The sequence below is a fragment of the Callithrix jacchus genome, chromosome 21 (genome assembly GCF_049354715.1).
Source record: "Callithrix jacchus isolate 240 chromosome 21, calJac240_pri, whole genome shotgun sequence".
NCBI lineage: Eukaryota > Metazoa > Chordata > Mammalia > Primates > Cebidae > Callithrix > Callithrix jacchus.
Genome location: NC_133522.1, coordinates 48,831,174 through 48,902,225, shown reverse-complemented (window position 1 = coordinate 48,902,225; position 71,052 = coordinate 48,831,174). Strand labels below are relative to the sequence as shown.

The 71,052-nt window shown below is 48.6% G+C and overlaps 1 protein-coding gene and 1 long non-coding RNA gene across 7 annotated transcripts; one reads left to right on the top strand and one right to left on the bottom strand.

Moving 5' to 3' along the window:
* Nucleotides 1–22,630: 22,630 nt before the first annotated feature.
* On the bottom strand, nt 22,631–55,020 carry LOC118149863 (uncharacterized). The gene is made up of 3 exons (XR_013530703.1): nt 54,658–55,020; nt 45,064–45,242; nt 22,631–26,754 (listed from the first exon to the last, which is right to left on the bottom strand). It is a non-coding gene; the product is annotated as an uncharacterized LOC118149863 (long non-coding RNA).
* Nucleotides 55,021–55,154: 134 nt separating this feature from the next.
* Nucleotides 55,155–69,432, top strand: U2AF1 (U2 small nuclear RNA auxiliary factor 1). Of its 6 annotated transcripts, XM_078358811.1 has the most exons (9): nt 55,155–55,274; nt 58,295–58,382; nt 61,172–61,238; nt 62,072–62,138; nt 66,154–66,203; nt 66,360–66,458; nt 66,998–67,131; nt 67,671–67,763; nt 69,147–69,432. In XM_078358811.1, exons 5-9 carry the CDS (start codon nt 66,174–66,176, stop codon nt 69,292–69,294), a joined length of 504 nt encoding a protein of 167 aa, XP_078214937.1. In that variant the 5' UTR covers nt 55,155–55,274; nt 58,295–58,382; nt 61,172–61,238; nt 62,072–62,138; nt 66,154–66,173; the 3' UTR covers nt 69,295–69,432. The 6 variants fall into 6 exon arrangements, with proteins under 6 accessions (XP_078214937.1, XP_008985001.2, XP_035138721.1 ...); XM_008986753.4 differs by lacking the exon at nt 61,172–61,238; XM_035282830.3 differs by lacking the exon at nt 62,072–62,138.
* Nucleotides 69,433–71,052: the final 1,620 nt, after the last annotated feature.

The window sequence follows — 71,052 nt, the reverse complement described above, 5'->3', positions numbered from 1 at the left end:
TCCATTTGTCTGGCATATTTTTAGAAATCTTTACTTTCAACCTATTTGTGTCTTTGAATCTAAAGTGTCTCTTATAGACAGCATATAATTAGATAAAGTGTTTAATCTGTTTGGACACTTTCTGTATTTTAACTGAAATGCTTAATTCACTTCCTTAAAAATGCCCCCAAGCACACAGCTCTTCAGTGTTGGGCTTGGGGATATTTTAAAAAGCAAAATCTGGCCGGCCGCAGCAGCTCACGCCTGTAATCCCAACACTTTCAGAGGCCGAGACGGGCAGATCACAAGCCTGGCCATAATGGTGAAACCCTGTCTGTACTAAAAATACAAAAATTAGCTGGGCTTGGTGGCAGGCACCTGTAATCGCAGATTCTCAGGAAGCTGAGACAGGAGAATCGCTTGAACCCAGGAAGTGGAGGTTGCAGTGAGCTGAGATCACGCCACTATACTCCAGCCTGGGTGACAGAGTGAGACTCGTCAAAAAAAAAAAAAAGCAAAATCACAAAACAAAATGCAAAAATCCTGGCACTAAACAGACCTCAGAAAGGACACTGGTTGACTGCATGAGGCTGAAACAAAGGGCCACGGCACAGCCGTGTTCAACCTCAGCCAGGAACATGTGCACGGAGACGAATTTTTCGGCACTCCGTACAAATCTGTGAATGACCAGGAAAACTCTGCAGGTATTGATTTGGGGGTCACAGGTAATTTTTTGGGTGACTTTTTTGTAGGGACGGGGTCTCGCTATATTGCCCAGGCTGGTCTTGAACTCCTGGGCTCAAGCAATCCTCCCACTTTGGCCTCCAAAGGTGCTGCAATTACAGACATGAGCCACCGCATCCAGCCTAAAAATACATTTGACCAAGTAGGTGTCGTGGACTGAATTGAGTTCCCCCAAAATTCCTATGTTGTACTGACCCCAGAACCTCAGAATGTGCCTGTGTTTGGAGCTAGGATCTTTCAGGCAATGAAGTTAAACAGGGTGAGCCCCAGTGCAGTGGGACCGGCACCCTCATAAAAAAAGGAAGTCTGGACAAATTCCACAAAGAGACGCACCGAGGACACGTGCACACAGGGGAAAGTCCACGTGAGGACGCAACAAGCAGAGGCCCTTCTGGGAGCTGAGGAAGGGGCGTTGGAAGGAGACAGCCCCACCTCCCAGGCTGCAGGGCCGACTTGAGGCAACAGCTGTGCGTTGTTGAAGCTGCCTGGTCCGTGTCCCTGGCAGACTGACATCACAGGGAATTCCCAAATCCGGAGCGCGTGAGTCATGAGGAGAGATCGTCCTTCTGTGATCTTCATTTCTTGTCCTTTTCTGAGCATTTACTGTGCGGAAAATGTCCAGCAAACTCCCAGTCCTGGGGCCACTCCCGACACTGCAGATGCAGCCACCTGCCTCTGCGTGGAACAGCGGGGAGGTGCTGACCTCCAGCCCCGGGGTTCAGTGTCGTTCTGTGCTTAAAAGAGAAATTCCACATAATCACGGCGCTCACACAGAAACTGAGCTGGAATCACTTCAATTCTGTCATTCCGCATGGCGCTTTTATTCTGTGCTTAAAATGTGAAACGGAGCCCAAACAGAGGTGCAGCGCTGAAGCTCAGAGGTCAGCTCATGCGTGAAATAATTCACTGGATTTGAATATCTTTAACATAGAAATGCGTTCTTTTTTCTGCTAATTGCTTTGAAGAATGAATCAAGAAAATCATGATTGCCTGTGATTATGACATAAGCAACCTGAAAATCATTTTGCTGTATGGAGGATGCAATATTCAAAGCTGTGAACTACTCTGGTGTCAAACTCCCTGTGGGCACCGCCAGCCTGGGGCCCCCCAAGCTCCTTGCTGGCATCCAGCGGCCTCTTGCAGTCCTCCAAGTGTGGGAACCAAGGCTGCATGGGAGGCCTGGAGCCTCTGGCTCTGCCCTCAGTCTCCCGGAGCCGAAACCTGCAGCTAGCCTTGTTGACAGCCATGCTGGGACCTCAGGGTAGAGACGATGTCGGAGCAAACATCCAGCCCAGGATGTCCAAAGGGCGAGATGACCTTCTTCCTGTGCCTCCCACACCCCCGCACAGTGGCACAAGGCGCCCTGGGACCCGCTCGGGACAGCCTGCAGGAGCCTGGACCCAGCACACAGGCCCCAGGTTGGTGTGAGCTGGGTCAGGGGAAGGTCCACCTGGGGGCAGGAAGGGCCGTGGAGAGAGGGGTCTGCCCAGTAGGCCCCAAGGCCCCCTGGAAGATGCTAGCCTCTCCAGGCAGCCTGGCATGGAAGCCAAGGCCTGGGAGTCAAGTGTCTGACTCCCAGGGCAGGGCTGGGAAAGGCAGGAACAAGGCTGGCCATGCAGCCTCCCACCTGGGGAGGGCACAGGGGTAGCTCAGTCCCGCAGGCACACCAGGGTCTGCACAAACACGATCGCCCTGGCCACACACGGCCTTCCGCACTGGACGTCCCTGAGCACAGGCAGCCCTTCCTCACTGGATGTCTCTTGGCTCTCCTGGCCTCCTGGAGAGTCGCCATCACCCCTGCCTGTGCCCTGGACCGAGGCCCTGGCAAGAGGACCCAGTGGACCCCGAAGGATCCGCCTTGGGTTGAGGGGCGCCGGAGGGGCACTGAAGAGCCGCAGCTTCCTGTGAAGGCTGGGGGCGGGGGTGACTGAAGAGACTGTGAGAGGACCCAGGCATCGCCCAAGGTGCCAGTGCCCACCTGGGGCCTCGGTGGCCACGGGGAGAACGTGGGCCGAGCGCCGCTGAGCAGCTCCATCCAGCCTAACCCTGGGTCCCAGCCACGCCCAGGGCCGCTGCTGCTGGGTCCCGCCACACAGGGACTGCACAGGCCACAGGGTCAGGCAGATGCAGTCTCCACGAGGGCCACACCTAGGCCGTCTGCACCCCAGCAAGGGAAGCGCCACCGCAAGCCCAACCCTCGCCCCCTAGAGAAGAAAACGCAAGAGTTTCCCAGAGGTCAGAGAAAGAAAAGGCACATGCCTCCCAGAGCTGAGCAAGACAACAGTGCAGGGCTGGCACCTGTGCCCAGCAGCCTCCCAGGGGCCGTTCCACCTGGGAGAGGACTGGAGGCCGTCGGCCGCCTCACTGGGAACGCAGACCAGTAGGGCCTGTAGCCGGGGCCTCAGGGCTGTCCCAGGTGTGGAGCCTGGCAGCCTGAGGATGCCCCAAGGGGTGGGCAGCGCTGGAGAAGGCACAGGGGGACCGTCCCTTCTGACCCAGGTGCTGAGAGAACCCAATGTGGGCTGCATAGGGCTCCTGAGGGCGGAGAAGGGGCAGGAAGCCAAGAAGCCAGAGGGGCAGACGTATGGGAGCCAGGGTGCCAGGGTGCCAGGGCAGGGCTCCGACTGGTCTGGGAGCATGTGCAGGGGTGTGGGGTATATTTGATGTGTGTGGTGTGGGAGTGTATATGGTGTATATGTGATGCATAATGTGTGCAGTATGTAGTGTACAGTGTGTAGATAGTGTGTGTGGTGTGTATATGTGATGTGTGTGGTGTGCGTGTTGTATATGTGGTGTGTGATGTGTGTGGGGTGTGGGGTGTGTATATATGTGGTGTGTGGTGTTTCTGTAATGAGTGTGGTGTGTCTGTGATGTGTGTGGTGTGTGTGTGGTGTATATGTGCTGTGTGGTGTGTGTAGTGTATATGTAATGTGTGGTGCGTGTGTTATGTGTGTGGTGTGTGGTATGTCTGTGATGTGTGTGGTGTGTGTGTTGTACATGTGTATGGTGTGTGTGCAGTGTGGTGTATGGTATATCTGCAGTGTATGTGTGATATGTGTGGTGTGTGTGATATATCTGTGGTGTGTGGTGTGTGTGATGTGTGACACATCTGTGGTGTGTGGGTGTGTGCGGTGTGGTGTGTGTTGTATCTGTGATGTATGATGTGTGCACAGTGTGGTTTGTGTGTGGTATATCTGTGGTATGTGTGTGATGTGTGTGTTTTGTGTGGTGTGTGTGATGTGAATGGTGTGTGTGATGTGTGTGGTGTGTGGTGTGTGTGTGTTGTATATGTGATGTATTATGTGTGTATGGTGTGGTGTGTATGTGGTGTGTGGTGTATCATGTGTGTGCAGATACCGTGTGGTGTATCATGTATGTGCAGTGTGGTGTGTGTGTGTGACGTGTGTGGTGTGTGTCTGTGGTGTGTGACATCCACTGCCTCGGAGATCACTTTTCTATCTCTGCAAATGGGGCCCTGTCAGGAGGTTTTTCTCACTGTCTCTGCAGACAGAGGCCTGTCAGGAGGTTTTTCCAGTCTCTGTGACGGCTCCTCGGTGGCTCCCAGCATTGTGTCCGTGCCCAGCTTAAGCCTGTCCTCAGCGATTTGCCGCTCCACTGCACCTGAGCTCAGTGCCAGCCCTGCTCACACAAAGGGGACATTCACTTCATCTAAAGGATTCCCCTCACGCCAGCAGTCTGCCCTCGCCTCACAAAGGCCGGGGCTGCAATTTTCCACTCCAGGGCCCCTCGGGCTCACACACAAATCCGCCTGTGTGGGGCGGATGGGGCATTGTGGAGGCTCAGCAGGGAATGTGCCTGCGCTAAGCCCTCGCCGTGCCTCTCCTCGAGGTCAGCAGGTTCGACAGGATGGTCCCCGCAGACCCCCGAGCTGCCCTCAGAGTGGAACACGCAGCCGATCCTGCCCCATCAGCCCCTTTCAGGACAAAGCGTTGGGCAGCGTGTGCCATGGACCCCTGAGGTCCTCTGATGTCCACCTCAAGATGGCTGGAGTAAGCTGGGGAGAGGATCCTCTTTTAGGGGTTTAGAGATAATTCGATCTCACCGCACCTGCTGGGTGCTCCCCACTGCCAGGACCTGCAGGCCATGAGCGATGTGGACAGAGCCTGTGGCGTCCTGCCCTCCCCCTGCGGCCAGCGCTTGGTCTGCCATCACCGGGTGTCACTTTTACTGTGGCAGCAAATGCTACTTCATGGAGTTAATTTTTATCACAAGAATTTTTACGCAGTCTCAGAAGCAGAGCGCAAGGAACAATGAGCCCTCGCAGACTCATCAGCCAGATCCACAATCAGGAGGATTTTGCCCCATTTCCCGCTTCCCTGGTTTTTTCTTTGCTGAAGTATTTTAAAGCAAAGTGCAGACACCACGTCAGTTCACCCCTACGCACGGCAGGTACTTCTCTGACAAATCTAACGTTTCTTTCTAGAAGCACAAACCCCTCCCAGGCTTGACAGGCTTCCTGACAACGTCTTGATGGCACCTGCAACCCCGTCCCTCGTCAGATAACTGTGATTGTCTCAGATATGTTCTTTTACCGTCGATGTGCTTGAATCATGATCCAAAAAGAATCTGCTCACTGCTCTGCTCGTTACGTGGATATCTTTTTTCTGAAATTGCTTCTGCGTTGCTGAAGAGGTCATACGTCTTTTCCCCTTCTGATATGTTAATACAGCGACCTTGATGAATCACTTGTCTAACGCTAAACCCATCTTGCCTGGCTGGCACCAACCCAGCTTAGTTACTGGCTTCGCCCAGGCTTCCAAGAAGAGGAAGCCTGGGACGTCTGGGTGTGGCTGCGTGGCTGGGAGGTGCAATCCCCGGGAAGTGAAAGGGAGTGAGGAAGGGAAGCAGGGCGCTTTGCACAACTGGCTCTTCCTTCTCATATCCGGGCGGCCAAATCTGCTCCAAAGGATCATGGCCTCCCTCCCCCCATCCCCAACTTTCTGATGTGCTTTTCTGGGCCCTTTGGGCAGCCATGGGGAAGCAGAACCCTTGGGATGGGGGCAGCTCAACCTGAGGTTTCCACCAGGGAGGGCGGGGGCACCCCAGCCCGGCCTTGCCTCCCAGGAGCGCTAGATGGGACAGTGGGTTTGGGATTTTCCATCTATGCTCTGAATGCAGTTGGCCTGTGACTCTTCTCTCTTGTATTGTCCTTATTTGGTTTTGATACCAAGGTTACGACTGCCTTATAAAATAGGGCGGGCCAGTCGGGCACAGTGGCTCACACCTGTAATCCCAGAACTTTGGGAGGCAGAGGAGGGTGGATGCCTTGAGCTGAGGAGTTTGAGACCAGCCTGGATAACATGGTGAAACCCCGTCTTGACAAAAAATACGAAAAGTAGACGGATGTGATGGCACGCACCTGTAATCCCAGCTACTTGGGAGGCTGAGGTGGGACGACGATGTGAGCCCAGGAGGTGACGGTTACAGGGAGCAGGGATTGCACCACTGCACCCCAGCCTGGGCATCAGAACCAGACCCTGACTCAAATAAAACATAAATAAATTAAATTAAATTAAATGGGGGCGAGGGAAGCATGTCTTGTTTTTCTTTTCTTTGGAAGAGTTTCTGTAAAATTGAAACTGTTTCTACTTGGCAGAAATCACCGGTGAACATCTGGGACTGTCACTTTTATTTGGGGCTTTTTGTGTGTGCTGATTTCATTTTTCAATATTACAGGACTTCTGAGGTTTAGGAGATCTTCCTTTGTGTTTGTGTCAGGCCCATGACCATGCAGCAGCCTGCCGGTGCTCCGGTGCCTTGGTGGTCTCCTCCGGCCTCATGAGCGTGGTGTGCCGTTTGTTCTTTCTTTGAGACAGAGTCTCGCTCTGTCACCCAGGCTGGAGTGCAATGGTGCGATCTCGGCTCACTGCAACCTCCGCCTCCCAGATTCAAGCCAGTCCTGCCTCAGCCTCCCGAGTAGCTGGAACTATAGGCATGCGCCACCACAACGAGCTAATTTTGCATTTTCAGTGGAGATGGGGCATGTTGGCCAGGCTGGTCTTGAACTCGATCCGCCCGCCTCGGCCTCCCAGAGTGCTGGATTACAGGCGTGAGCCACCGTGCCTGGCCCAGCTGGTTCTTTTTCTCAACCCTCTTCTTGTTTATTTGTCTCTACCTTTTTCTCGATTGATTGGGATTTTGTCTTCATTGATCTGCTCAACAGTATGTCGGTTTTTACTTCATTCATTTCTGATCATATCTTCTTTTCTTTTTTTTTTGACATGGAGTCTCGCTCTGGCACCCAGGCTGGAATGCAGTAGCATGATCTTGGCTCACTGCAACCTCTGCCTCCCGGGTTCAGGTGAGTCTCCTGCCTCAGCTTCCCAAGTAGCTGGGATTACAGGCACCCACGACCATGCCTGGCTAACTTTTGTATTTTTGGTAGAGACAGGGTTTCACCATGTTGGCCAGGATGGTCTCGAACCCCTGACCTCAGGTGATCTGCCCACCTTGGCCTCCCAAAGGGCTGGGATTACAGGCACTCGTGCCACCAGACCTGTCTAATTTTTGTATTTTCAGTAGAAACCGGGTCGCACCATGTTGCCCAGGCTGGTTTCAAACTCCTGACTTCAAGTGATCCACCTGCCTCAGCCTCCCTAAGTGCTGGGATTATAGGCATGAACCACTGCACCCAACTGCAATCTCAGCTCACCGAAACCTCCGCCCCCCGGGTTCTGGTGATTCTCCTGCCTCAGCCTCCCAAGTAGCTGGAACTCTGCACACCCACCACCACACGCAGCTATTTTTATTTATTATTTTTAATTTTTGGCAGAGCTGGAGTGTCGCCATGCCGGCCAGGCTGGTCTGGAATCTTTCTTACGATCTTTCTTCTGGGTTTAGTCCACTGTTAATTTTTTAAACTCCAACGTGGGTACGTGGCTACTAGTTTTGCCTTTTCTTCGCTCAATGTGAGCCTGAAAATGGGATATTTTCCTTTCTCTCCGTGGCTGCATCCCACAGGTTAGTTGGAGAGCTGGGGCTCCTCGCGCGGCGCCCCGAAGGGAGCCGATGCTGGTCCTACAGGGCTTTCAGACACCCCGGGAGCGAAGCTGCACAGAGGCTTCCGCAGTCAGCCACAGGGCAAGACTGAACACTCACCGTGTTTGTTCTTAGCCCACCTGACCCAAAAATGACTGGAGGCAGGCCGGGGTGGGGGCTTGAGCCCTGGGCATTCGCTTCTGCGTTCAGAGGAATGAACGGCTCCTAGGCAGATGCTGGAGGAGGGAGAGGAGCTGTGGACAAGTCACCCGTGACAGTGACACTGCTGCTGTCCCCACACCAGGGGTGCCGTGGTGCTTCACTGAGTGGACCCTGGACTCCCCACAGAAACCCTCTGCAGTCAGAACCACCGCAACCCGGGTGCCAGGAGGCAGCTATGGCACCATCCGTGAAATTCCCAGGAAGCTCCTGGAAGCATCAGGAGGCAGAGCCCGGGCTAAGTCTGCCACGTTGCTGCCCCCTCGTGTGATCTGAGCGCAGAACCTCTCCCTTTCCTTTTCTGCACAAAACACCGCAAGCTGCCAGTCCTCATGATCCCATCTGCGGTCCCAGCCCGCTTCTCCTTCAAAGACCCCACAGCGGGCAATTCTTTTTCACGCCCTCTAGATAGGAACGCTCAGGCCTCCGGTGACAGGCGATGTGGGTGAGGGCATGGGACAGTGGGTGCTCAGTGACAGAGGAAACACCGAGGAGGAGAGGGTGGTGTCTCCAGGAATCAACCCCAGCTCGGCAAGGAGGCCGGATACAGCTCTGGGCGTGAGGACAAGGCCAGTTTGCCTTTAGTTACCGAGCAGCTTGGCCCAGCGTTCCCCACCCAGAGGTTCCACCCTGCCTCCAGGGGTGATGACGTGGGTCGGCTGGGCCTGCCATTGGCAGATGCACTCAGAGCCCAGCACTGGTTCAAGGACTCCATGTGCCTAGTCAAGGTGAAGGCGCTAACAAGCTCCCCTCCTGCCTGTGGACACCTGGAGAGCAGCGCTTCTGCAGGGAAGCAAGGACGTGGGCTGCCAGGGACTGCTGGCTGCCCCAAAGGTGGGGTCTGCCAGAAGGAGGGATGTGTGGGGCCTTTGGAAGGTGACCCTGGGAAGCAGGAATGAGTGAGGGGGCGGGTGGCTGGGTAAGGAGCAAAGCCACCGAAGGCTCCTTGGTGAGAGGGCTGCTGCTGCAGGCAGCCAGGGCTGATCCCACTGAGGATGTTGAATGTGGCACACCTGGCTCTCACGCGGCCAAATGGACCGAAGCCCCAAGAGCAGAGGTGGGGAATACAGCCCCCCAGAAATGGCCCCCTTAGCTTCTGTGGGCTCAGAGATAGCGGCAGCATCTAGCACCATTGCCAGAGACCATGGCACCAACCAAACCAGGGGTATCTCTCAGCGTTCCCAGAGGAACAGAACCCACAGGACGGGCCGATAGGGTAGGTGGACAGAAGATGAACGGATGGATGGAGGGAAAGAGATTTACTTGAAGAAACTGGCTCATGCAATGGTGGGGGCTGTCACTTCCCAAATCTGCAGGGCAGGCTGAAGCTGAGACTGCGGCAAGCGCTGACTGAGGTCTGGAGTCCCTGTCCTGCAAGGTGGCATGCTGGGGGCGCGGCTGGGGTATCCACATTGCAGTCTTGAGGGAGATATAATTCCTTCTTCTTTGGGAAACCTTAATCTGTGATCTTCAGGCCTCTGGCTAACTGGACAAGACCCACCCACACGACAGAAGTCGCCGGCTTTAATCAGAGTTTACTGACTTAAATATGAATCACGTCCACACAGCCGTCCACGGCAACATCTAGACTGGCGTTTGACCAAAGCGGGTGCTGTGGCCCAGCCAAGTCGATGTGTGACACTAAGCATCGCACCAGGGTGAACCTACGAAGGTTACCTCCTCACTAAACCCAGAAAGGTGAGCCATCCTGCTGCGCTCAGAGTCTTGAGGAAAGGGAGCGCATTAGGGTCGAGGAAGGAAAATCTCTTCTTAGATGATTGCTGTTAAAATTACCATAACCCCCGCAAATGGCTGCGCCTTGGGTGTTATTTTGTTTGTGTTTTTATTTGTTCTTTTTGTACAGATAGGGTGCCCCTATGTTGCCCAGGCTGGCCTTGAACTCCTGGCCTCAAGCAATCTTCCTGCCTTGGCCTCCCAACGCGCTATTAAAGGTGTGAGCTGCCAAGCTCAGCCATGGGAGTTTTTTCTTTTTCTTTTCTTTTTTTTTTTGAGATGGGGCCTCGCGCCATCACCCAGGCTGGAGTGCAGTGGCGCAATCTCTGCTGACCGCAGCCTCTGCCTCCCGAGTTCAAGTGATTCTCCGGCCTCCACATCCTGCAGAGCTGGGATTACAGGTGCCCTTCAGCACACTCAGCTAATTTTTTTTATTTTTAGTAGACATGGGGTTTCACCAGGTTGGCCAGGCTGGTCTCGAACTCCTGACCTCAGGTGATCCACCCGCCTCGGCCTCCCAAAGTGCTGGGTTACAGGCGTGAGCCACCGCGCCCAGCAGGAGTTACCTTTTTCACGTACAAAGATTTCGGTTTTCAGTCAGTGTGGGTCTGCTCTAGCTGGGAAAACTGTCCAGAAACTATTTGTGACCAAAAAGAACACAGCACAGCCCTGGTGTCCAGAACCGACTGGACGTTCAGGGCCAGGCTTTTGCTCCCTCCTGGTTGTAAACAGCCCCCCAAACGCCAGCCGAGACAGGAGCAGCGAGACCATGGCGGAAGGAAACGGAGCGAGGCCGCCGGGAATCGTGTCTAAGCACAAAAGCAAGGTCACTGCACAGCCCGCAAAGTGCCGGACGCCTCTCCTCTTGCTAAATGAGCATCTGCTGCCTGTTAGAGACCCTACTGGCCCCTGTGCCCTGACCACCCCAATCTAAAACAAACTCTCAGCCTTAGGCCCTTCCCAAGCCACCCAAGGCACCAACCCATGTCCCGTAACACCCCGCTACTGAAATGCCTCAGCTCCCCACAGGGCGCGCAGCGTGACCTGGTTGCCTGCAGGTGTGTGTGTTGCTGTGGCCCCTGGCTGAGGGGGACGGCGCCGGTGGTGGGAGGCCCAGGGTGACTGGATACTGAGTGACAGCAGGCCACACGGGGCCCTGGTCACACACGGTGAACGATGACTCAGCCCAGTACTCGAGTGCAATGAATACAAGAATGTGTGTGAGCCAGGCGCCCAGGCCCATCTTCAATTTCCCCTCCGGTTCCCACCAATCAGGCGCTGTCTCCTTGACTCCGCTGAACCTGCCCTCCACATTGCAGAGTGTGGCAGTCTGCTCCGGGCCTCGCCGGCCTCCTGGGCGGCTGTCGGTGGGCCACTCCCTTTCCAGGCGCACTGGCTCCACCCGGCCTGCAGGATGCGCGGTCCCCAGCTTCTCCTGCTCCACGAGCTCCTCCACGGTGCGTCCCCACCAGTGCCGGGGGCTCCAGGGCTCGGTGCTCCTGTCCTCTCCTTCCATCCACACTTGGATCAGCGGGTCGGCCTCATCACATCCTATTTTCTGTGTGCTGCTTCCTGAGCTCCGCCCTACGCTCACCTGGCTTCCCCCCGGCTCCCCACAGAGGCAGCGCAGTGTCAGATGGCAGCACCTTAGACTTGGCGTGTCTGAAACCGGCTCTTCCCACAGCCTTTATCAGAACCTCTTTCTCGGCAGGGTGCAGTGGCTCACGCCTGTAATCCCAGCACTTTGGGAGGCCAAGGCAGGTGAATCACCTGAGGTCAGGAGTTCGAGACCAGCCTGACCAACATGGTGAAACCTCATTTCTAACAGAAACACAAAGCTTGGCCAGGCACGGTGGCCGGCGCCTGTAATCCCAGCTACTTGGGAGGCCGAGGCAGGAGGATTGCTTGAACCCAGGAGACGGAAGTTGCCATGAGCCGAGATCAAGCCACTGCACTCCTGCCCGGGCAACAGAGCAGGACTCCATCTCAAAAACACAAACAAATTAAAAAAAACACACTTTTTTTTTTAAAGAAATGGCTTCTCACGACGTTGCCAGCCTTGAACTCCTGGGCTGAAGCAATCCTCGTGCCTGGCCTCCTGAGTACCTGGAATTACAGGCGTGAGCCACCGCAGCCCTGACCGCGGCATGGCTGGATTTGGAGGGAGGGGGAGGTAAAGGTAATCAACATCCCATTAGGTCATAAGCAGTGGGCCCTGATCCAGCAGGACCAGTGTCTTCATGGGAAGAGGGAGCGACAGCAGGGATGTGTGTGCCCAGAGGAAGGGCCTCAGGAGGAGCCAGCCCAGCTGACACTCTCACCTCCGACTTCCAGCCTCCAGAACCGCGGTAGTGAGTTTCTGTCATTTCAGTCTCTCAGTGTGCGGTGTTTTGTTCCCCCAGCCCACGTGGACTGAGACACGCCCCATCCCTGATTCCCCAGCAAAGTCTGTCACCTCTACCTGGGAAAACCGTCCAGACTTTCCCACCACTCACCGCCCACCACCTCCATCCAAGATACCAGTGTCCCCTGCCTGGCTGGGGGCCGTTCCTGCCTCCCTGGGTTCTTATTTATGACCTTGCCTCCAAGTCTGTTCTCCAGCCCGCAGCTGGGGCGATCCCTCAAACCAGGGTGGCATCAGGCCCCTCCCAGGCTCCACACCTTGCCTGATTTCCCTTCTTACCCAGGGGGAAAGCCAAATTCTTTACAGTGACCCACAGTGCCTGACCCAGATCCAGCCTCCCCGGTTCCCAATGCTCCTCCATGCTGGCCCCGTGTCTGAGGTGCCATGTCGCTCCTGCCTCAGGGCCTTTGCACGGCCTGTTCCCACTGCACAGACAGCTCTTCCTGCAGGTCTCTGCATGGCTGGTGCACTCACTTCCTTGAGGGCTCTACCAAAAGCCCGCTCTCGGAGCCCACGTTGTGCTGCTGTGGTAGGATACCACGGACTGCGCACTTCATACAGAAGGGAAGGGTAGTTCTGAAGGCTGACAACAGGTTGGCAGGTGTGTCATCCCACAGCAGAAGGTGGAAGAGTGAAGAGAGGGCAAGAGAGAGGAGGGGACCGGCTCTCAGGAGGATAGCACTCGTCCACTCATGAGGCCACCTCTCACTAGTCACCCCAGGGCCGAGTCTCCACCCATTAGCAGCACTTCACAACACTGTGGCCTTGGGGAACAAGTTCCCAACCCGTGGGTCTCAGGAGAAGCGCTCGAAGCACAGCACCCGCCCTGTGAGTGGCTCTGCCGCGGCTCTCTGCGACAGAGTGTGTCCCACCCCTCTGATGTCCCACCCCTCTGACTTGCTGCTTGGCTCGCGACTTGCTTTGGGCGATGGAGGGGGAGCAGACGAGAACTTCAGCCACGTCCGGCTGAAGGCGTTCAATGTGCGTGCACAGCTGAGCCCTGCACCATGAGAAGGCTGTGCCCACATAGACGCTGCTCCCTCCGCCTGAACCCTGGAAGGGTAGCCCAGGGGGTGGACCCGACCCAATCCGATGCCTGAGGCGGAGACACCCAGCCAAACACAGACCCAAGAGAGCAGGTGAAGCCACCAGAACTGAGGGGTGTTTGTTGTGTGCCATTAGCCCACAGGAGCTGACCAGTGCACGAGGCCTCCCGCCACCTCACGGCCTCCTCTGCTGTGGCACTTCTTTTCCTCTTGAACACACATATTCTCTAACATTCAGTATATCCCCTTATTTATCTCGTGTATGGTCTGCCTTCCCTACTAGAAGGTAAGCGACATGAGGGCAGGAATTGTCCTCTCTTTTGTTCACCACTGAATCCCCCGTGCTAAATGGAAAGAGGCATTGAACACAGATTGTCGAATGGATGGATGGATGAATGAACGAATGGATGAATGAATGAATGAAAGTTGGGGGTCTGAGACTAGAGCTAATGCCTGGGAGCAATGGGAACACATAAGAGGAGCCGTCCACCCAGGGCTGGAGATCGGGGCAGATGTGTCAGGAACACATCCAGGCGGAAACCCTGGGTGGCCACATTGACTCAGCTAATGAAGGTTCCCGGAGAATTACTCCCTTCACCAGAGTGAACGCAGCCACCTAGAACAGGGAGGGCCGTGTGACATTAACAAGGAGACAGGGCAAAGGTAAGATAGTGTGTGACTTACCCGAGATGCACACCAGGCCATCAGGATGCCAGGAACAGCGCTCTCCCATGCATCTACTGTTCACGCCACTTCCACACGAGCGCTGGAGCAATTAGAAGGTAGCTATGTTTTTATTAAGCACCTGCTGTGTGCCACACTAGCTGACTGACTACAGCTATGACAGAGACAGTTCCTGACTTCAAGGGGCTACATTCCCATCACAGAGGCAGGCAAGCAGACAGACTGACAGGCAGGGAGGAACAGAGCCAGCAAGAGATAGAAAGATTGATATTCATACATACATGTCGATATCAGTATCAATAGTGTGGCTGGCAGAGCCAACATTTGTAGACAAGCCAGCAGGCTGAAAACTCAGGCAGGAGTGGAAGTTGCTGTTTTGAGGCAGAATTTCTTCTCAGGAAACCTCATTTTTGCTCTCCAGGCCTTCGACTGATCGGACGAGGCCCACCCACATCATTCAGGATCACCTCCTTTCCTTAAGGCGGGAGGATTGTAGGTGTCAATCACATCCACAGAACATCTCCACAGCAACGCTTCGCTTCACGTCTGAGTCCTGGGGGGCTGAGCCTAGCCAAGATGACGTACAAGTGACCACGACGTGGCAGAGATGGTCACAGACAGTGTGAATGCACTGAATCCACAGAACTGTGCACTTAAAAACGGCTGAAGTGGTGACCTTTCTGCTACATAACCACTTTCTTTTCTTGAGACAGATTTTCATCTGTCGCCCTAGCTGGTGTGCAGTGGTGTGAAACCTCGGCCTCCCGGGTTCCAGCAATTCTTCCACCTCAACATCCTGAGTAGCTGGGATTACAATAATAAATTAGCTGGGTGCACAACACCATGCCCAGCTAATTTATTATTATTATTATTACTATGAGACAGAGTTTTACTCTGTTGGCCAGGCTGGAGCGCAGCAGCGAGATCTCGGCTCACTGCAACCTCTGCCTCCCGAGTTCAAGTGATTCTCTAAGCAGCTGGGATTACAGGCTCCCACCACCACGCCAGACTGATTTTTGTATTTTTAGTAGACAGGGTCTCTACGAAAGAGACCTTTAGTAGGACGGTTGGCTCCACAGCCTAGAGGAGGAAGCTGAAGAAAGAGCAGACGAGGAACTGGGTCTCAAGGTCGCACACAGCCTGGGGTGGCTCTGGGAGCTGGAGGGAGGCAGCTGGCTCCATTCTTGCCCCTGACCCATGGGAGACTCTCCCCTTGCTACATGGGCAGGTGGATCAGCCACCTCCACCCCGTCACCCCTGACACAAATGCCCACAGCCTCTTCCAGCCCCCACTGAGAACCTACACAAATGGTCTCAGAGAAACTACGGCCCTGAAACTTTGACAAAGCTACTGGCATGGCAGCCCTCTCAAGCCACGGTCCACGCCACCAGCTCATTCAACCTGGCTCACCAAGAACCTGCACTGGGTGGAACTGTGCCCCCCAAAGCGATGTCTTCAAGTCTTAACCTCAAGACCTGTGGGTGTGGTCTTATTTGGAAGTGGGGTCTTTGCAGATGTAATGACGCAAGGTAGGGTCACAATGGAGTGGGTGGGCCCTCATCTAATGACTGGAGAGGCTGTAAGAGGAGAGAAATGTGGACACACACACACAGAGAGGCTGTGTAAACACGGAGACAGACACACACACAAAGAGAGAGGCCGTGTAAACACGGAGACAGACACACACACACAGAGAGGCCGTGTAAACACGGAGACAGACACACACAGAGAGGCTGTGTAAACACGGAGGCAGACACACACACAGAGAGAGGCCGTGTAAACACAGAGACACACACACACAGAGAGAGGCTGTGTAAACACGGAGGCAGACACACACACACACACAGAGGCCGTGTAAACACGGAGACAGACACACACAGAGAGAGGCCGTGTAAACACGCAGACAGACACACACACACACAGAGAGGCTGTGTAAACACAGAGACAGACACACACAGAGAGAGATAGGCCGTGTAAACATGGAGACAGACACACACACACAGAGAGAGGCTGTGTAAACACGGAGACACACACACACACACAGAGGCCGTGTAAACACGGAGGCAGACACAGAGAGGCCGTGTAAACACGGAGACACACACACACAGAGAGAGGCTGTGTAAACACGGAGACAGACACACACAGAGAGGCCGTGTAAACACGGAGACAGACACACACAGAGAGAGGCCATGTAAACACGGAGACAGACACACACAGAGAGAGGCCGTGTAAACACGGAGACACACACACACAGAGAGAGAGGCCGTGTAAACACGGAGACACACACACACAGAGAGAGAGGCCGTGTAAACACGGAGACAGACACACACAGAGAGGCCGTGTAAACACGGAGACAGACACACACAGAGAGAGGCCGTGTAAACACGGAGACAGACACACACAGAGAGAGGCCGTGTAAACATGGAGACAGACACACACAGAGAGAGGCCGTGTAAACACGGAGACAGACACACACACACACACAGAGGTCGTGTAAACAGGGAGACACACACACAGAGAGGCCGTGTAAACACAGAGACAGACACACACAGAGAGAGATAGGCCGTGTAAACATGGAGACAGACACACACACACACAGAGAGGCTGTGTAAACACGGAGACACACACACACACAGAGAGGCCGTGTAAACACGGAGGCAGACACACACAGAGAGGCCGTGTAAACACGGAGACAGACACACACACACACAGAGAGAGGCTGTGTAAACACGGAGACAGACACACACACACAGAGAGAGAGGCCGTGTAAACACGGAGACAGACACACACACAGAGAGGCAGTGTAAACACGGAGACACACACACAGAGAGAGGCCGTGTAAACACGGAGACAGACACACACAGAGAGGTCGTGGAAACACTTAGGCAGAGGCAGGAGTGAGGCTGCCACAGATCAGGAGCAGCAATGTTTCCAGCACCCGCCAGCAGCCGGCAGAGGCGAGGAAGGGCACTCTCCTAGAGTGTCAGAGTGGGCAGAAGCCACCGCCCGCAGCCAGGTGAGGCCGTGTGCCCAGTCCTGGTCAACGGACTGAGGATGAGAGGATGCCCAGCAGCAGGGACCACCATGAACTGAAGGCCAGGGCCGCTGGACTGAGACAGATAAACACAGCAGGTCCTCCAATACCAGTTCATCGTACGGAGTGGGGCTGAGGCCTCCCCAGGTCCGCGTGGCTTTTCTCCGGGTGCCCCAGTTCCCTCCCACATCCCAAGCACATACTGAGGCTCAGGGCGTGTCTACATGGGCCCCGTCTGCGTGAGTGCGGGTGTCCCACGGAGGTCCCACAGAGGCACGTGCTATCCAAGGCAGGTGCCCGCCTTGGCCCTGAGCTGCCAGATGAGCTCTGGCCACCTGCCACCCTGAACTGGAGAAAGCAAGTTGGAAAACAAATAAATAAATGAATACAAATTATTATCAAATGAAAGCTATAGGCTGGGCACAGTGGCTCACGCCTGTAATCCCGGCACTTTGGGAGGCTGAGGCAGGTGGATCATGAAGTCGGCAGATTGAGACCATCCTGGCTAACACATTGAAACCCCGTCCCTACTAAAAATGCAAAAGGATTAGCTGGCCATGGTGTTGCGGGCCTGTAATCCCAGCGACTTGGGAGACTGAGGAAGGAGAATCACTTGAACCCGGGAGGCAGCGGTTGCAGTGAGCCTGGGCCACAGAGCGAGACTCCGTCTCAAAAAATAGGTATACATATAAGGCCTATGGTAATCACACAAATGCATGACAATAAACGCCGCGTGTGAGGGTGCTCAGGACGCTGCCGTCCTCACGGTCGCTTGTCTTGCAGCTGCGCGGTGGGAGGAGGCGCTCCCAAGGCTTTCGCTCTGCGGACACAGACCCCTGGATGTCAGTGCCACCCCCACCCCCACCACACACTTCGTAGATAATTCTCTCACTTGTTTGCACTGATCTTTCTTATGTCGGTGCAGCTACCTCTACATGTAGGGATGGTTACATTTATTTCAACGTTTCATATTAGAAATGTTTGGGTTTTTAGAAATTTGATGGTGTTTTTCGTTTTTTGTGGATTTTTTTTTTTTTGAAATAAGGTTTCACTCTGTCACCCAGGCTGGAGTGGGGCAGATCACTGCAGACTTGGCCTCTGAGGCTCAGGTGATCCTCCCAACTCAGCCTCCTAAGGAGCTGGGACTGTAGGCACACACCACCTTTCCTGGCCAATTTTGGGGAGTATTTTTTGTAGAGACAGGGTTTTGTCATGTTCCTCAGGCTGGTTTTGAACTCCTGGCCTCAAGCCATCTGCCCACCTCAGCCTCCCGAAGTGCTGGGGTTACAGGTGTGAAGCACTGCGCCTGTTCTGGTGATGTTTTGAGAACAGAAAAATGCCGTAGGAATTTAACTTTTGTTTATATCAATTAGCCTTTGGCAAAATTGGTTTCATTGTATGTTGTCTCGCATAAAGTCAGTTTTCAGGAACCTGTGATGAGATTGAGGACTTACTGTATGCCATGATCCGTTTAAAAGAAATTGTAAGTACCAACATGGCCTATCTCCATGGGGCCTGAGATGAAAAGCCCAAGGTGAAGGCGATGCCTTCCGTCTCCGAGTCCCCAAGTCCCTCATCTCCAATGCTTGTTCCTTGTCCTGTGCAGTACCCCGTGGGAAGCACTGACTTTCTTCCCCAGCCAGTGGTCCCAAATAATCATCTCTGGAGTTGCAGAAGCAGAGGACTGGACTGAGCCCTTGCTCTGCCTAAAAGCAGGAGAACCCCGCCCTCTAGCGTCCGTCACTTTCCATTTCCAAAGTGGAAATTCGGCGCCTTTAAAGATGTACCCTGCAGGGATGTGGATGAAGCTGGAAGCCACCATACTCAGCAAACTAACACAAGAACAGAAAAGCAAACACTGCATGTTCTCACTCAGAAGTGGGAGTTGAACAATGAGAACACACAGACACAGGGAGGGGAGCATCACACACCGGGGCCTGTCGGGAGGCGGGGGCTGGGGAGGGAGAGCATTAGGAGAAATATCTAATGTAGACGACGGGGTGACGGGTACAGCAAACCACCATGGCACTTGCATAGCTATGCAACAAACCTGCATGTTCTGCACATGGACCCCGAAACTTAAAGTATGATTTAAAAAAAAAAAAGACGTAACCCCAAGGGAGGTCAAAGTCGGAAATGGGCAAACTCTTTCCATGACTCCAGCCTGACAGACACCCAAACCCTCCCCGCACCTGCAAGACTTATCTGAAAGCAGCTTCTAATAGCTCCAAAGTAAAGTGCCTTAGAGACATGGGGTAACCAAGGTACAAACGCACGTTCCATTTGATGCAGGCATTCACCTCCAGAACTGTACCCTACAGATAGAGCTGTACACGGGCAGTCACCTGTGCACAGATCACTGCTGCAGCTGCTGGCTAGTGAGGAACGGACGCTACCGACATGTGCCCCTGGAGAGCAGGTGTACACGCTTCTGCTGCGTGGAACACTGGCAGTGCTGGGGAAACCAGGAAATCTGCACGTTCGTGTTCACAGTGGCACTGTTCACAACAGCCAACAGGTAGAAATCACCCCGACATCCACCGACAGGTCAATGGACGAACACCACGTAGTCGCTACGCACACGAAATATTATTCAGCTCTAAAAAGGAAGGATATTCTGACACATGCTACGACGTGGATGAATCTTGAAGACGATATGCTCAGTAAAATAAAATAGTCACAGGCTGGGCACAGTGGCTCACACCTGTAATCCCAACACTCTGGGAGGCCGAGGGAAGTGGATCACCTGAGGTCAGGAGTTCAAGACTAGCCGACCAACATGGTGAAACCCTGTTTCTACTAAAAACACAATAGTAATAATAATAAAAGAAAATTAGTGGGCTGTGGTGATGCATGCCTGTGATCCCAGCTACTCAGGAGGCTGAGGCAGGAGAATGGCTTGAACCCAGGAAGCAGAGGTTCCAGTGAGCCGAGATCGTGCCACTGCACTCCAGCCTGGGCAACAGAGCAAGACTCCATCTCAAAAATAAAGGCAGTCACAAAAGGACAAATGATTGTACTTGTATGAGTCTCTTTTTGTTTTTGAGATGGACTCTCGCTCTGTCACCCAGACTAGAGTGCAGTGGCACGATCTTGGCTCACTGGAACCTCTGCTTCCTGGGTTCCAGCCATTCTCCTGCCTCAGCCTCCTGAATAGCTGGAATTACAGGTATACACCACCACGCCCAGCTAATTTTTGTATTTTTAGTAGAAACGGGGTTTCACCATGTTGGTCAGGCTGATCTCGAACCCCTGACCTTGTGATCTGCCCGCCTCGGCCTCCCAAAGTGCTGGGATTACAGGTGTCAGCCACCGTGCCTCGCCCCCTGTATGAGTTTCTTAGAGTAGTCATATGCATAGAGACGGGCAATAGACTAGTGGGCGTTAGGGGCTGAGGGGAGGGAGAACCGCAGTCAGTGTGCAACGGGGACAGAGTTTTGCTTTTGCAAAACAAAAAAACAGGTCTGGAGGCTGATGGTGGCCACTGCACAATGATGCAAATGTACTTAATATCACTGAGCTGTACACTTACCGGTAAAATAGTTAAATGGTGAATTTCATGTTATGTGTCTTTCAGCATCAAAAAACGAGGCAATCTATTGGCTATTGTGGCACCCATGCAAAAAGAAATGATTTTCGTATCTCCTTCCTCCTGGAGATATGGAAATGTCTCCAGCTTATTACACAAAAATGAGGCGGAGAACAATGTGTGTATGGTGTGCTAACACCCCAAACAGGAAATACACATGCAATTGCTTGTAGCTGCATAAAATATCTCGAGGACCCACATGAAACTGGTCACGTTGGCTGCTCTTGGTGAGGTCGTGGGAGGCTGGGCACAGAGCCAGCAGGGAGCTTCTTGGTTGTTTTTATCTTGAACCATGAGAATGCATTAATCACACATACAGTAAATAATTAAAATAAATGCCATTTGGGGACAGAATAAAGAAAGCCATTTGTGGAAAGCCATATACGGGTTGCCTGCATACAGGTTGGTGTGATGGTGGTACAGACGGCCACTATTCTGCTGGAAATAAAAGTGACCTACATGGACCCCAGGTGCAGACCTGTTATGATCTGAATATTTATAAAAATTCAGATGTTGAAACTCTAACCCCCTACGGTGTTAGGAGGTGAGGACTCGGAGGTAATGAGGTTGTGAGGGCGGAGCCCTATGCTGAGGTTAGTGCCTTTGTAAGAAGAGAGAAGAGAGCTTGCTCACTCTCTGTCCCCCCTCATCTGAGGATACAAGAAGGCGGCCGTCTGCAAGCCAGGAAGAGACCTCACTAGGAACAGGACTGGCCAGCAGCTTGATCTTGAACTTCCAGCCTCCAGGACTGTGAGAAATCCATTTCTACTGTTTAATCTGTGCATCTGCGGCATTCTTCACAGCAGCCCCCGCTGAGGGAGCTAAGGCCTGAAGCCTTCTTAGGGGTTTAACGACATGGTCTGATCAATTACAGACGCTAATAAAACACAAATGCCTTCCTTTCACCGAGACTTACTCGCTAAATGACTTCTGTGTGAAACGTGTGACGGCCTGGAAAGAACAGGAGAGTCACGGGAACTGAGCTCGCTGCACTTTGGGCAGCCAGGGAGACGAGCTTCTGACTCTTAAACATCTCTGGGGAGGGAGGGACCATGGCAGGGGCGTTGAGTTTCATGTCATGGACTCACAAAGTTGGGGTTTCAGAAGGAACCCCAGGAATCAGCTAGTCCAACCCCCACTCCACAGAGCAACAAACCAAGGCCCAGACTGAGGAAGCGACGGTCTGAAGTCTCACAGCCGCATCGCTGCACTTGGCCTTCGCGGCGCACGGGCCTAGGCTGGGCACTTCACAGCTTTATCCAGCCCTCTCCCACCAACACCCTCAAAGGTAGGCTCGCTTATTATCTTTGTTTTCTGTTGCTTATAAACAGAATATCTGAAACTGAGTAACTGATAAAGCAAAGGAACTTACTTTTCACAGCTGCTTCTAAAATGACTTTGGCAGCTGAGAAGTCCAGGGCCAAGAGGCCACAGGGTGACAGCCTTCCCACTGGTCATGTGGCGAGGGGCTGCATGTGCTAACGTGCTAGTTCAGGGGTCTCTTCCTCTTATGAAGCCACCAGCTCCCCTCCCATGATAACCCATCAATCCACTAACCATGAATGATTGAATGACTCCATCCATGAGGGCAGGGTCCAATCTCCTCTCAAAGGCCCGCCTCTCAATACGGCCCCAGTGGGGACAGTTTCAGCCCTAGTTTTGAAGGGACATTCAACATAGCACACATTATCCTCATTTTACAAATGGGAGACCTTGAGAAATTAACTTTCATGCCCAAGGTCTCGAGCTGTCCCCGTGGTGGAGCCGGGATGAAGCCCGGGTCTGCAGCATTCCAGAGGCCAGACCCTAGGCCACTGCTTGCCCTGATCCCCACACAGTGCCCGTTGTCATCCTAGGCTGGTTGAGAAATGGCAAATCCAACATGGAGCTGCCGGCCCCACACCTCCACCAGCCCTTTACTCCCCGCTGCTCTTTCTCTCTCCGTTACCCTGCATGTCCAACCCCTCAGCAAGGGCTGCACCACCTCCTATCCCTTTCCCTCTACCTCCAGCCTCCACCCTGGCCCAGCCTCCACCTCCTGTCCCCTTCCTCCACCTCCACCCTGGCCCAGCTTCCACCTCCTGTCCCCTTCCTCCACCTCCACCCTGGCCCAGCCTCCACCTCCTGTCCCAGGATCACCCCTTGCCTGCCTTCTTCCTGCTGCCCTGTCCCCAACTCTCCAATCTCTACTTTTTTAAAAACAGCTTTATTGAGAATTAATTTACATACCATAAAGCAGCCCTTTTAAAGTATATGATTCCGTGGTTTTTAGAGCATTCATGAAATTGTACATCCAATACCACTATCAAATTCCATCTTCGTCACCCCAGAAAGAAACCCCAGGCCATCAGCAGTCCCTCTCATCCTCCCCTCCCCAGGCTGAGGCAACTGTTCATCTATAGATTTGCCTATTCCTATATTTCATAGAAATTGAATCTTAATACACGGTCTCTTGTGTCTTGTTCTTCAATGGAGTGTAATGTTTTTATCGATGTTGCCAATACCGAGATGAACTCACTTTTATTTTTGAGACAGAGTTTCACTCTTGTCGCCCAGGCTGGAGTGCAATGGTGTGCTCTCAGCTCACTGCAACCTCTGCCTCCCAGGTTCAAGCGATTCTGTTGTCTCAGCCTCCTGAGTAGTGGGTATTGCAGGCACCCGCCATCACACCTGGCTAATTTCTGTATTTTTAGTAGATACAGGGTTTCACTGTTTTCCTGGCTGGTCTCAAACTCCCGGCCTCGGATGATCCACCTGCCTCGGCCCCCGGAAGGGCTGGGATTACAGGCGTGAGCCACCGTGCCCAGCCTGAACTCACTTTTGTCAGACCCAGACAAAGCAGGTCTGGGAAAGCAAACAGTGGAGGCTCACACTTAGGGTCTCAGATGACTGCTTCAAGAACTTTCCGAAAATCCGTTCGCGTCCTTCGCACGTCCTGGGCTTTGATGAGGTCATCAGCAGATGTCCTTTAGGACAGCAGTGACTCAGGTAAGACGCTCCTGGAAGAACTCCTGCCCAGGAACAGCACCTTCACCAATGAACTGACAGCAACTCCAGCCTTGGACCTCTGGGACCCATGGACTCTGTTCTAAGCAGCTTATATAAATCTCCTTTTGCCAGTAAAAGCTCCCCTGAGCCTTCCCTCACTGAATGGGCTGGGGGCTTGCCATTCCATACATTCTGAATGATGACCCTCGTTTCTACACCTGAGCAAACCCAATGTGTAGAGAGAGACTCTTCTGTTGAGCCTTTTTTCATGCTGACTTGCTCAAGGTTCACCCACGTTGAAGGTTGCCCATGTGTCGGTGCCTTGTTACTTCCTAGGGCTGGACATTATTCCGTCGTGGGGACGCACCACCCCTCGTTCACCCACTTGTCAGCTGAAGGACTTCGGACTGTTTCCACCTTTTGGTTGCTGTGACTAAGGCTGCTATCCACATTCTTGTACAAGCTGGTAGGGACAGATGTCATACTCTACTTCTGAGACTTTCAGATGAACTGATCTCCATCCTCCCCTTGTTCAAATGTCTGGTAGTGTCCTTAGAATGGTTTTAGGATATCATCACGCTCCACGTCACAGCCCACCTGACCTGAGCCAGAAGCCCCTCCCCAAACTCTGCCAGCCTCCCTTTGCCCTGAGCCCCCACCCAGCTCCAGGCACGGTGGCTGCTCACTGCTCCTCAACAGAGAGCTCATTCTCCACCCACCACCACCCCTGCCAACCCTGAGCCTCCACTCACTCCCAACTCTACATCTTTTCAGGGTCACATCCTCAGCGCCACAACCCCAGCGGCTGCACCATCTGGGCTGCTCAGGGCATCCGAGTGCCACGCATTCTCTCCACAGCGCTAAGCACGGTCTGATATTCGCTGACTTCTTTTCCTATTTTTTGTCTTCTCTCTCCCCCGAGCCTGGGCCCCCTGAGTGCAGGGGCCTGGTCTCCTTTGCTCTGGTAACCCCAGTTCCTCAGGCGGCATCTGGTTCATATGAGGCGCTGGAGAAACGTGATGGATAACAAAAGATGGGGTGACGGGAAGCCCCAGAACATGGCCTGGCAGAGCATGGTTCCATACAACACTGCCCTTCCCAGAAGCCTGGCTGCTCACAGACTACCACACTGGGTGTGCTGGGTGGGGCTTTGCTGGCGTGGCTGGTGGGCTGACGCTGATTTTGGGGTTTTCTCCTATATCATCAGAGCACATCTCTCCTCTCACAGAGGAAGGCAAATTCATCCTTGGATCTGTAAGACTTTTTTTAAAAAACAGAGGCTCACTTGTCACCCAGGCTAAAGTGCAGTGGCACGATCTCAGCTCACTACAACCTCAGCCTCCTGGTTTCAGGCAATTCTCCTGCCTCAGCCTCCTGAGAGCTGGAATTATAGGCACGCACTGCCATGCCCAGCTAATTTATTTTTAGTAGAGATGGGTTTTCGCCATATTGGCCAGGCTGGTCCCGAACCCCTGACCTCAAGTGATCTGCCCGCCTCAACCTCCCAAAGTACTGGGATTATAGGCATGAGCCACCATGCCTGGCCTGTAAGACATTGTAATAATAATAGGTTATCTGTGCACCAGCATGCATACATAATCACTTTTTTTCTTCTCCTTTAAATAAATGAGAAAGAATAGACACATGGTATCGGGTTTGCGACAGAAAACCACTCTGGCCAGCAGAGGCATCAAAGGCACAAAGCAAACTTTGGTTCTGCCAGGAGGTTGTTCCTCCGCTGCTGAGAGTTCCCACCTGCATCCCGGGGGGCTTAGCTCTCAGGAAGGTTTCACTCGTGATCCACTTCTGCGTCTACTTCTTGATGCACTGGCTCCAGCCCAGCCAACACGCACAGAGCTGGCTGCTCAAGCTGTCAGGGGCCAAGTGCGGTCCTGGCACAGGGAGAGCTTTCACACAGCCATGGAGCTCATCTGTGACTCCATTTGAAAAGCTGCCTGCTGGGCGGTTTGTCTACTCTCAGCCGGGCACCCTCACGCATCTGTGGTGGCAACAGGCGAGCCTTGTTGCTGTGGCTGTCCCGATGCACTGGGCTCTGTGCTCCAGCGGGCTGGCCTGGGCACACTGCAGCAGTTGGCAGAGATGAGAGAGGAAGTGTGCAGTCCCCTGGCAGTCTCAGCTCAGAGCTGGCCTACAGTCACATCTGCCACACCACTGCTCAAAGCTATTCTCCTAGATGTGTCACACTCAAACAGAGAAAACAGATGCCACCTCTTCAGAGGAAGAGCTGCAAAGTCGTTGACTTAAAGAGCAGCAAACTCATATCATCATTTCTTACTTTCTTTTTGAGACAGGGTCTTGCTATGTTGCCCAGGCTGGACTAGAACTGCTAAGCTCAAGTAATCCTCCTGTTCACAGACCAAACTGAAGGTAGGCCGGATACTCTCATGTCCCAGTAGCAAGATGCAGATGAACCAGGAGAAAAGGGACTCTATTTCGGTAACTGGAGATTATCACCAGACCAACTCAAAATTACAATGTTTTCCAGAACCGCATACCTTCTAAGCTATATGTCTACATGTGAGTGTGCATTCATCTCAAGACATAAGCAATTGACTTCTTCTGAAGTATAACTAAGGTCTGATCTTGAAGACCTTCCTCTGGAGCCTCAGTAAATGTACTTAATCTAGCTGGGTCCAGATGACAGGGTGATTACTCGTATCTTGCCTCTTGCTGAATCATGGAGGTTTAGGGAGTTCCTTTAGTCCCCAATAAAGCTTGTTTGTGGAGGCCTGGGGAGTTTCTTCAGACCCCCAGTAAAACTTGTTTCATCCTAAACAGGTCCCGTTAAGAATTCCTTTATTATCTCATCATGTTTTAAAGCCCAGGAAAGGCCTGGGCAAAACTCTGGTGGGCTTTTATTACATTCCAGCCTTTGTATAAGGGTGCTGGCTCTTTCAGCTTTTAATATTTAACTTAGCCACTCACCCAGTACTGGAACAGTTGTTGTGGAGGCCTGCGTTAGTGAGACCCAGTCCGTCACCACCCTCACTGTCAATTTGCTCATTATTTCTATCATGCTTGTATATTTATTTATCATGAGAACTGTAGGGAGATGGGGCATTGTAATCTTTCTGGCTACTTCCTGCTGAGAAGGGGGTCATTGTTTCGGGGCACTGAATGCCCCGAAGAGTGGAAGAGGTCAATTTGCTCCCAGTAGCACTCTCTGTCTGGGGGCTTAGAGACAGCGCCTGCTGAAACATAATAGTATGAGCTCAAGGGATGTTTTGGAACAATACACGACAGCAATGCAAGTAAAGAGGTTGCTGCTGTTTTCTTCTGAAGTGTAGGCTGTCTCATCTTCAGGTCGCAGGGCTGTAAGAAAGCACAGCGTTTCAGTGATTTCCAATTAGGAAAAATGGGGAAAAAGGGAAAGAAGAAGGAAAAAAATGAAAACGTTATTTTGGAGACTTGCAGCCAGAAAAATTAGAATTCAAAACTAGAAAGTAGTAAAATTGAAAAACATCAGACAAGACTGGAATTTAACAACAGGTGTACTCTAGTTTTGAAACATAATCTTTCTCTCTCCAGTTTCCCATTTTTACTAAAGACAAATCATAGTAGGACTGATTTACTGTATTACACTTGGCCAGATTATTTGTATGAAGTGCAGCAAGAATAATTATTTTTCACATAGGCCTTTGAAATTGGATTTGACGGAACTCTGTTCCACAGAAGGAATCTGAGATAAGACCTTTCAAGGCTGGGCCTAGCCATGGATCTGTACCCTCAAATACTGTGAGTTGGGCAAATTCCTCTCTAGATTCCAAGATAACTTGGGGCTACCGGCCTGTCAGAAAGTGACATTCTTTACTTATCACAGGTCAGAATCCCTGGACAGCAACTCTGTACACAAAATATGAGGCTGGTTTTCAAGAGCTTTATTGGCTCCATTAGTCAAATTTGATTCCTCAAAGGAAAGCACATCATTCCAATCAAAGCCTTGGTAAAATAACCAGTTTTTTCGATTGTGTCCTGTTACAAAAGAAAACAGATTTTTATTGCACTTACACAAATAATTATACTGCCATAAATTAAGAATACTCACAAATAGTTTTCAAATTCTGAAGAAATCAGGTAGTGAGAAACAAATATGCTCCAAATTTTGCTCATAAGAGTACACTTTACTTAATTGTTAAAAGCTGTCAATAGCTCAAAAGAAAAGTTCCCTTCACTCTGAAAAGCAAAACAAAGGATCGGCAACGTTTTAAGCAAAAATCAAAAAGATCACTTCAGTCTCCTATTAGTTCAGTTCATATAGTTAATTCTTGTCTTGCTTGATAACAATGAACATTTTAGCTCTCTGAGCCTCCTGAACATTTCCCTCTTTTCTGATGTCACACTCTCCAAAGTTATCAGAAGTCTGCATTGAAGAGTACTTGTTAAGCTTTATCAATAATCATATAATCACCTCCTAAAGAGGAACAAAACAAGACAACAATGGTTCATGGATGACAAAATTTTACGGTAGCCATAGTCAAAGACACAATTGACGAGGGAATTTGTTACCTCTGTGGCACACGATAATTTAACCTAACAATTATACTTATTGTTGATAATGTATGCTAAGAAATATCAGAATTAAAAGAGTCTCCCATAACTTTGGAACATATACCAATACCATATTCATACAAATACAAATATTTATACAAAAAAAAATTCAAACATCATTTTATATTTGACAATGCTTCCTATATGATTTTTGCACCAAAGCAGCCAAATTTCACCTTTATGTTAGTATACTATTAATGTTAAACCCAATTCTTAATAAAACCTAATAGACGCCGGGTGCGGTGGCTCAAGCCTGTAATTCCAGCACTTTGGGAGGCCAAGGCAGGTGGATCACGAGGTCAAGAGATCGAGACCATCCTGGTCAACATGGTGAAACCCCGTCTCCACTAAAAATACAAAAAATTAGCTGGGCACGGTGGCGCGCACCTGTAATCCCTGCTACTCGGGAGGCTGAGGCAGGAGAATTGCCTGAACCCAGGAGGTGGAGGTGAGCCGAGATCGCGCCATTGCACTCCAGCCAGGGGAACAAGAGCAAAACTCCGTCTCAAAAATAAATAAATAAAAAATAAAATAAAACCTAATAGACATATTTACTCCATTTCAATGTTTGACCATAAGGTAAGATTGTCATAAACCTTTCAGAGCCCTTTATAATTTTTGTTAAAAAGCAGGTTAGTGCTCTAAGAGAAACCCATTCTGCTTTTATTTTAATGCTCAATTTACAGAAACACTGGATGATACCCCTTTAACTTAGCCAATATGTTCACACACAAAACTTCATTTACAATTAATTTTCTCATAAACCTTCCACAATTTGTTTAAACCTTCAGCTTTATTTCATCCAACTTAAAATAATCCTTTAACCTTTTATTTTATTTATTTATTTCTCTTGAGACAGAGTATCACTCTGTCACCCAGGCTGGAGTGCAGTAGTGCAGTCTTGGCTCACTGCAACCTCCACTTACTGGGTTCAAGCGATTCTCCTGTCTCAGCCTCCTGAGTACCTGAGATTACTGAGATTACTGGCACGCAGCACCACACTCAACTAATTTTTGTATTTTTAGCAGAGATGAGGTTTCACCATGTTTGCCAGGCTGGTCTCAAAATTCTGACCTAAGGTGATCTGACCATCTCAGCCTCCCAAAGTGCTGGGATTACAGATGTAAGCCACCACTCCCAGCCAATCGTTTAACCTTTTAATTAGGTAGAAACCTACATTCCCATGCCTTCTTATAATCTTTTTAGCAAAGATATATTCTACTTTCCTTACACTCCTTGCATGTAAAACTGTTCTTCAGTAGTTTCAAATACATGTTACCCTGTTGATTCTTACATCTTTGGTGAGAATTTTGGTGAGTTTAGGATTTTAATTATGTACTAGGTGTGGAGCCTAGAACCTAGACAGAAGTGCAGATAAGGTCTGACTGTTTCCAGCATCTAACTCCATGAGTCCCAGGCCTTACCTAGCTGTGAAGCAGGGAAGCTGTATAGTTAAGAGTCATGGTGGCATTTTATGAAGCATTTAGAAGGCCTAATCATCTTTAAATTGCACACTTTTACATAATTCCTTCGTATAAATTCTTTCATGACTAACACAGACGATCCACAACATGTGTGGACTTTCTGACTTGTCCAAAACACCCCTCTTTTTTTTTGAGATGGAGTTTCGCTCTTGTTGTCTAGGCTAAAGTACAATAGCACGATCTCAGCTCACTGAAACCTCTGATTCCCAGGTTCAAGCTATTCTCCTACCTCAGCCTCCCAAGTAGCTGGGATTACAGGCACATGCTAACTATGCCCAGCTAACTTTGTGTTTTCAGTAGAGATGGGGTTTCACCATGTTAATCAGGCTGGTTTTGAATTTGTGACCTCAAGTGATCCACCCGCTTCAGCCTCCCAGAGTGTTGGGATCATAGGCGTGAGCCACTGCGCCCAGCCAACAGCCCGCTTTTTAAACAAACAGTCACTTTACTTTAGGATAAGAATTCACCATACAAGATCCTTTCTTGTATAAAATCTTTCTTCTTTAACACCTTTTGCATAGCTAGGGAGCATGGCTAATTTCACATGTCCTTAGGCCTTATCTAGAACCTACTGCTCCAAAATAAATTGAACAATTTTTAGGTCAGACAAGCAGTTTATGACCTAAAACATTTAGCAAACCCAGTACTTTTCTTACTTTAGGTTCCGGGGAACACATGCAGGTCATGCAGGGTTGTTGCACAGGTGTATACATAACCAGGCAAACCCAATATTTGACCTGCGTAATTTAGACCAAATGTTTACATTTTTGAAGACAATTTTATTTTACTAATAATCTTTAAAACTGTTTTCATTTTCATAACTTTTTTTTTCTTTATGGCGACAGCGTTTTGCTCTTATTGCCCAGGCTGGAGCGTGACGGTGCAATCTCAGCTCACTGCAACCTCCACCTCCTGAGTTCAGGCAATTCTCCAGCTTCAGACTCCCAAGTAGCTGGGATTACAGGCATGCACCACCACGCCCGGCTAATTTTTTGTATTTAGTAGAGATAGGGTTTCACCATGTTGGTCAGGCTGGTCTCAAACTACTGACCTCAGGTGATCCACCCACCTCAGCCTCCGAAAAGTGCTGGGATTACAGGGTTGAGCCACCGCACCCAATCCTACTTTTATAACTTTCTTTACATCTCTTATTTCCTATTTCTTTTACCTTGTTTTATATGTAACCTTTAAATAAGCTTTAAATTAGACAAAAATCATTTACACTTTTAAAAGGACACAATTTTTAGAAAGAACGTTTTCCTATATTTTTATTGAAAAATGTCCAGCCCGGGCGCAGTGGCTCATGCCTGTAATCCCAGCACTTTGGGAGGCCGAGGCGCGTGAATCACGAGGTCAAGAGATCGAGACCATTCTTGTCAACATGGTGAAACCCCGTCTCTACTAAAAATACAAAAAATTAGCTGGGCATGGTGGCGCGTGCCTGTAATCCCAGCTACTCAGGAGGCTGAGGCAGGAGAATGGCCTGAACCCAGGAGGCGGAGGTTGCAGTGAGTCGAGATCGCGCCATTGCACTCCAGCCTGGGTAACAAGAGCGAAACTCCGTCTCAAAAAAAAAGAAAAGACAAAGAAAAATGTCCAAATAATGAAATATCTATTTTTTAATTTAACTTTAGATTATAAATTATGACAAGCGTTTTATGAATATTTAGCCCATTACATTTACCTAATTATTTATTTTAATCATTTACCTAATTTATGAAAACTGCAATAGTCATCATTTAAAGTTATAACTGCCAAATTATAACTGAGACAGTGAAAAGGATCTGACTCCACCTCACTTCTAACCTCCAAGCTGCTCTTGTTTGTTAACTTAGTTTATAGTTTAGCTTTGAAACAAAGACAGTAGCAGTCCTTTCCCAGAACAAACCTCCTTCATATCTGTGAGCCAGAGAGTACCTAAGGCCATGAGATTATACTAAGTAATTCAAGACGGAGCCATCTTCATTAAACCAGTATTAATGTATATGAAAAATTACACCAGCAAAGATCATTCTGTTTTGGTCTGAGTTTATAGTTTCATAGCTTCTATGCCAAATTTTGACATTTCATCTTATTTGGAAGAGATAAGTATGAAATGGCTTGACCAATAAATGGAAACAGGCTGGATGTGGTGGCTCATGCCTGTAATCCCAGCACTTTGGGAGGCCGAGGCAGGCAGATCACTTGCGGTCAGGAGTTTGAGACTAGCCTAGCTAACACGGTGAAACCCTGTCTCTGCTAAAAATACAAAAATTAGCAGGGTGTGGTGATGGGCCCCTGTAGTTCCAGCTACTCAGGACCTGAGACAGGAGGAATCACTTGAACCTGGGAGGCGGAGACGGCAGTGATCCAAGAGCCTGCCACTGAACTCCAGAATGGTAGACAGAGCAAGACCCTGTCTCAAAAAAATAATAATGAGTTAATTAATTACATAAATAAATAAGTGCACAAAAAAATGTACCCTGGCAATTCTTAAGACATTTCTAATATTACTTTACTGATAGTTTTCAAGCTAGCTTATTTCTTAAAGATTTTACTTTAGTCATGTGAACTTGAAAAAGCATTTGACTAGTCTCTTTTTTCCTTAAAAAGTATTTAAGGCCTTTTATTTTTCTTTGAGCCAATAATTAGAGCTCTTTTACATATTTTCAGTAGTGAAACATGGTATACACAACACATAAATACACAGACATACTAGTCATGCCAAGAGAAGTATATTTTATAGATTTACGAGATCTCCTTTTTTCCTATCTCAGACTTTCAAGCTCTTGATAACCTGGTTTATTACTCTGGCAGTTGTCAGGTAAGTAGCCCTAAATCTGCATATTGAAGGAAACAACTCTTAGGTGATAAATCAGATGGCAAGATTTACATCTCAATGTACAGGAAGAAAAGGTCTGGCAGTGCTGGATGGAGATCGAAGATGGATGCCAGATGAAACATAAAATCACAGAACTCCATCATTGGGCCGTGTAAGGAGACTTTGTTTCAATACTGACCACCTCTTTTCACTGGGTCTTTGCGCTCTGGGCAGAGCCCACACTGAATCCTGGGTTTTCAAAGAGGGAGAATTATTATGAGGTTAGATCATGTGATGTTTTTACAGTTCACTAAAATTCTTTCTTCCCGAAGACACGAAATAAGTGTCTAAACCATACTTTTTCTTAAAGACCCCAGAGCAGCTTCCATTGCAATAGATACCAATGAAGAAAACAGAATTCATTCAGCTGAGAAGAAAAAAACCTTTTGCTCAAAAAGGCAAGGTCCTAGGAGACAAATAAACAAAAACAAAAACACGAAGGCCTTTTAAATACAAATACGCACACATGCACACCTACATAGCCACATATTGGGTGTTAGCTTTTAATTAAGCTCTCAACCACCGAGCTCCTAAAAAAAATCTTTTTCCTTCCCAGAGGCCTCTCAGCAGGAATGGACCCAATACCTCCCATTTTCAAGTTTACACGGTATCAAAATGGACAAGACAGATACACAAACGAGTGGACAAACACAAGAGGGAGTGAGCTCAGGCAGAACGGACTCAAAACCAGCTCAAAGCCTGATCTCAACCAAAATGCAAAGCAGCTGTGTGAGCGAACCCTACTGCTTGCCTTGGCAGTACAGACAAACGGCTTAACAAGCCCAGATAGGAAAACTAGGCTGCCGGCATACCATCCGGCTCACTCATTCTCCATTCAATCCTGATCTCCATTCTTCCCAGAAGTGAAAGGGACCGCCCTCGGGAGGGTCCCCGGGGAAATCTCACGGGCAGCTGCTAGGATCCTCTTGAAAACAGTCTCCTAGCAACCTGCTGGCTGCCGCATGCAACACCATCCCAGCAGCCTCCTGGCTCGCAGGCCAGACCAAACCAAGGGGCAGGCTGTTTATTTTCGTGGCCCAATAACAAGATGCAGATGAACTCGGAGAGAAAGGACTTTTTATTTCTGTAAAGAGTTACAGAGAGAAGGTCTGGAAATTATCACCAGACCAACTCAAAATTAGGTTTTCCAGAGCTTGTACACCTTCTCAGCTCCATGTCTGTGTAGGTGTGCATTCATCTCAAGACTAAGTGGTTAACTTCTCATCTATAACTAAGGTCTGAGTCCTGAAGATCTTCCTCTGGAGCCTCAGTAAATTTAATTAATCTAAATGTGTCCAGGTGCTGGGGTGATTATCCTTACCTGGCTTCCCACTAAGTCATGGAGGTTTGGGTGTCCCTTTAAGGCTTGTTTGTGGAGGCCTGGGGAGTTTCTTCAGACCCCCAGTAAAACGGGTCCTGTGAAGAATTCCTTTGTTACCTCGTCATGCTTTAAAGCCAGGAAAGGCCTGGGCGAAAGTCTTGGTGGGCTTGTGTTACATTCCAGTCTTTGTATAAGGGCACTGGCTCTTTCAGCTTTTAATATTTAACTTAACCACTCAGTCAGTACTAAAATAGTTGTTACGGAAGCCTGCATTACTGAGACCTGGCCTGCCATACCCCCACCTCAGCCTCACAAGTAGCTGGGACTGCAGGTGTGTGTGACCACGACCCGCTGCAAAGTCCTATTTCTAAGGTGCATGGAAACAGTGAAGGGAAAACTAAGTCTATTTTTGCAAACAAACCACTTAGAGCTGAATAAACAAATGAAAGCAAGTACTAGAGACTGCAGAGCCCCCATCAGGGGTCTGAGGCAGGACCTCAAAGGCAAGTATGCTGATATTGCTGCAGCCAAATTCATCACACTAAGTAGAACAAATATCCCATTAACAGTATTACAGCTTGCTTCCAGCTGATTTATGTGGTAAAAAGTAGTTCATGAAATAGCAAGATAATCACATACCATGAATTTTCTAGTACTTCTTACTCCCAAGGAAAACATTCAGTAAAGCTTCAAACACATTCAGGTTCAAGTGAAGCTAAATGTCTGTGTTAAAAAAAAAAAAAAGTCTATGTAAAAGCAAATAAAATTTCCGGACCCTCTAAATGTATTAAGCCAAAGGGCAAGCGAAGCCCTGGAGACTGAGTCAGTCCAGATGTGCAAATTCTGCTTCTTACACTGCGGCCTCGCTCTCTTCGCCAGGGTCCTTGTTCTGGATATGAGCAGCAGAGACATGAAGAGCTGCAAAGTCATAGTATAATATTTTCTTTATTTTTGAGACAGGGTCTTGCTGTGTTGTCCAGGCTGGATTGAAACTCCTGAGCTCAGCCAGGTACGGTGACTTATGCCTGTAATCCCAGCACTTTGGGAGGCTGAGGCGGGTGGATCACGAGGTCAAGAGATCGAGACCATCCTGGTCAACATGGTGAAACCCTGTCTCTACTAAAAATATTTTAAAAATTAACTGGGCACGGTGGCGCATGCCTGTAATCCCAGCTACTCGGGAGGCTGAGGCAGGAGAATTGCCTGAACCCAGGAGGCGGAGGTTGTGGTGAGCCGAGATCGCGCCATTGCACTCCAGCCTGGGTAACAAGAGCGAAACTCCATCTCAAAAAAAAAGAAAAAAAAAAATTAGTCAGGCGTGGTGGTGGGCACCTGTAATCCCAGCTACTCAGGAGGCTGAGGCAGGAGAATCGCTTGAACCCAGGAGGCGGAGATTACAGTGAGCAGAGATCATGCCATTGCACTCTAGTCTGGGCAACAAAGTGAGACTCAATCTCAAAAAAAAAAAACACTCCTGAGCTTAAGTAATCCTCCTGCCTCAGCCTCCCAGAGACCAGACCTCCTCCTTCCCATCCCTGACTTTTGTTACAGATGAGCTGCCTCCTTTGTTGCCCTGCACGCAGCTCAGACCAGAGCGCACAAAGGCCTCACAACTGTTGCATCTTTCGTGTGGAAGGTTAGAAACGCCTTTTTTTTTTTTTTTGAGATGGAGTCTGGCTCTGTCGCCTAGGCTGGAGTGCAATGGAGTGACCTCTGCTCACTGCAACCTCTGCCCAACCTCTGCCTCCCGGGTTCAAGCAATTCTCCTGCCTCAGCCTCCTGAGGAGCTGGGCTTACAGGTGCATGCCACCACGCCTGGATAATTTTTGTATTTTTGGTAGAGACAAGGTTTCACCATGTTGGCCACGCTGGTCTTGAATTCCTGACCCCAGGTGATCCACCCGCCTTGTCCTCCCAAAGTGCTGGGATTACAGGTATGAGCCACTGAGCCCAGCCAAATATCCCTTTCTTGAAAGAAAAAGACCACCTCGACTCATCAGACCATTGTAACTATGCATTAAAGCCTTATATAGAAAGATGTTGAGGGCCCAGGCATGGAGGCTCACGCCTGTAATCCCAGCACTTTGGGAGGCTGAGGTGGGCGGATCATGAGGTCAGGAGACTGAGACCATCCTGCTAACATAATAAAACCCCTTCTCTACTAAAAATATAAAAAAGAAAATAGCTAGGTGTGGTGGAGTGTACCTGTAATCCCAGCTACTCAGGCTGGGAGAATTACTTGAACCCAGGAGGCGGAGGTTGCAGCGAGCCGAGATCGCACCACTGCACTCAAGCCTGGGCAACAGAGCGAGACTCTGTCTCAACAAGAAAGAAAGGGAAAGAGAGAGAGAAAGAAAGAAAAAAGAGAGAGGAAGGAAGGAAGGAAGGAAGGAAGGAAGGAAGGAAGGAAGGAAGGAAGGAAGGAAGATAGATGGATGCTGAAATATTCTGGTAAGCAAGTGAGCTGAGATGGGGCCATTGCACTCCAGCCTGGTGAAAGAGCAAGACTCTATCTCAAAAATAAATAAATAAATTAATTAATTAAAATCTTGGTCATCCAAAGAAAGAAATCCCGGTAAGCTTCCCTAAACTTTCTATGCGCGTGGTCCCGAACTTCCATTCTTTGGAATCCGTGCTTCCTGGGTGGCTGTACTTAAACTTTGCACTTGAATGAACTCTCCTTCAACTAGGTTCCGGCCCTTTTGATTATTTTAGGCTGACACCTGCATGGATCCATGCAATGAGCCAGCCTATGTCTAGCTGCTTGGGGGTCTTGGGAAAGGGGGCCCAGCAGTGATGCCTTGCTGAGGTCATGGGGTTGGAGGCCACACTGAAGCACGGGTTGAAGAGTCTCTGAAGTCCTGAGGCCACACCCCATCAATGGGCTTCTCGGCACCTCCTCCCAAATCACCAGGGCCATGTCTAAGCATCTCTCTAATTCAGGGATTCTCCTGCTCACTGACAAATGTCCCTGAAGCCAGAAATTAGCCCACAGATTACTGCCAGATGTTCTGTGGGGGCTCCCCAGGGTCCACATCTTCCTCACCTTTCCCCTCCCATTCTCACTGGTATTCAGCCCATTCTAGCAATCTCTCCATCATGCAAGGCAGACAGAAGCGGTGCCCCATTTCAATGGCAGCATTGGTTCTCTGCGACTTTCTCCCGACTTCCTCTGTTGCCTGATAAAGTTTGAGGGTAAATAACGCAGTTTGCAGCCAGGTGTGGTGGCTCATGCCTGTAATCCCAGCACTTTGGGAAGCCAAGGCGAGCAGATCATCTTAGGTCAGGAGTTTGAGACCAGCCTGACCGACATGGAGAAAGCCCATCTCTACTAAAAATTTAAAAAATTAGCCAAGCATGGTGACATATGCCTGTAATCCCAGCTACTTGGGAGGCTGAGACAGGAGAGTAACTTGAACCCAGGAGGCAGCAGTTGTGGTAAACTGAGATTGTGCCATTGCACTCCAGCCTGGGCAACAAGAGCAAAACTCTGTCTGAAAAAATAAAAATTAAAAATAATCGGTTTGCTATCAACTTCTGCCATAGGATGGGCTTTATCTCCAGGTTTGGTTTCAAGAATTGCTTTAGGGCGGGACTCAGTGGCTCACGCCCATAACCCCAGCACTTTGGGAGGATGAAGCAGGTGGATCACTTCAGGTCAGGAGTTCGAGACCATCCTGGCCAACATGGTGAAACCCCCGCCTCTACTAAAAATACAAACTAGCCAGACACACCTGTAATCTCAGCTACTTGGGGGGGCTGAGGCAGGAGAATCACTTGAACCCGGGAGGTGGAGGTTGCAGGGAGCTGAGATCGTGCCAATGTACTCCAGCATGGGCAACAGATCGAGACTATCTCAAAAAAAAAAAAATGGTTTTAGGTGAAAGTGCTCATGCAGTTGTGAAAGGAAAATATCTTGAGCTCCCAAAAATCACTGAGCTGAGGGGAAATGTCAAGCTGGGAACTGCCTAAAGCACACCTAACTCCCATTCTGCTCCAAGTTTCCCCTGTGCTCCCTGAGATCAATGCAAACCTGATTGCCACCTTTGGAAAGGCTAATCAGAAACTCAAAAGAAACCGACCACTTGTCTCTTTCCTGCCCAAGACCTGGAAGCCCCTCCTGCTTTGAGTCCCGCTTTTGCTTCAAGTTTTCCCAGCTTTCCTGACCAAAACCAACGTTCATCTCAGGTCTCCTTAAAATGTATACAACCGAGCTGTGCTCTGACTGCCTCGGGTACATGTCATCAGGACCTCCTGAGACTGTGTCATGGGTGTGCATCATCAACCTTGACAAAATACTTTCTAAATGACCTGAGACCTGTCTCAAATTTTCAAAGTTCACAGTCAACCAAGCGCACGTAGGAGAGCTGTCCACACCATCCGAGCATTTGCGACTGTGCGAATGGCGGTCTTGGAGGGAACTTCATCAGGAAGCCGTGTCTGTTAATGGCAGGATTCCCCCTTCCCCCAAAGAAGCATTTCTATTCACTCTTATTGGAGTGTAAAACTCCCTTCACAAATCGGTGAAAACTAAATGTCAGAAACATTGATTTTCAGAAGACATGCAGGAAGGGAATGTGTGGAGCAGCGGTGCAGAAATAACAAAATGTTCGTTTTCCTTCCAGACCAGCTTATCTGCAGTGACTTCCTGGCACAGGTGCGAAGGGATTATTAAACCACGCAGAAACATGTCTCAGTCCCCAGTAAATGTTCCTTTGTGTACTAGCATACACTGTCCACACCAGTGGCTTTTTCCAACACAACTAGCTTTGGCCAGCTTCATCCCGTGCATCCCCTCCTGGATGCCCGTTGTGACACTCCTCAACCATCCCGCCTGTCTAGAAGGGAGCACAGGTGGAGCTGCCTGACTCATGAGGCCTGATACTTGTTCTGACTAGGTTTTGTTGTTTTTTGTTTTTGAGACAGGGTCTCTCTCTGTCACCCAGGCTGGAGTGCAGTGGCACCATCTTAGCTCTCTGCAGCCTCAACCTCCCTGGGCTCAGTGATCCTCCTACCTCAGCCTCCAGAGTAGCTGGGACTACAGGCATGCACCGCCGTGCTTGGCTAATTCCTGTATTTCTTGTAGAGATGGGGTTTTGCCATGTTGGCCAGACTGGTCTTGAACTCCTGGGCTCAAGCAATCCACCTGCCTTGGCCTCCCAAAGTGCTGGGATTACAGGCGTGGGCCACCGTGCCTGGCTGAGACTAAGGTCTTCATAGGGTGCAAACCCATCAATGTAATTTTCAGCTGTTTCCTGATCAGAAGTTTTTCCACCGCAGCTATGCAGACTGTTTCACACCAAGACACTTCCTGAATATTCATGTTTACCTTTAAAGCTCAGTTCTTCCTGCTATATTCCGGCTTTCATAACCAACAAACCACTCCTTGGCATATGGTGGCTTCTGCATTGCCAACGACATTCCATCCATTCCTGGTCAAGATCTCCCTCCCAACGCCATGCACCACTGGCCCCGGGTTTTCCATATTTCAATGGCTCTTGATAATCACAATTAATCACAATTATTGTAAACCTTCAACTGTTTGTCTTTCTTTTTTTTTTTTCTAACACGAGGGGGTCTTGCTATGTTGGCCAGGTTCATCTTGAACTTTTGATCTCAAGCAATCCTCCCACCTCGGCCTCCCAAAGTGCTAGGATTATAAGCATGAGACACCGTGCACAGCCCAACTGGTTGTCTTTTGATTTTCTAAGTCATGGGGTCTTCCCAACATCACTGACACTTTCTGCACTATAGACAAACAGAGTCTGTCTTTCTTTTTTTTTTTTTTTTTCTCTTTTGAGATGGAGTTTCACTCTCGTTGCCTAGGCTGGAGTGCAATGCTGCAACCTCAGTTTACCACAACCTCTGCCTCCTGGGTTAAAGCAATTCTCCTGCCTCAGTCCCGTGAATAGCTGGGATTACAGGCATGTGCCACCACGCTTGGCTAATTTTGTATTTTTAATAGAGATGGGGTTTCACTATGTTGGTCATGCTGGTTTTGAACTCCTGACCTCAGGTTATCTGCCTGCCTTAGCCTCCCAAACTGCTGGGATTATAGGCATGAGCCACTGCACCCAGCCTCAAAGAAAGTGTTTCTATGTGTCCCTCCCACAGTGAGCAACGGGTACATGTGACCCTTTTTGTATGAATTCATAGTGCAATTAAACCAAGATCACAAAAGGCCAAGGGCATTTTAAAAATTAAAACCCACACAATGTCAGCGACCAGCAGAGGTGCCTGTATCAGGAGTGTCGAGATGCTGCCAACACCTCAGTTCGGGTCAGCTTCTGAAGCAAATATTGACACCAAATTTACAGGGGGAGAAAAGCCTTTCCATTTTCACAGCGTTTTGCATTTTGGAATTGCTGATAAGGGCCTGTGATGTGTTCCTCATGGAATCAGGATGAAAAGACAGAACTGGAGCCCTAAGCAGCCCCAGTCTGGTAGGAGAGAGATGTCAACACTGCATTACAGCCTCATTCAACAAGGGCAGTTTATGGTGCCTCATGGGCACCCACTGAGTGCCAAGCTTCATCCACTCCTCCAAGGCAGATCCTATTAGCCAGTGGAAACCCTGAGTCCAGAGAACTTCATAACCACGGTCACAAAGCAGGAAGTGGCAAAGCAGGGTATCAGATCCAGTTCTGTTCCACCCTTACAGGTAAGGAGGGAAGGCTGTGAGAACCCAAAATGCACTGAGCATCCAGGAGGGAGATGACTCCGAAGAGGTCTCAAGGGCAAAGCTGGAGTGCTGGGAAGAAGGGAGTGGCCATGGGCCCGGGAAGCACATACTGTGCACAGGTGGGAGGCTCCCAGGACCAGGAGCTGAAGGTTGCCCAGCACACTCTGGAGACTGGGAGCCATGGAGAGTTCCCAGGAAGAAATAGCAGGATGGAATCTGCATTTTCCACAGAGCCCTCTGGCAGAGGGACAAATGGTGACCTAGAAAAGGAGGAAGCAGCATAGATACTGCTGTGGTGGTCCAGGTACACCAGGAATGGCCAAGAGGAGGAAGAGGAGCAGACATGATTGAGAGAAGTCAAGGAACTGGAATGGATGTGAGTCGAACAACTAAGGGCGGCCCAGGTGCGCGTAGGCTGTGGAAGACGGGCATTCATGGAATGCTTGAACAGAAGGTCAACAGATGGGAGGAGGAGGACAAAATGAAGTCAGCTGGAGATATGTTGAGCTGAGGTGTCTGCCAGACTTCTAAGTGGAGATCTGTCTTCCGAATTTGTGCCTGTGCACCTGCAACAGTGTCTGACACATCAGACATGCCCCCCGAAATATAAGATAGAATGAATGGATGGATGGATGCATGGATGGATGCATGGATGGTGGATGAAAGGACAGGTGGACAAATGGATGGATGGATGGATGGATGGATGGATGAATAAATGGGTGGGTGAAAAGATAGATGGATGAATGGATGACTGGATGAGTGGGTGGATGGACGGACAGACAGATCGACAGATGGACAGATGGATGGATGGATGGGTGGGTGGATGAAAGGACAGATGGACAAATGTATAGATAGATGGAAGGATGGATGACTCAGTGTATGGACAGACTGATGAATAAATGGGTGGGTGAAAGGACAGATGGATGAATGAGTGAGTGGGTAGATGGATGGAAGGATGGATGGATGGATGGGTGGGTGGATGAAAGGACAGATGGACACATGGAGAGATAGATGGAAGGATGGATGACTCAGTGTATGGACAGATGGATGAATAAATGGGTGGGTGAAAGGACAGATGGATGAATGAGTGAGTGGGTGGATGGATGGAAGGATGGATGGATGGATTAATAGACAAATGGGTGGATGGATAGATGGGTGGATAGGTGGGTGAAAGGAGAGATATATGGATGAACAGATAAAGGGAAGTATGAATTCTCAACTGTAAATAATGAGATTTAGAAAATATCATTAAGTATGAAGTTTATTCAACCCCAAAGCTTAAGGGTGCCCACCTGGGAGCCTAATTCAAGTTGCCCTGAACAGATGCTCCAATGAGAAGCGGTGAGTGGGTCTTCTTTTTTTTTTGAGACAGGGTCTCACTGTCACCTAGTCTGGATTGTCATGGTGTGGTCACAGCTAACTGCAGCCTCAACCTCCCAGGCTCAAGCAATCCTCTCTCCTCAGCCTGCCTCAGCAGCTGGGACCACAGGCACATGCCACTATGCCTGGCTAATTTTTTTTAATTTTTTATAAAGATAGGGTCTCACTATGTTGTCCAGGATAGACAAGCAGATTTGTAGGGGAAAAAGAAGAGGCAGTCCCTAAGTTGCTCCCAAGAATTTATATTAAACTAGCAGAAGCTATTGATCAGCTGTGCATTGTTCTTTGTATCACAAATTCCACGTGAACATCAAGATAATGAGTGAAGCGGCCTGTCAGGAGCAACAGTGTCTCCAGACAACTGACTCTGGCATGAGCACAGGAGGTGAAGGTGAGTGGGGCGTGACGGAAGTCCCACACTCCCGGCTGGGCGCGGTGGCTCACGCCTGTCATCTCAGTACTTTGGGAGGCTGAGGTGGGTGGATCACTTGAGGTCAGGTGTTCGAGACCAGCCTGGACAACATGGTGAAACCTCATCGGTACTAAAAATCCAAAAAAATTGGCCAGGCGTGGTAGTGCATGCCTGTGGTCTCGGCTACTTGGGAGGCTGAGGAAGCAGAATCACCTGAGCCTTAGGAGGACAAGGCTGCAGTGAGCCATGATCTAGCCTGGGTAACAGAGTAAGAACCTATCTCACATGAAAACAAATAAATATCGGAAGAAATGAGAGTGTGGCGTGACCTTCAGAAAGCAAAAGAAAACAAGGAAGTATGTGACCATGGAGCGAATGCTTCGTCTCAGACATCATGGGCTTCAAGAGAAGCACAGATTAAAACTTAAAGAAAAGAAGAATCCATGTCTGGGTGCCAGTGGCTCACGCCTGTAATCCCAGCACTTTGGGAGGCCGCAGCGGATGGATCACGAGGTCAGGGTTCAAGCGATTCTCCTGCCTCAGCCTCCTGAGTGGCTGGGATTACAGGCATCCACCACCACACCCAGATAATTTTTTGTATTTTTAGTACAGAAAAATATGCCTCGGCCTCCCAAGGTGCTGGGATTGCAGGTGTGGGCCAGTGTGCCTGGCCTGCTCACTTTTTGATGCTGTTATGAAATTGATATTTTGTCTCATAAAAATTTTAAGCCAGGCACTGTGGCTCGCACTTGTGGTCCCAGCACTTTGGGAGGATGAGGTGGGCAGATCACCTGAGGTCAGGAGTTTGAGACTAGACTGGAGAACATGGCAAAAAACCATCTCTACTGAAAATGCAGAAAAAATTAGCTGGGTGTGGCGTCATGTGCCTGTGATCCCAGCTACTGGGGAGGCTGAGGAGGGACGGTCACTTGAGTCGCGGAGGCAGAGGTTGCGGTGAGCCAAGACTGTACCACTGCATTCCAGCCTGGGTGACAGTGAGACTGTCTCAAAAAAAAATTTAATGACAGTCAAAGGGCACAAAATCTCAGACAGGAAGATTATGTTTTGTACTTTTTTTGAGTTCTGTTGTACAGTGTGGTGCATACACTCAACAATGTACTAGTATATATTATACATTACAAAATTGATATTCTCATCACAGAAATGTATTTGAAGCACTGGGTATGTTAACTAGCTTGATTTAATTACTCCACATTATGTCTACAATTTACGGCATCACGCTGTGAGCCATACATTTATACCATTATAAATTGTCCATTTACAATGAAAACTTTTTGTTGCATCTTTTCAGAAATCAGATACTCTGATGATTGCTCACATGATTTCATGGTCATTGATTTATACTGACTTACTCAACTAACATTTATTAAAGGTAGAAAAAGAAAAATAAATAAACTAACAAATAAACAAAAATAAGAAATACCTGGGATTGGGTAATGTATAAGAAAAAAGGCTCAATTGGCACATGGTTCCGCAGGCTTTACAGGAAGCCTGGTGCTGGCATCTGCTCAGCTTCTAGGGAGGCCTTAGGAGGCTGACAATCAGGGCAGAAGGTAAAGGGGGAGCAGGCATGTCACCAACGGAAAGCAGGAACATGAGAAAGGGCGAGAGAGTGGCAGGTGAGGTGCCACACACTTTTAAATAACCAGATCTCATGAGGACTCACTCACTGTCATGAGGATAGCACCAAAGGGACACTGCTAAGCCGTTCATGAGAAACCCACACCTTTGATCCATCACCTCCCACCAGGCCCCACCTCCAATGCTGGGGATTATATTTCATTATCAGATTTGGGTGAGGACAAATATCCAAAGTATGTTGGGGATGGATGCCTCTCAGTGAGGAATCTGAAGAAAGCCAAAAGCCAAATTGGGAAGGCATCGCAGGGTGGCAAACTGAGACCTCAGTCATCAATTTATACAGCTGCTGTTGCCTGCTGAATCATCTCTAGTCTTCAGAACACCATGAATCTGGTTTTCTTAAGAGAAGCAAAACAATAAGAGATATGGCCAGGAGTGGTGGCTCACACTTGTAATCCCAGCACTTTGGGAGGCAGAGGCAGGTGGATCACCTGAGACCAGGAGTTCGAGACCAGCCTGGCCAACATGGTGAAACCCTGTCTCTACTAAAAATATAAGAAATTAGCTGGGCATGGTGGTGGGCACCTGTAATCCCAGCTACTTGGGAGGCTGAGGCAAGATAATCATTTGAACCAGGAAGGCGGAGGTTGCAGTGAGCCAAGATCGCACCATTGCACTCCAGCTTGGGCAACAAGAGCAAAACTCCATCTCAAAACAAAAACGAAAAACAAAAAAATAAAAGATACGTAGTAGAAATATAATACACATAAGAATTATAATTGAAAAGAAATGTGTATGCCTGAACAGAAAAGAAAATTCAATTTATGAATAAACTAAAAACATCATAAAAGAAATTAAAACCCAGCCCTTCTTTAAAGACTTGTAGCCAGGAAATAATTAAGGACTGTAGGAAAATAATAGAAACTCAGAAACAATCATCAGGCTGGAATCTAACAGTAGGTATACAACATTTTTCTTCTGAAACTTAATTTTTCTCTCTCCAACTCCCTATTTCTACCAAAAATAAATCTTAGTGGGACCAAGTTACTTGTAAAATAAGTTTTAGCATATACTCAGACTCATTATTCGTATAAAGTGGAACAAGAATCGTGATTGACCGTAAAGGTTCTTTTCAAGTTGGCTTTGAGGAATTTGCATAGAGAATTTCAGGTTAGACTTTTTAAAGCCTTGAGGGTTTGAAAAGCCAAAGATTGATTCATCACCAGATTGTGCTTGTAAAACCTGCATCAACTGGGTGAGTTCCTCTTCTCTCAAGGCCCCAGAATATTCTGAGGTTCCTGGGCCTATCAGAAAGGGAAATTATTTACTTACCTCGAGGCCAGGAACCTTGTAAGGGAACTGTATAGACAAGGTACACGGCCATCTTTCCAACTAGCTTTGTATTGGCTCTGTAAAGCCAACCTCAATTCCTCAAACCAGTCTGGTCATATCTGAAGGTACGCCACTCCAGGCAAAGCCTTGGTAGAATATCCAGTGTCTTCAATTGTGTCCTGTTAACAAGGGAAAAATTTATTTTACTAAAATTATGCAAATAACTATATTACAGTAAATTAAGAATACTCATTAATAGTTTCTGCTTTTGGAGAAATCAGGTAGAAAGAAAGGTCAATGCTTCAATTTTGCTCATAAAAAAATACTTTACCCAGTTGCTATAAGCTCTAAACAGATTTTTTTTTTTTTAAGTTTTTGGCCAGGCATGGTGGCTCATGCCTGTAATCCCAGTACTTTGGGAGGCCAAGGCAGGCAGATCACCTGAGGTCAGGAGTTCAAGACCAGCCTGGCCAACATAGTGAAACCCTGTCTCTACTAAAAATACAAAAAAATTAGCCAGTCATGGTGGCACACGCCTGTAATCCCAGTTATTCAGGAGGCTGAGGCAGAATAATAACTAGAACTTGGGAGGCAGAGGTTGCAGTGAGCCAAGATGGCACCACTGCACTCCAGCCTGAGCAACAAGAGCAAATCTCCATCTCAAAAAAAAAAAAAAAATTTCTTGACTCTTGAAAACAAACAAACAAAAGAGTTAGCATTGTTGAAACAAAAAAGTTATTAAAATAATTTCCGTCTATCAGCTCAGTCCAGTGTAATTAATTATTGTAATGCTTGATGCTGGGTTAGCAATCTTCATGAATGCATCAGTTTTTCATTAGCGTTCTGGAAGTTTTTACCTAGTCCACTGGTATGATCTCCAAAGTTATTAGAAACCTGTATTCAAGAGCGCTTGTCAGTATTCTTTCCATGAATTTCCTTGAAGGAAAGACAAATTTTGGACTGTAGCTGATTATAAACCACTATTTGTCTTTTCTCTCTCTCTTTTTTTTTTTTTCCTTGAGATGGAGTCTCCCTCTGTTGCCCAGGCTGGAATGCAATGGCACAATTTCAGCTCACTGTAATCTCTGCCTCCCGGGTTCAAGTGATTCTCCTGCCTCAGCCTCCCAAGTAGCTGGGACTATGGGCACCCCCCACCACCACGCCCAGCCAGTTTTTGTATTTTTAGCAGAAACAGGGTTTCACCATGTTGGCCAGGCTGGCCTCGAGCTCCTGACCTCAGGTGATCCACCCGCCTCGGCCTCCCAAAGTGCTGGGATCACAGGTCACTGCACCGCGTCCTTAGACCTCCTTTGTTCATTTTAGCCTTCTACCCTAGGCCGAAAACCTCCTTTCTTTCCCCCTTATCATTCGGACCGTACAAAGTTCTCTCTCACACAAAAGAAAAAAATTAATCATGACTCACTTTTCATCTTTATTTATGAAAAGACATGTCACTTGGCTGGGCATGGTGGTTCACGCCTGTAATCCCAGCACTTTGGGAGGCTGAGGTGGGCAGATCACCTGAAGTCAGGAGTTCGAGACCAGCCTGGCCAACATGGTGAAACCCCTGTCACTACCAGAAATACAGAAATTAACCAGGCATGGTGGTGTGCACCTGTAATCCCAGCTACTCAGAAGCTGAGGCCAGAGAATCACTTGAACCCAGGAGGCAGAGGTTGCAGTGAGCTGAGATCATGGAATTACAGGTGCCCTCCACCATACCCAGCTAATTTTCTGTGTTTTTAATAGATGTTAGATATAGTGAACTCCAAGTTTCTCTTCAAAGAATCAGCGTGTCAGTATGTTCAGCTCTCTTACTCTTTAATTCTCCATTTTAAAGTTTAACTTCCTTGTAGTTTCAGTAAACAACCTTTTCCACCGGTTCTAATCAGTAGCTCACATCTGTTCCCCTGGTCCCCCCCTCCATCCTGACTCATCCCATTCACCTGCTCCAGTCACCTGCCCTGGTCACCTGCTTTGACCTGAGTCACCCCTGGTCACCTGCTCTGACCTGTCCCGTAACCATCCTTCCCATCAAACTACCCACCCCACCACTCCAGCTCATACCCCTGCTCTCTTTAAAATAGCCAGTGGGAATTCTTAGACTGCACAGTCTAACCCTAGCCAATAGGGGAACGACACAGCAGTAGGGGCTACCTGCATCAGAGGTAAGAACTCCTTTCCCTCCCTTGTCCAGGTGTGTGCTTATCATTGCTCCATCTGTGAGACACACCCTTGTATAGAAGTAAATTGCGTTGCTGAGGAAATTTACATTGGAGTGCTATTTATTTTGCGGCACTGAAAATTTACATATAACATAGAGATGGGGTTTCACCATGTTAGCCAGGCCAGTCTCAATCTCCTAACCTCAAGTGACCCACCTGCCTCAGCCTCCCAAAGTGCCAGGATTACAGGCGTGAGCCACCACACCCAGCCTTCAAGTTTATTTTTCTATTAACTATCTTTACATTACTGTATATGAGGCAAGTATCATAAAATCAAAAACCTTAAAATTAAATACACATATATTTCTTGATAACTCAGAAGATAAATCAACAATATTAAACACTTTTATTTACCAAAAATTGACCCAAGTGATATTAATGAAAAGGCATTTGAGTTAATTTCTATTTTCTGTAAAATATGTAAGTGGTCCCTTCTTGAAGCCAATTAATTATAGCTTTTTCATATATTTTGGTAGTGAAATGACACATATATAGACAGAGACAGAAGCAGATATTATAGCTTCTATAAAGAATTTTCTCTCAAATTCCCCATTTCTACTGAAGATAAATTGTAGTTGGACCAACTAATTTGTAAAGTAGCCTTTAGCATTACACTCAGCCTGATTACACTCTCAGATCGCTTTTATGTCCCCTTTTTACATGATCTCCAAGCAGCCGTTAGCTAGGCAACACTAAATGTGCACTTCTTTTTTTTTTTTTTCTTTTTTGAGACAGAGTTGCATTCTTGTTGCCCCAGCTGGAGTACAATGGCACGATCTCGGCTCACTGCAACCTCCACCTCCTGGATTCAAGCAATTCTCCTGCTTCAGCCTCCCAAGTAGCTGGGATTACAGACATGTGTTACCACACCCGGCTAATTTTGTATTTTTTAGTAGTGACGGGGTTTCTCCATGTTGGTCAGGCTGGTCTCAAACTCCTGACCTCAAGTGATCGCCTGCCTCAGCCTCCCAAAGTGCTGGGATTACAGGCGTGAGCCCCCATGCCCCACCACTAAATGTGCACTTCTAAAGGGATGACTCAGGTGAAACAAAGTCGAACAAATTCACATCTCAAAAGCACAGAGTTAAACTCAGACCAAGGAAGAAGGGTGTAGGTAAAGCCTAGTCAAGGCGAGACTGCCAGGAAAAGTGTCTCCAAAGACTACCGTTTGTGAGGGCAACTGCAAGCCAGTGTCTTCCCCACCTTCACTTTCTAGTGGTTTGGGTGTAGGGAGGGGACGCCCTTACAAATGGAGATTTCCTTTATGTAAATTTGCTTTCGGAGTTTCAATAGAGCCAGCTAAACGCTAGAAAGCAAGAAGTTGCACAAGGGTCTGCATTCATCAGGTTCTCCAGAGGGCCAGAACTAGTAGGATAGATGGGTGTATGAAAGGGAGTTTATTAGGGAGAACTGGCTCACGCCATCACAGGGCCAAGTCCCATGACAGGCTGTCTGCAAGTTGAGGAAGAAAGAAGCCAGGAGTGGCTCAGGCGGGTCCAAAACCTCAGAAGTAGGGAAACCAACAGCACAGCCTTCAGTCTGTGGCCGAAAGCCCAAGAGTCCCAGGCAAACCACTGGTGTAGGTCCAAGAGTCCAAAGACCAAAGAACCTGGAGTCTGATATCCAAGGGCAGGAGGAACAGAGGAAGCACCCGCACAGGAGAAAGAGGAATGTGAAACCGCCTTTGCAAAAATTATAACTGAAGAAACTGTGACAGTGAAAGAGATCAGACCTAACCAACTCCACCTTCTAACCTTTAAGCTGTCTGTTCATTGCTGGGCACTGGCCCGACTAACCCTGGGAAGGAATTTAGTTTATAGTTTGACTCTGAAACAAAATTGATAATAGTCCTTTCCCATAAAGATCCCCTTCTCGCCTAGGAACCAGTTTGCCTTTGTAAGACTAACAAATTAGCTACAAGATTAGAAATTTTGATTAAAGGTCATTCAGCCTCTGGCTGCAAGTCTGACCAGACGATATCCAAGCCCACTGAATCCCCTAAAAACCATTTATGGTCAGGCACAGCGGCTGATGCCTGTAATCCCAGCACTTTGGGAGGCCAAGGCAGGTGGATGACTTGAGGTCAGGAGTTCCAGACCAGCCTGGGCAACACGGTGAAACCCCATCTCTACTAAAAATAAAAAAATTAGCCTGGCGTGCTGGTACTTGTAACCCTAGCTACTCAGGACGCTGCAGCAGGAGAACTGATTGAACTCGGGAGGTGGAGGTGGCAGTGAGCTTAGACTGTGCCATTGCACTCCAGCCTGGGTGACAAGAGCAACACTCTGTCAAAAGAAAGAGAGAAAGAGAGAGCGAGAAAAGGAAGGAAGTAAGGGAGGGAGAGAGGGAGAAAGAAAGAGAGAGAGAGAGAGAAAGAAAGAAAGAAAATCTTGCTAGCTACACAAGCAGTCCAATCCTAATTTCCGTCCAGCCATATTTTCTAGGACCTGGGCTTCTCAGCGGAGCAGATACACATAAAGATCCAGAAGCCCTGCAGGCCCACAGACAGAAACTACAGAAATCAAAAGCAGTTCATGGAAGGGAAAAGGATGAACAAAAAAATGTGCTCCCTAAAAGGTCAAGAGTCACACAAACAACTTAAAATAAACATGGCCAGCTGCAATCGCTCACACCTATAATCCCAGCAGTTTAGGAGGTTGAGGCAGAAGGATTGAGGCCATGAGTTCAAGACCAGCCTGGCCACCACAGCAAAATTCTATCTTTACAAAAATAAAAATTAACAAATTAGCTAGGCATGGTGGTGCCCACCTGTAGTCCTAGCTACTTGGGAGGTGGAGGCAGGAGGACTGCTTGAGCCCAGAAGTTCAAGGTTACATTGAACTATGATAGGACCACTGCACCACTCCAGCCTGAGTGACAGAGCAAGACCCTGTCTCTAAAAATAAAAATGAAAAACAAACAGGACTGGCCAGACACGCTGGCTCATGCCTGTAATCCTAGCACTTTGGGAGGCCAAGGCAGGCAGATCTCCTGAGGTCAGGAGTTCGAGACCAGCCTGGCCAGCATGATGAAAACCTGTCTCTACTAAAAACACAAAAAATTAGCCAGGCGTGGTGGCAGGTATCTATAATCCCAGTTACTGGGAGGCTGAGGCAGGAGAATCACTTCAACTCCGGAGGCGGAGGTTGCAGTGAGCCAAGATTGCACTCAAGCCTGAGAGTGAAACTGTGTCTCAAAAAAAAAAAAAAAAAACTAGCTGGGCAAGGTAGGGGACGCCTGTAATCCCAGCTACTTGGGAGGCTGAAGCAGAAGAATCATTTGAACCCGGGAGGCGGAGATTGCAGTGAGCCAAGATCGCACCAATGCACTCCAGCCTGGGTAACAGAGCAAGATTCTGTCTCAAAACAAACAAACAAAAAGAAATAATTTCAGATAACCTCGTTTTCTTCTTGCAAAGAAATTACTTCATCAGAACTTCTTTTAGAAGCTCCTAAGTATCATTGAAAAATAGCTCTCAGTTTTTAAATTTTAGATCCAGCTTTTTCCTGTTCAGTGCATAAACTAAGTTAGGTATTTTCAAGGTACCCCATCTTAGCTATCGTAGTCTGGGGTCTTCATGGGTTAAGTGAGACAATTTTCTCGATATGACAGAAGGTGGCACCATGAGTATGCACATGAATACAGCTGCCGTTTCTGTTAATGGATCTCTCCTTTAGAAGCACAAGAGCCAGGGCCGGGTGCGGTGGCTCAAGCCTGTAATCCCAGCACTTTGGGAAGCCGAGGCGGGTAGATCACGAGGTCAAGAGATCGAGACCATCCTGGTCAACATGGTGAAACCCCTCTCTACTAAAAACACAAAAAATTAGCTGGGCATAGTGGCGCGTGCCTGTAATCCCAGCTACTCAGGAGGCTGAGGCAGGAGAATTGCCTGAACCCAGGAGGTGGAGGTTGCGGTGAGCTGAGATCGCGCCATTGCACTCCAGCCTGGGCAACAAGAGCAAAACTCCGTCTCAAAACAAACAAACAAAAAAGCCAGAAATAGAAGCACAAGAGCCCATAATTTAGATTTTCCTTCTAAATGACCAAAAATACATAAGGGGAGGAATTTCAGGCACTAAAGAAGAAAGTTTAGATTTGTCAATTGAACTGAGTTTCAGAATGTGGCCAGTTTTAAAGATGACACTTTCTCTTGGACCAAATTTCAAATGAGGAGAAGGCTGCAAACTCTAAAGGTAAGATAAGCAAAACCTCAGGGAGAAGCGAAAATCACGAACCTGCAGTCCACAGCCTCCCTAGAGAATAAAAATGGAAACTCCCACCTTCCAGTGGAGCTTCAGTTCCAACCCTACCAAATTCTTAGGGCGTAAGTCTCAATCTTCAACCAAGTCAGGAGGATTCAGATCCCAAGACGGGCCTTACCAGAGACCCCTGCCAGCCCCAGTGAGGTCAAGTAAACAATAGTCACTTGTGCTGGTACCAAGGCTTCAAGTATTGCTGAAGAGGTGGCAATCCCTGAAGGCTGCTTCAGCTCCTATCTGGGTAGCCAAGATGTCAACCTCAAATAATGAAATTCAGGCCAGACACAGTGGCTCACACCTGTAATCCAAGCACTTTGGAAGACCGAGGTGGGTGGATCACCTGAGGTCAGGAGCTTGAAACCACCTGGCTGACACGGTGAAACCCCATCTCTACCAAAAAACCACAAAGAATTAGCCAGGTGTGGTGGCACATGCCTGTCATCCCAGCTACTGAGGAGGCTGAGGTAGCAGAATGGCTTGAACCTGGGAGGTGGAGGTTGCAGTGAGCAGAGATCGTGCCATTGCACTCCAGCCTGGGCAACAAGAGTGAAACTTGGTCTCAAAAAAAGAAGAAATGCAATTCAGAAAATATGATAAAGTATACGGTTTACTTGAGCCCAAGCTTGAGGATGGCTACCTGGGCACATACCCCTAGGTTCCCCTGAATATGTGTTCCTGTTAGCAGCAGTTACACTGCGTTTTGTATTGTTTTTTGGGTTTTTTTTTTTTTGAGATAGAGATTTGCTCTGTTGGCCAGGGTGGAGTGCAGTGGTGCCATCTTGGCTCACTGCAACCTCTGCCTCCAGGGTTCAAGTGATTCTCCTGCTTCAGCCCCCAAGCAGCTGGAACTACAGGTTCGTGCCACCATGCCCACCTAATTTTTTTTGTATTTTTAGGAGAAATAGGGTTTCACCACATTGGCCAGGCTGGTCTCGAACTCCTGACCTCCTGATCCACCCACCTCAGCCTCCCAAAGTGCTGGGATTGCAGGTGTGAGCCACAGAGCCTGGCCTAAGTGGATTTTTAAGGGAAAGGAAGAGGCAGTGCCTAAATTGTTAGCGAGAACTTGCATTAAAATAACAGAAGGTGCTGATCGGCTACGCATTGTTCTTTGAATCACTAATTCCACATGAACACGAGGTAATGTGTGAGGCAGGCTGTCAGGAGCAATAAGGCCTTCAAACAACTGCCTCGGACAACTGCTTCTGTGGCGGAAGGGGCACTGGATTAAGTCCCACACTCCTGTTTCTCTGCGCCTCATCATTTTGCACACCTCACAGAGCTCAGACTGCTTTATTTTTTCTTTTCTCAGGAAAAACAGGTAGATGTTGCTGGTGGCCCTGGTCTGATCATCTACCGTGGCTCTAGCCACCAGATTAATTCCTTTTCTGCTTTTAGTAGAGCCTTGTATTTCAGTTCAGTTCCCATGCATGGACCTCACCTCTGCTTTCTTCCCCCACTTCTCCCCTACCAGGGACTTCACAGCTGAGACCCTGCTGCCAGCTTCCAACTCTCTAGCAGTCTTTGTTCCCAGACTGTGTCCTGAGGCTGCACGCTCTGGACATGACCACCTGTTGGACTGGCATCCGTCTTGTCACTTCTCTGGCCTCACCTATGAGAAAGGAACATAAAACTCAGGACCCCAGTTCCCTCTGCCAAAAGGAAAAGAATGAGTTAGGTGGCTCACAACTGTAATCCCAGCACTTTGGGAGGTTGAGGCGAGCTGATCACGGAAATTCAGGAGTTCGAGACCAGCCTGACCCACGTGGAGAAACCCCATCTCTACCAAAAATACAAAATTAGCCGGGCGCGGTGGTGCATGTCTGTAATTCCAGCTACTCAAGAGGCTGAGGTGGGAGGATCACTTGAACCCGAGAGGCGGAGGCTACAGTGAGTGGAGATTGTGCCACTGCACTCCAGCCTGAGCAACAAGAGCGAAACTCCGTCTCAAGAAAGAAAGAAAAAAAAAGAGCTGAAAGCTGACATATAAGCAAGCAACTGCCTTTTTTTTTTCTCTCTTATGTAAAGTACGGTTTGGGTTTGCCTAGTACACAATTGACTGTTCCCCACCCACTTCTTTTCTCTTGCAATGTGTGGGATTAGGGAATAATTGTCCCGCTTTCCCCTCCAGCCCACCTTTTCCCCTTTAAATAATGAAGGCCTCAAAGTCATCTTTGAGAAAGGCACAGACCCCAGACTCTTCCTGTGCTTCCGTGTTTCCCCCCGGGCATTGTCCTTAACCTTGGCAATATAAACTTCTAAATTCATTGAGCCCTGTCTCAGACACTTTTTGGTTTACACCTCCGAGTCCCTACTGTTCCTAAGACAACTTTCCAGTTTGCAGATCCTTCCCAGGTGGGAAGATGCTCTGATGCCAAGAGAGATGCCATTCTAACGCGCAACTCTGTCCAAACTAGTGCTCAGCGTTCAGCTCTGGCCAGCCAAGAGGACCCCACGCTCCTCCCCACAGCCTGGGGCTCATCTTGAGTGGGAGGTAAGTGAAGCAGGCCCTGTCGGACTTACACCCAACCAGAGTAGACAGCTGGGTTGGAAATTAGGTAAATCGAAGGCGAGTTGATCAATGTGGGAAACCAGATGAAAATGGCTACTTGATGGGGTGGTTAAAACACAGGGGGGAGGAATAGAACTCTTCCAACGGAATGGTTCCAGCCTTGTGCCCTAAGGGGACCGAAAGGGTATCCCAGAGGCAAGTCACTGGCCTTCCAGCTCCACCTGTGGGTGGCCTTGGCCCGGCCACTCAAAGAATGCAGGGTCCCGGAGAGGTCGCAGCTGGCAAGCGTTCAGGGAGGGGGAAGCCGAGCGGGGTGCGACGGAAAAAAAAACAGCACAGAGCGCCCGAGCTATGTGACGTGTGCGCCGTTAACCAGGCCCTGAGAGACAGGTCTACGGGGCTTCAGCGGTCCCCACCCATGCCTGGCGACTGTTTAAAGGCACCGTCGCTCCAGACCCGCTGCCTTCACCCATGACCTTCCTTTACGGGAATTACGACACAAAGAACAATGCATAGCCAATCAATAGCTTGTTACTTCCATGTAAATTCCTGGTGAGCAATTTAAAAACTGCCCCTCTCTTTTGCTTTATAAACCCACTTGTAACCGTTGCTAATCCTATGTTCAGGGCAACTTGAAGCGGTGCTCCCGGGCTGCAGTCTTAAAACTTGGCCCCAATAACCTCTCTACTATATAAAGTTTGCCTCAGCTTTTTTTCTGTAAGGTCGACGGTTCCCCCGCAACACGCGCAACCGTGTGGGGAAGGGGACGCCGCACTTCTCAATATTCCCTGGCCTGGGGTCGAGCTGGGCGCCCCGCACCGAGCCCCGGGAGGCTCTGCGGAAAAGCCCCTCGGCCCCGGTTCGGTCTGCACTGCCAGCCCCCAAACCACAGCGCGAAGCCCACAGCAAGGCAAGCGCCGAGCAGGAGGGCGAAGGCCGGGCGGGGCGGGTTACCAGGACTGAAAAGGCGGGGCCTTCCGTGCGCACTACGTACTTCCTACGCGCATGCGTCCCGCCCACGTGCAGGCAGCGCCTCGCCTGATTGGGTATTGGTGCACGTCGGGGCGGGGAAGAGCGTCGTCGCTCTAGGGTGACGTCTCCCGCGGGCGTCTGCAGGGTTGGCGGCGTCGGCAGCAGTGTCGGCGGCGGCGGCAGCGGCGGCGGGTGGGAAATGGCGGAGTATCTGGCCTCCATTTTCGGCACCGAGAAAGACAAGTGAGTGGGAGCCGCCCGTCGGGGGTTGGGCGCGATCGGGGCGCGGGGCAGCTGAGGCGGCGGAAGGGCGACCGGGGAGGCCCGAGCGGGCTGGCGCGGCGGCGGCGGGGGGAGGGGTTCGGCGGCGGGAAGGTGCGGCGGCCCTTCCGGCCCCTTGCGCGCCCTCCAGGAGCCGCGAGCCGCAGCCGCCTCGTGGGCCGCGCGGCGGAAGAATGGAGCGGGGCGAATGAATGGGGCTTCTTTTTGGGGCGCTCTATCCCGCCCTTGGGCCTGGGCGGGCTGATCGCCCGATGTCCGGGCCTCCAGCATCTGGCCCCCGGAAGCCGCCTCGAGCAGCGCTGAAAGTTGCCTGGCGCATCCGGGCCTTTTCGATGTGGACACGTTTGCTCCAACTTTCAGCGGTGAGAGTCTTGTGGAGCAAGCTCTGGTACCAGCCTCGCCAGGATTCAGTCGCTTATCTAACTTAGGGTCCTAAGCGTTGGTGTTTTATCCACTTAGCAAGCCTCTTGCCTGTTTAAGCGACCACTGGGCCGGCAGTAAGGACATATGACGAGAAACTGTGTGGTGGAGACTACTGAATTAACTGTCCAACCACAAAAGACGTGAGCTACTCGCAAAATACAGGTGCCCCTCGATTTACGATGGGATTGCGTTCCGATAAACCCATCATGAATCGATGCCTTTAATACCCCGAGAAACCCATCGTATAAGTTGAGAACTTTTAAGTCCGTGACTGTTCTTGACACAGTTCTGATATAAAGAAAAAGATGTTTTGGTGCGTTTTTTCCTTGAGGTTGCATGCTTTCCCTAATCAACTGTTAGGTTAAAAGCAAAACAGAATTTCAGCTTTGTTTAATTGCCACCTTGATACGTATCAATTTCCAGTGAGTTGGCTGTAGTTTAGACTAAAGCGAATGTTTTCAGACGTTTGAAGGATAATTCTTTCTTTGAAAACACAGAGACTCAGCATCTGGCTTATCTACTCGTGCAGTAAGTAGATTATCTTGGCATTCCTCAGTGCCGTACAAAGCTAACGTGACTTTATGTTTTCAATGATAAACCCCTAAATTTGTCATGGATGTTTTTAATGCCACTTTTTTCAAACGCTGTTTAAAATGTTTCTCTTTTCCAGGATGGAGTCTATCTTGTAAAATGTTCTCTTCACACATGGTAGAATCTCCTGTGTTGTTTGGATGAGGGGCCTATATTTCTTTCTAGCAAAATTTTAAGTCAGAATCACCAGTAATAGTCACACTCCAGAAACATTTAGTGGGGGTCAACTATAGGCCAACTTCTGCAGCCTTAAACATGGGTAAAATTTGGATATTATCCTTAAGGAACTCGTGGTATGATCTTGGCGAATGAATAGACAGCTCTACTGGAACAAGAGGCTTTTCTGAGTTTAGGATGAGGAACTGAACACGTGTAGGATCAGGGGGCATGATTAATTTCACCTTTTCATAATCGTCTGTGCCGTGACTTGTGTCTTGTAAGAGGTTATATTCCTGTATTTCTGCTGTAATCATATTTCAACCTATTTGGGCTGTACTGTAAAGTTATGGTTTTAATTCAGAAAAATTGACTATTTAATCCAGGTTTACTTGTGTTTTCTTTTCAGGGAGAATGGGATTTTAGCTTCCAGGAAACAGGATCAGCTCCTAAAAAATAAAGCTGATGGTTTCTCTTAACTTCGTTTAATTACCTAAGAATAAAATATAGATCTTTACCAATTAAAAAATATTCAGCTTATTGTTCATTTGAAGTCATAGATGTTTTCTAGATTCAAGCATATCCTGATAGCTTGTCTATGGTTTAATTATATGGAATAATCGGATATTAATTGTTTAACCATGGGCTTGCCCATTCTGAGGTAGTTTTTCAATAATCTTTATTTTCACATGACTTCCTAAAGATATGCTATTGTCTCATCAAGTTAGATAATCTAAAGTAAGACTTATAAGTTTGCAAATATATGTAATCACTTTCCTCTCCTGGCAAATTCACTTTCCCATCTTTGTTGCTACCTGATAATAAATCGATGGCTAGTCAGCCTTCATGGTCCATCAGATTTCACTGAGGTTGAGGCCCTTCAATCTTAACTTTGGATTGACTGTTTAAAACATAATGACATTTGGTTTAAAAAAAAAAAATGAATTTGAAAGGAGTCCATCTAGTAAGATGTCCTAATTCCTTAGAGATCTGCTTCCCTACCTGGCTTTGCTGGCACACAGGCGTCATTGCGGGTTCCACTGGCTATGGATCTGGATTGTCAGTGTATTTGAACAGTATTAAGGGAGGGTTTTGCAAGAGACAGAAGGTGACGTTAGGTGTGTCCTAAGCTGGGTTTGGTCAGTCCCCTAACAGCTTGTTTTCATTGTATTGAGACCAGGAGAATTGATTTACTTCAGACCTATTTTTTGGAACTCCCTGTTGGTCTGGTGTCAGGGTTTAGAGAGACTCTGAACTTGGTTTTCCATTTTCCTTAAATCATGACACTACTTCGTGAGCACTGTGTATGAAACACACATACGTTCCAGGTGACTCTCAGAACGGTGCCATGGAGGTTTCCTCATTACAAATGACACCTGAGAGCCAGGGTGACCTGCCCAAGCCCAGGCCGCTGGTGGCAGAGTTGGGGTCTTAACCCTCACTACACTGCTGTTTTCAAGAGAGCTTCATTGTGAAGAACTGGAGAGCAGATAAGCTTTAGTTGCATTTAGCTTTCGGCTAATTTAGTACTCAGTTTAAGAAAAAAACCAGGAGAAAAGCTGGACAGTGAGGAAAATGGAGGGGATTTCACTGAGGCGTCAAGTTGGACGTAGAATAGTCTGATGAACGGGTAGTTTGAAGAAGGGGAAGTTGAAGTTCCGTTGCCCTGAAATAGAGCAAGGAGAAGGCGGTGCTTCATTCCACAGGAAGCCCTCCATAAAGTCCTGTGACCGTGTGTATCGTGCTGATGACGTATTTCCATGTGTTTGTATCTTCCCAGCAAAATAATCAGCTCTTATTTTCCCTTACAGAGTCAACTGTTCATTTTATTTCAAAATTGGAGCATGTCGTCATGGAGACAGGTGCTCTCGGTTGCACAATAAACCAACGTTTAGCCAGGTTTGTTTGCTTTTTTTCATGTAAATTGTAAAAATTTCACGTTCTTTTCAAAAACGGTTAATTTCTACACATTAAGGACGTCATTTTTTTCTCTAGTTGTATTTTCCATTTGTATTCATAAGTGTATTCTTTTGTTAGAATGAGGCAGGTCCTCTCCCAGTGGAAGGTCTGAGAGCACCACTCCTTGTTTTTATCATTAGAGAAAATTTAAAAACAAGTTTTTGATGTTTGTGTGTTGGCTGTGCCTGACATTTGCTGCCCTGCCATGTTCCCTATGCCTCTAATAGACATGGGTCCAGAGGGGGTGCGTGCCAGCCGTGGCTTAGCCTCTTCCAGGCACCAGTGGACACGGAGTGGGCTCTCTGCTCTCTGCTGTCTCCAAACAGTAGAGGTGGTGGAGCCAGTGTGCGAGCGAGCGTGCTTGTCCCCGGGCCCGCGGGGCTGCTGGCGCTGCTCTGACTGTCCTCAGTTTCACATCCCTAGTTGAGGAAACAGCAAGTTGCATCATGTCATGGAAACATGAAAAATGGAGCTTAAAGGTAGAAAATGGGCTGTAAATTGCTTGGAGCCGGTCTCTTCAGTGAACTGAGGAGTGCCTGTTATCATGGGCTTAGAGCCGCTCTGAGTTCAGTTCAATCAAAAGTTGGGATTTTTTGATAGTTTCATTGTTGGTCAGTTGAAGAAAAGACAAAGGTTTGTACACTATAAAGGATCACTTACGGGGGAAAGGGAGAAAGCACCTCTATCAGGAGCAGAAAACTTGTACCCAAGTTGATGAGAACATTTGCAATTTGAAAATCTATGCCCAAGTCTTTCTAGATGGAGGATTGGGGAGCTCCTTCCAATGCCAACCCCCCCAATTGAAGTCTAACCGTTGAGGAGGTATTGTGCGTGGCCCCTGGGAGCTGCCAGACTGCCTTTGAGCCCACATTTTTCTGTGTATGTTTTCCTGTGTGCATTTAAGAAAATCTGCCACTTGGTATAAGTGAGCTGGGAGGGGAAACACGGTTTTTTTCCTGGTCATGCCCATAGCCAACCCCACAGCACACGGTGTATTTAGAAGAGGATGATGGCTTTTCCTCCATTGTCCTAATTACCAAGTGGCTAGTGTAACAGCAGTCTGTTTTTTCATAGCTCTCAACCTGTCTCTTTTTGTGAATTTCAAAATCTTGGAGAACTAGTTTTAAATTTACAATTGTTTTTTCTTATATGTTTTGATTTATGAACTGAATCTCCCCTAATTAAGCCAGTGGCCCTGGACTGTGCTATAACCAAGCCCCTTACGTGACCTCCCAGTTCTGTGATTGGCAGGGGGTGTTCCACGTGGCTAAGAGAAATGAGCTGTTCCCGATTCTAAAAGTTTTCTCTAATCTGGCCAGAGGCATTTGCTTTACATGTGTCTGGACCAGGGATTACCGGAGAACGTGAGCTTAGGTTAGGCACTCCGGCTCAGTGGTGGGGAGAGCCCATTGGAGCTTGATGGAGCCAGTAGAAGAATGTGTCGGCTTAAGCACCCTAGCTTGATGTGTAAGTTCCTTCTGGTTGGTTTTAGGCAATCCCAGCCACCCCTGTTCTGATGGGACTGCATTGCCTCTTTATGTTAAATAGCCACTGCCAGAATATCTGAGTGAGACCAACTGTGAATTTTACTGTTGAGTAACTGGGCTCAGTGCAGTTTTCATCAGAGCTGTCATGAGTAGAGTCAGCTTTGGGAACCCTCCCAGGCCTGCGTTCAGGTGACTCCTGGCAGTACTTGATGTAAGCTTAGGGAAGAGATGGGCCCTGACGCAGGTGCCAGTTTGGGTCTGATGGTCCAGTAGTTTGTCAGACCTCCCTCTTAGGTGGGCTTCCCAGCCGCAGACTTTTGACTGAGGGGCTTTCTTCATACAACCACTCCCCTTTCGATGGAGCTAGAAATGGAATTGGCTGGTTTTACGAAGCCACCACTGACAGAACTGCTTCCCATGCAAACTGTTGAGATGAAGCGTTTTTCCAAATCCTATGAGTGATTGATTAGCTTGTAAATCTCTAGCATAATTTAGGGGGGTGTCTTTGTAAGCTGCTTACAGTGATATGGACATTAAGATTCGTGTACTATATTAGCCTACTAACTTAAACATGGTTTGTTTTTTCAGACAACTTGATTTTAAGAAGAACGGTACAGTGTAAGGTTTCAAGTCTGCCTGATCCAGTTTAAAGCACAAGGGCTAAAAGGATTTTTTTTCCTTAAAAGAAGGATCGGAAAAGAGCAAATGTTTTAAGCTATTGTATTATGTAAACAGAGATCCCACCAAGAAAGTGTCAATCAGAGCCGGGTGTCCATGACAGTTGAAAGCTGTTTGGTGTGCCTGTTTTGCTAGGAGACCAGAGAACTGATGTACCGCAGACAGCTGAGTTACGCATTTGGGTTTGAAAAAATACCTTGCGTGAGGAATATGATTATCGTGTGAATTTTCCCACATCTTGGTGTCTGCTAGCTTGAAGTACAAGAAATGTTAGTGTTCTGTTACTGATCTTGCATTAAACGCTTGAGCATTGGAAACGGGGGGCCACTCCAAACAGTACAGTTTCTTCTTGGTTGCTGGCTGACTTGACCAGGTCACTGCTCAAGCTCTGTTTTCATAATATGAGGCTTTGGTGTACTCTTCAGAAGACAAGTGTCTGACTTGCGGAGAAAGCTAGCACAAAGCAAGCGTGTAGCCATTTGCAAACAAATTGTCTCTTTGCAATTGTCTAATATATGCACAGCAGCCAGTAGAATTCCCCTTTTTATTTTTTTTTCCCCGCAGACCATCTTGATTCAAAACATCTATCGTAATCCCCAAAACAGTGCACAGACGGCTGACGGCTCACACTGTAAGTCCCACAGTTGGAGAAATTTTTTTAAAACAATGGTGTTAAAGAGCCCACTCTTAATTGAGACAATAATGTTGGCTTCTGAGCTGCTGACATAGAGCTGTTGCAAACAGGACAAGGTGCTGGAACTCCTTGGCGCCACAGCAAGAACTTGATACGCGGCCACGTTCAGGAGGCTTGTCCCTTCTAGGGAAGGTCACTGGCCCGGCCACCTCCATTGATTGACATTTGTCATGAGAGCAGGTCCGTCCATGTGAAACGGATTTTAACCTTTTGAGCCATTCATTGGTCTTCACAGTGACTGAATGCCTGGCCGTTATTAAGTTCTTTCTGTAAAATTAAAACTCATAGGAATATTAAGGAATCAATAAGGTAAGTCGCCCAGTAAGTGTGGGTTTGATTTCACCATTATCATTTTTCCCCCAGGAAGTGGAGATTTCATGATATGTAACAATTGTATTTCTCTAATAACAGTAACTTCTTCCTTTGGTTTACATCGGCTTTATTCTGAGTTTATTAGAAATTTTCTGTCATGTCTACTGACATTTTAGTGCTAGCAAACGATCGTGCTTTTCCCTGAATTGGAGTTTTGAAAAGGAGTTTGCGCATTGTGTAAGCAGAAGTACAAGATTGGCATATCATGAGACCTCCGTTACACTGCAGCGCTAGGGCTTCCGAGGCAGCCATCAACTAAGAAAACATCTCTGCTTCTGAAGAAATAACTTGCTCTTTTTTCAGCACTGAATCTCAACTGAAGCACTTGCCAGAGGCAGCCGGTTAAGTGTTTACCTTTAATTTTCCATAATATAAAGTTGTTGCGTTTTGTATTTCAGACCATTGCCCTCTTGAACATTTACCGTAACCCTCAAAACTCTTCCCAGTCTGCTGACGGTTTGCGCTGTAAGTTCATACAAGTTCCTTCCCCGGTTCCCTGGGCTTGCGTGTCAGAGCTCAGTGTCCACTCCATCTGGTCTGCCGTGCTAGTGTCAAGGACCGCATTTCACTAGAGGTGGCGAGGAGCTTTCGTCCCACTGACCCCACGGAAACCACCTGTGCTGGAGATACGAGCTCCCGCCCGTGTGGTGGACAGGGAAAGGGCGCCCTTTACAACAGTCAGGAGCTGCTGCTCCCTCTTCCCTCCTTGGCCGTCATCCTGGAGGGAACGGACTGGAACTAAACATCAAGTCTTTTCTTCCCTCTTAAGAGCAATATTTGAACTTTTCTCTCACCTTCTGGAATTTTCAAAAGTTATTTCAGATTTTATTTATTAGCCTTTTTTCCTTGAACTCCATTTTGGAGTACACCCTTTACTTGTGAGAGCAGTTCTGAGAAAGTTCCCCAAATGAGAGTCTGCGGCTTGCATCGCCCCTGAGTTCGTCACCCAGCAGCCCCATGCCAGCCCGTCTAACCTGCGCGAGGGTGCGCCACTCAGATAGGCCCTTGGCGGAAAAGATTGTCCCCTCTGTCCACACACTGCCTGGATCCAGTCTCCAGCTCTAGGAGATGGACTGGGTTTGCTCTAAGCGAGGCATTCAGTAGACGCTACCAATTTCTTCCTGTACCGGGAAGTATTAAATTTAGATTGTGGGTATTTACTTAAAGGTAATTCTTAGAGAACAGATATAGATGCCTATGATTGGACAGTTCAGAAACCAAAATGAATTTTTACAGCCACCCAGCTCTAGAATAAATGCAGCCATTTATGGATACATTTAGATGAACACCTGGACTTTTGGTTAAATCAAAAAGTCCAAACCAAAGATAACGCTTCCCATTCATCCTGTTTTAAAGCCGTGAAACTCGAGGTGCCCTTGGACACCCACAAGCCTAAATGGTGTACACACTCGAACCAGAGCCCCTCAGTTAACAGGGTGACCTGCACGTGATCCAGGGGACAGCCCCCTCGAGCCGGCCCCACACGGGGAGGCCTCAGGGTTATGCTTCCTTGCACACCATGGTTCGCATTTCCATGTGTGGATGGGGACGTTCTTGTCAGCTTTTCCTGCCAAGACACCAAATGCTTTCAGTGCTCACACTGACCTGACAGTGGAGACTTCTTTCCCTGAGTAGGATGGTAGCAGGATGCACTTGGTAACCCATGATTTCAAATACCTGGTTTTTTGTTTGTTTGCTTCCTTTTGTTTTTTAAAGAAATAAGATGAATAGGAGGAGGGAAATGTTAATATATGCACTTATCAAAGAAGTTTTGTTAATAACCCTGCCCTGGGATAAAAGCGAATGGAAGGAGGTGACTGAGTAACAGTGATTAATTCTTTGCCCTGCTCGTTTATTTGGGGACTGTGTATGCCTTGTTGACAATAGAATGTTGTGTTAGTTTTCTTTGTGTCTTTATTTGCAGTTCACAATACTTTTGTTTTGTATATGCTACAAACTAAAAGCTTAGCAATTACGATATATTCCAGCCCTGGGGTCCAGATTCTACCAATTAGATCAAATTCTAATTCATCATTTTAGGAAGAAATCAGTTGCCTAAAGTTATTGGCTCTTTTTAACATAGGCTTTAGTATGTAGAAAAATAAGCTTCAGATGTGTGGGTTAAAGTTAAATTTCAATCCTCGTTTAAGAATGATATTTCTGTGAAGAAAACTGCTTTGTTCTCCACGTTGTAGTGTTTAACATAGGTTGAGTCATGAATAAGTTTTAAATCAATATTGTAATGCACTTGTCTCTGCCTTTCAAGTCATTTGATTGACTGAAACATTTTAAGCAGAATAAAAAAATAAACGTTTTAAGCTAATAGTTTAAAATAATCACCACAAACCCTTTTCTTAAAGCTGCTTCAAGTTGGAGCAGGTAAATGTTTTTCTCCCCTTCACACTCTTCTGATGTGGGGAAGGAGGCAAGTCTTCAGTATTACAGTCTGCCCTTGGTTACAGGCTTCCTTGGCCTGCTTTTCTGTTGTTTCTAACTTGATTTCTACTCGGAGAGGAGGGCACATTCCCAGTAGCTTTTAAACTGAGATAATCCTGTGATAAGATTGGCAGGCTGGCAGAGTAGTTACACTTAATAGAATTTGGGTTTGAAAGCAAAGTAGAATCTGGAAGTTCAAAAATAGCTAAAATAGCCCAGATAGGTTAGAAAGTGAACTTCAATCAGTCTCAGAATTCAAAGACAAGAAGTTATTTTTTACTATTTAAGATGAAAAGGGGGCTGGGTGTGGTAGCTCACGCCTGTAATCCCAACACTTTGGGAGGCAAAACTGGGGAGATCACGAGGTCAAGAGATCAAGACCATCCTGGCCAACATGGTGAAACCCCGCCTCTACTAAAAATACAAAAATTAGCTGGGTATGGTGGCACGTGCCTGTGGTCCCAGCTATTTGGGAGGCTGAGGCAGGAGAATCCGCCTGGACCTGGGAGGCGGAGGCTGCAGTGAGCCCAGATCGCGTCACTTCACTCCAGCCTGGTGACAGAGCGAGACTCCATCTCAAAAAAAAATTTTTTTTTTAAGTTTTAAGCAAAGCTCAAAGACCCTTGTGCCAGCAGTCAGATGGCCATGTTGGGTACACAGGCTGAGGCAGGTGGCCCAACCTGGAAACCAGTCTGGCTTTTGCCAGCTCCTGATCTAGCAGATTTAAACATGTTTATTGATATACTAGCTTTGTGATTTCTCAGGGTTTAGAGAATTCTAGGATTTGAACATAAAATTTGATAGAATGGGCCGGGCGCAGTGGCTCGCACCTGTAATCCCAGCACTTTGGGAGCTGAGGTGGGTGGATCATCTGAGGTCAGGAGTTTGAGACCAGCCTGGCCAAAAAAAAAAAAAAAAAATTAAATTTGATAGCATGATAATGGGGATAGAGTGTAAATTTGCAAAATCTGCCCACACAAGAGACTTGATTTTACTTAATACATGTGAATTATGAAGACAAACTGATGAAAATAGTATGGGAATATAAACTTGAGAATGCTTTATCAACAAAGCATTGCAACCTTCCCGTTACTGAGGGCATCCAAAGGGCCGCGGTGCTGCGTGGTAACTCCCTGCCGAGTCTTCGTGGTTGCCTGGGTTTTAATGACGTCAGAAAGACTTAGAGCATTCCGTGGCTGGCAGTCCATAAAAGACTAGTTAGGAACATACACTCTGAATCATTTACCCTGCTTTTGGCTTTCATTTTAAACTAATAGAAGAAGGGAAAGCATCAGTGTGCCACTTGCCCTTTATTCTAAATCTTGAAGAAAAATTTATCTTAAAAAAAATTTTTTTTTTTTTTGAGCTCCCACTATGTGGGAGGGGATTCCAGAGAGCTGGGGAATCCCTTTATCTTAAAATTTCTTATTTTGAGGGCAGGCACGGTGGCTCACACCTATAATCCCAGCACTTTGGGAGGCCATGGCTGAGGGGGGGGATCACCTGAGGTCAGGAGTTTGAGACCAGCCTGGCCAACATAGTGAAACCCCATCTCTGCTAAAAATTTTTTAAAATGAGCCAGGCGTGGTGTCGTGTGCCTGTAATCCCAGGGACTCTGGAGGCTGAAGCATGAGAATTGCTTGAACCCAGAAGGTGGAGGTTGCATTGAGCCGAGATCATGCCACTGCACTCCAGCCACTGGGCGCCAGAGCAAGACTGCATCTTGGGAGGGAAGAAAAGCCTTAGTTTGACAGTCATCTTTTTGCTCACACTTCTCTCAAAATGTGGCCCTTTCAATGCTGATTAAAGCAGGTTGTGATTTTACTGTTTTAGTGGCCAGAACTGAGACTGCCACGGGGGTATATAGCATCTCACCACACTGGACACCATTCCCAAGTAGCCGTGTGGCCCAGCCTCCTGCGGGGCGCAGCTCTGTCGGGCTTTTCTCTAGAGAATCTTGTGTGTTACTGTAGCAGTTTGAGTTTAAGCACAAGAGTTCACTGGGTTAACACGTTCTAACCAGCAAGATTTCTGTTGTTTGCAGGTGCCGTGAGCGATGTTGAGATGCAGGAACACTATGATGAATTTTTTGAGGTGAGAGAATTGACCTCTGTAACTGATAGACCTGTTCACCTTCTGTGTCTGTCTGGAAGGATTTAAAGTTTTCTCCGCTAGTAAACATACATGAGTTATATCTAGTTACACTTTTTAATGTACAACAAACCTTAAACTACTGTGGTCTCCCTTCAGGAGGTTTTTACAGAGATGGAGGAGAAGTATGGGGAAGTTGAGGAGATGAACGTCTGTGATAACCTGGGCGACCACCTGGTGGGGAACGTGTACGTCAAGGTAGGAGCCAGACCGAGACGGCACGCGCGGCCGACAGAGCAGGGGTGCCTGTCGTGGGTGACCCTGGGTCCCGGATGCTCAGACGCACGGCAGGGCTCGGGTGCGCTGGCTCGCCGCTTACCGGCTGCCTTGCACGGCAGTGGCTGGCCTGCCCACGCGCCCGGCCGGCAGAGCTGAAGGACGGACGGTATACTCAGTCATTACTTCAGTGTAGAATATTTAGTACCTGTTGGTTAGAAGCTACTTGGACTAAGGAAAAGTTAGGTTTACTCACGGGTTTGGCTGCTTTTTTTATTGAATCAAAGTTTCTTTGCCTAAACAGTCTTATTTGCTCCCTTAACCAGTCGAATTTGAAAATGAAAGCAGCATTTGGCAAAATCCTGAAGTGAGTCTGATTGAAAATAAAGAATTTTTAAATGACCCTACAGTACCATTCTGCCTTCCCGTACCCGAGTATGCATCTCTGATGCGTATTTGGGTCAGTAACTGGGAAAGTTAGTAAAGCGTGGGTGGCAAGCGCGCTCCTCTTCCGTGTCCAGTTTCGCCGTGAGGAAGATGCAGAGAAGGCTGTGATTGACTTGAATAACCGCTGGTTTAATGGACAGCCGATCCACGCCGAGCTGTCGCCCGTGACGGACTTCAGAGAAGCCTGCTGCCGTCAGTATGAGATGGGGTGAGTGTGGGCGACTGCCGTGGTGACTGCGCGCGGTCCGGGGCTCTGTGCACACGAGGTAGTGAGTGTCTCCCTCCTACGCCACAGGGAATGCACGCAGGGTAGTGAGTGTCTCCTCCACCCCACAGGGAATGCACGCGAGGTAGTGAGTGTCTCCTCCACCCCACAGGGAATGCACACGAGGTAGTGAGTGTCTCCTCCACCCCACAGGGAATGCACGCAGGGTAGTGAGTGTCTCCTCCACCCCACAGGGAATGCACACGAGGTAGTGAGTGTCTCCTCCACCCCACAGGGAATGCACGCGAGGTAGTGAGTGTCTCCTCCATCCCACAGGGAATGCACACGAGGTAGTGAGTGTCTCCTCCACCCCACAGGGAATGCACGCGAGGTAGTGAGTGTCTGCCTCCCACCCCACGGGAATGCACGCGAGGTAGTGAGTGTCTCTTCCACCCCACAGGGAATGCACGCAGGGTAGTGAGTGTCTCCTCCACCCCACGGGGAATATACGCGAGGTAGTGAGTGTCTCTTCCACCCCACAGGGAATGCACGCGAGGCGGTTTCTGCAACTTCATGCATCTGAAGCCCATTTCCAGAGAGCTGCGGCGGGAGCTGTATGGGCGCCGTCGCAAGAAGTGAGTGTCCTGTGCCCACTGTTTCACTCTGTGGCTGCTTACCCTCCAAAAGAACAGTTAGGCATGGGTGTTGCTTTTGTTTTTTTAAAGGCAGGGCTTAGAACATAGTACATGTTTTTAAATATCCAAATACCCTCTTTGGAGAAGAATATTCACCTGCACACAGGTAACTTCGTTATCCAGCTTCTCAAGCAGAGGTCAAAGCTCAATAACTAAGTAGGAGGGCAGGTAGCTGGGCAGCCCTGGAAATGAGGCCCACGGAGAAAGCGGCACTCGGTTTCTTCTCCCAGATGTTATTAATAATACTAGATGTCGTGACCTCCTTTACACCAGGGATGGCTTCCCTGGACACACCGGAAGAACCGTCTTGGGCCACACAGAACGTACACTAATGCTAGGTGATAACTTCTTTAGACATCGCAGATTTCTCATGTTTTCAGGAGGTTGACGGATCTGTGTTGGGCTGCAGGTCGGACGAGCTTGCTTTAAACATCCTGCGTGTCCACTGGGGCTGCTTCTGGTTTCGTTGGTTGGTTTGGGGCATTTCATTTTGTTTTGGGGGCATCGGTGGCACCCTCCTTTCAGGACACTGGCAGAATTGGGCCCGGTGGTCACATCTGCCTGATCCTACATTTGAAAGCCCAACAGTCAGTCACAGAACAGAGAAGACCACGACGGCACCATCTGACAAGCTGCGTTTCTAGTTAGACTGAGGTCTGAGTCTAGAAGGGTTCTCATCCCTCGTCAGTTAAATGTGTCGCAGGAAATAGACGGTGACTGTTTTATTGTCAACACAAAAGAAGCGTGAGAGAAAAATAACCTTACTGTCCCCAGCCCAAAAACCAGCCTGGTAGACACAGTAGCCATAAGCACCTGAAGAGAGGGGGCTTGGTTGGAAGGTCCCTGAAGTGCAGTGTCAGTCCGTGAGGGTTGAGGGTGGTGTGCCCAGTTCATTTTACCAGGATTTCCTGTGGTCATTTGAGCTGGTTCTAGCAGACAGGATGGAAGATGTTACACCGTTCACTTCTAAGCTGCCCTTGGTTTTTTTTTTTTTTTTGAGACAGTCTCACTCTGTTGCCCAGGCTGGAATATACTGGTGTGATCTCAGCTCGCTGCTGCGCCCGGCGAATTTTTGTGTTTTTAGTAGAGATGGGGTTTCGCTGTGTTGGCCAGGCTGGTCTTGATGTCCTGACCTTGTGATCCAGCTGCCTCGGCCTTCCAAAGTGCTGGGATTCCAGGCGTGAGCCACCGCGCACAGCCCGGCAGTGTTCTTCCTTGTCAGTGCCGTTGCGTGAGGAGATGCACAGTACTTCTCAGTGAGTTGTGATCTGTTGCACGCTCTGGCTTGGATGGCATGGTTTTCTTTCTGTCCTTCGGTTGCAGGCATAGATCAAGATCCCGATCCCGTGAGCGTCGTTCCCGGTCTAGAGACCGCGGTCGTGGCGGTGGCGGTGGCGGCGGTGGAGGCGGCGGCGGACGGGAGCGTGACAGGAGGCGGTCGAGAGATCGTGAAAGATCTGGGCGATTCTGAGCCATGCCATTTTTACCTTATGTCTGCTAGAAAGTGTTGTAGTTGATTGACCAAACCAGTTCATAAGGGGAATTTTTTTTAAAAAACAAAAAAAAAAAAACACAAAGATGGGTTTCTGAATAAAATTTGTAGTGATAACAGTGTTCTCGGTGTGACTTATTTCTCGTGGAAGTTCCTTAAATTCCTTCTTTCGAGACCTGCTGGTCATCCTTGTTGGAGGTAGATTAATATCCATCTCCCACCTTGAATATAAATGAAATCGTACTTTTGAACTTGGGGCATGAAATGAAACACGTACCGGGTGAGGGGTGGATGTTCTTGTTACCTACTCGTTAACAAATGATCCAGGCTCTCGAGACAGCCTTTTGGGTTCTAGATTCTATTAAGTGGTTAATGAAGAAATGCTTAGCTGTCATTAGTACACAGGCTGTAGACTGCATCCTGTGATGAGACATGGGGTGCACCCGGTCTGTGCTATTTTCTCGCATTTCCTGAGTCTCAAGAGCCCAGTGGATTCCAGGGAGGCATGTGGGAGGGAGTGTGGATGTTCGTGTGGCACACTGTGGACCAGTGGCCTGTGTCCACGTTTCCTTTCGCCGATGGCAGCCAGAAGCCTGCGCTGCCAATCTGCCTTTAGGCACCTGTAGATCTGCCTTTAGGCGCTGTCTGGTGTTTTCCCTGAGCTGCTTGTGTCTAGGAATTCAGGCCACTGGTGCTGGTGGTGTGACTGTGGTGACAGCCAGCTGACCAGTGCGGGGATCCTGCCAGAAGTCAGTTACTGGGGGCTGAGCCTTTCCACTCCTAAGATGGAAATGTTCAAACTGGCTATCCCAAACCATGCCCTGGTGGCCATTTACCTCATCCTCAGAAGCCCCCCAGCTTTGCACAGGAGTTGCCAGGCTCTCCTGTCCTGCTCTGCTCCCCGTGGGGCCTCCTTGACAGTTGACCAGGTAGGGGAGTGGCTAGGCCCTAACTCACACTCAGTGAAGATTGGCACCACCTGACTTGTGTATCACGAAAGTGTCTTTGTTTGTGATGAAATTCCAAAAGGTGGTGATGTTTTCACCTGGGAGGCTGAAGTGGGCTGTGATCATGGCCACTGCACTCCCTGCCTGGGCAACAATGAGACCTTGACTCTTAGAAGAAATTGTATATTATAGTTGTGGGCAGATAAGTTTCGATGGGTTATTGGCAGTGTTGGCAATGTAGGTCATTTATGCCCTTGTACTCCATGTCTCAAAAGTTGGTACAGACTAGGCGCAAGGTGTCACGCCTGTAATCCCAGCACTTTGGGAGGCCGAGGCAGGTGGATCACGAGGTCAAGAGATTGAGACCATCCTGGTCAACATGGTGAAACCCCATACAAAAAATTAGCTGGGCATGGTGGCACATGCCTGTAATCCCAGCACTTTGGAAGGCCAAGGTGAGCAGATCGTCTGAGGTCAGAAGTTTGACACCAGCCTGACCAACATGGAGACACCGTGTCTCCATCAAGAATACAAAATTAGCCGGGTGTGGTGGTGCATGCCTGTAATCCCAGCTACTCAGGAGGCTAAGGCAGGAGAATCGCTGAACCTGGGAGGCAGAGATTGAAGTAAGTCAAGATCGTGCTACTGCATTCCAGCCTGTGGACAGAGTGAGACCGTCTCAGAGCAAAAACAAAAAAAACAACACTTAGGCCGGGCGCGGTGGCTCAAGCCTGTAATCCCAGCACTTTGGGAGGCCGAGGCAGGTGGATCACGAGGTCAAGAGATCGAG

Coding starts and splice junctions, on each gene's coding strand:
- U2AF1 (XM_008986753.4), top strand. CDS start 55,231: ATGGCGGAGTATCTGGCCTCCATTTTCGGCACCGAGAAAGACAA. Junction 66,459..66,997: donor TGGGGAACGTGTACGTCAAG/GTAGGAGCCAGA, acceptor TTCCGTGTCCAG/TTTCGCCGTGAGGAAGATGC. Junction 67,764..69,146: donor TATGGGCGCCGTCGCAAGAA/GTGAGTGTCCTG, acceptor CTTCGGTTGCAG/GCATAGATCAAGATCCCGAT.